The sequence below is a fragment of the Candoia aspera genome, chromosome 4, assembly GCF_035149785.1.
Source record: "Candoia aspera isolate rCanAsp1 chromosome 4, rCanAsp1.hap2, whole genome shotgun sequence".
NCBI classification, from domain to species: domain Eukaryota; kingdom Metazoa; phylum Chordata; class Lepidosauria; order Squamata; family Boidae; genus Candoia; species Candoia aspera.
The window spans coordinates 114,368,279-114,440,367 of NC_086156.1; the positions used below are offsets into that span (position 1 = coordinate 114,368,279).

The 72,089-nt window shown below is 40.2% G+C and overlaps 4 protein-coding genes across 4 annotated transcripts; 2 read left to right on the forward strand and 2 right to left on the reverse strand.

Annotated features, from left to right (window-relative positions):
• Nucleotides 1-1,428: 1,428 nt before the first annotated feature.
• Nucleotides 1,429-8,433, reverse strand: LOC134497209 (vomeronasal type-2 receptor 26-like). Its single transcript, XM_063302882.1, has 4 exons — nucleotides 7,645-8,433; nucleotides 5,225-5,452; nucleotides 4,623-4,749; nucleotides 1,429-2,327 (listed from the first exon to the last, which is right to left on the reverse strand). The coding sequence occupies exons 1-4, from the start codon at nucleotides 8,431-8,433 to the stop codon at nucleotides 1,429-1,431; spliced, it is 2,043 nt and encodes a 680-aa protein (XP_063158952.1).
• Nucleotides 8,434-16,643: 8,210 nt separating this feature from the next.
• LOC134497210 (vomeronasal type-2 receptor 26-like) lies at nucleotides 16,644-31,254 on the reverse strand. The gene is made up of 6 exons (XM_063302884.1): nucleotides 31,093-31,254; nucleotides 28,837-28,992; nucleotides 28,054-28,180; nucleotides 24,470-25,353; nucleotides 19,173-19,412; nucleotides 16,644-16,913 (listed from the first exon to the last, which is right to left on the reverse strand). Exons 1-6 carry the CDS (start codon nucleotides 31,252-31,254, stop codon nucleotides 16,644-16,646), a joined length of 1,839 nt encoding a protein of 612 aa, XP_063158954.1.
• Nucleotides 31,255-42,491: 11,237 nt separating this feature from the next.
• On the forward strand, nucleotides 42,492-48,275 carry LOC134497211 (vomeronasal type-2 receptor 26-like). Its single transcript, XM_063302885.1, is given in 4 exon segments — nucleotides 42,492-43,292; nucleotides 43,718-43,945; nucleotides 44,148-44,274; nucleotides 47,374-48,275. Coding segments are annotated over 4 exon segments (2,058 nt in total).
• Nucleotides 48,276-64,348: 16,073 nt separating this feature from the next.
• Nucleotides 64,349-68,277, forward strand: LOC134497462 (vomeronasal type-2 receptor 26-like). Its single transcript, XM_063303120.1, has 4 exons — nucleotides 64,349-65,164; nucleotides 65,463-65,690; nucleotides 66,627-66,753; nucleotides 67,376-68,277. The coding sequence occupies exons 1-4, from the start codon at nucleotides 64,349-64,351 to the stop codon at nucleotides 68,275-68,277; spliced, it is 2,073 nt and encodes a 690-aa protein (XP_063159190.1).
• The last annotated feature ends 3,812 nt before the right edge of the window (nucleotides 68,278-72,089 follow it).

Here is a 72,089-nt window from a genome sequence, read left to right on the forward strand (position 1 = left end):
GAAGGAGGGCAAAATCAGCTTAAAATAAGAAAAAGAAAAAACGAAGATGTACCAATGGCAATATCTACCATTTTGTTCATGTCATTCTGATTCTTGAAGCCTAAGTGTTGTACAAATGATTTCAGTCATGGAGCTGGCCTTTCCTTGGTTGGATGTAAGGGTCTCTTGACCAGCAATATCCACAAAAAGGCTCTGTATTTTCCTCTGTTCAAGGAAGTAAAACATTGCATCTGTGTGAGTTTCTCCCCTCCCCTCATCTTGTATCTCTGGGTGCAATTGCTCTCTGGCTAGCAAAGGGATGGCAGCCAATTTTCCAATTCAGTCTTTCCTCATTTCCCCATAACAGCAACCTTCAACTCATTCTGTTTGTTTGACCTTTCAGGGTCATTCTTCTGAAGAGCAAGAGACAGAACACAATTTTGCTGAGATCAGATTTTTCATTATTCCATGGAAAATTTCTGTGCCCCTCCCACTAAGAGAAATCTAAAATTAACTCTGGGTTTGTGTACATGTATGTGTGTATGTGTACACACATTGACACATACACACAGCAGGTGGAACAGTCACAAGTTTTTTTTTCCTCAAGTATTTTCATCTTGGTCGTCCTTCCCTGTATAAGAGAGGAATGCATATCTTTTCTAGGATTTGGGCCAAATTTCATCTCTGCTTTCCATGCCAAATGTCACCCTTCTAATATCAAATAACAAATAAAAGCAATCTTTATTATGCTTATTGCCAAGCATACACTTCTGATAAAGGAATGAGGCAGAAGGAAGTATACATTTCATTTCTCCCAACCTAAAATCTGATTACAGTGGAAATAGAATGATGGACAGAGGGTGAGTGGTTTATGTCTTAGCATGAAACATTTTTTTTTTAAGTACAGTGATATCTACAAGTTTCAGAAACTCTACAAATTTTATATTTCAAAGAACTGTAACCAATCCAAAACTGATACTCTATGATACTGTGTCAAATGTATCTTCATAAAATGCTAATTAGTTTTTTTACTATGTTTATTTATGCGGGGGTCGATGAATTGAAAGTAAAAAAAAAAAAGTGATAAAAGTAGCAACTCCAAACAGTGGACATCATTTGAGTCAATATAACCAAGAGAGCTAGATTCTCCATGACTTGTTAGCTTGGTGTGTTGAAACGAAGAAAAGGATAGGTTAAAGAATCTTGGGAAATGGTATAAAATGCATCAGCATCAGCACTTCTTTTGGAATGGACAACCACAGCAAATCATCACCATCATCATCATCATCATCATCATCATCATCATCATCATCATCATCAAATACTACTTTAACCAAAATAACAACTTTGATATGTTTCCTGTAGACACCAAACTGGCTTTCCATTTTTATTTATTCATTTATTTATTTGGTCAGCAATTTCTCATAGAGAGAAATATCACATGATGTATTAATTCCTCTTTATTAGTTGTTCCCTGTGATTTAGTTCAGGCCTGAAAAGAATGATATAGCATTTCGGGAAAAATATGCATCCCAGTAAGGCAGCGCTGGAGGACAAGATGGAGAAGACCTCCACAGCTACTATGGCTTTTCCTCTTGTGCTCAGATAGGCTGGAAAAAAGGACACCCACACACTACAGAAGGCCAGCATGCTGAAGGTGATGAACTTGGCTTCATTGAAGCTGTCAGGTAATTTACGGGCAAGAAAAGCCACAATAAAGCTGGCCATGGCCAAGATACCCATGTAGCCCAAGAAACAGTAGAAGAAGGAGGCTGAGCCCTCATTGCATTGCAGAATAATTTCTTTGGATTCTGAGTGCATGTCTAATTCAGGGAATGGGGGAGATGTTGACAACCAAAGAGTACAAATGCATACTTGGAAGAGAGAGCAGGACAGGACTGTAAAAAAAGCCAATCTTTTCCCCACCCATTTCCTCATCTGAGATCCTGGTTTGGTGGCCATGAAAGCAACAACCACTGTGATGGTTTTGGCCAGGACACTAGAAATGGCCACTGAGAAGGTGATGCCAAAAGTGGATTGTCGGAGAAGGCAGGTCACTTTACCAAGTGGGGTGAGGAAGAAGAGAGAGGAGAGAAAACAGAGCAGAAGAGAGACAAGGAGGGTGTAGGTGAGGGCCCGGTTGTTGGCTTTAACAATGGGAGTGTCCCTGTGCTTAATAAAAATTCCAAGGACCCAAGATGTCAAGAGGGAGAAACAGAGAGCAGTTGAGGCTAAACCAATTCCTAATGTTTCTTCCAAAGTGAGAAAGACCACTGGTTTCAAGATACATCCTTTCTTTTCTTTATTTGGATAATGATCTTCTGAACATTCAAAACAGTCATCCATATCTGGAAGAAAAGTGAAGGAATATGTCAACAATGCATTCTGTATTTTTGAAAATTACTTTCTGAAGGGGTCCCAGCAGTTATTCATTTTCAGTTCCTTCTACTGGAGACCAGTGTGATCCTGTTGATATGAAAATACAGTTTTTCCTCAATTGAATCATTTAGGATTGGCGTAAAAGAAACTACAATGTGAATGGCAATTATTCTTGCAAATGCAGTTCTTTCTAAAATTACAATGTTTACAATTATTACAGTGTAGACAATTTGGACATTTCCCATTTTTCCATAATATGGAGAAGAAAATTGTAATGATGGAGATGAACCTATTTAGTAAGAGAAGCAGAAGTACTGGCTCTGAAGTGGAAACCAATATAAGTCATTTAAACTCTTTTAACGTACAATGTACATTAAATGTACAATGTGAAGGGCAATTATTCTTTCTTTCTTTTTTCTTACTTTCTTTCTTCTTTATCAAATTTATATATCTGCCCATCTCATGGGAAGTGACTCTGGGCAGTGTATAATAATCCAATAAAAAAAATACATTTATAAAAGCAACCATTTAAACATAGAAATTCACATTTAAAAATAATTAAAACAGAAATATAAACAAACCAAAGGCATTTAAACTCTTTTAGGTACTCTTCTACTTAAATAATGAGTAAAGTAAGGACAGGTCAGTCTTTTTATTGGGAAAAAATGTTGGGGAAAAAAATTATTTGGAAAAAATGGTGGGGTCAAAGAAGCAGAAATATTCACCTAATTGTATTGTCAAGTTAAGAAAGCTATATTTGCCTGGTTCCTGCATTTTATCACGATCTTTATGATGCTTCTGTGTTGTATGTTGAGAACATTAGTCAGTTCTACAAACACCCTCCCTATGTCCCTGTGATGGTACAATATCTGATCCATTCACAAATCTTCCTTTGTCAGCTAAAGCCTTTTTCCTTTCACTTACTTTCAGGGTTTCATGGAAGATGAGGCCAGAACCCAGCAGATAAAGTAGAAACAATGTGTGCATTCCTTCACAGCTGAACTGATCTGAGCCAATCAAATAGGTCTTTGTTCAACTTTGCCCTATCATTTGTAAAGAAATGTAATTGTTTAGGTAACCTTGAACTAGAAGTTTAACTTCAACTGGATTCTCCTGATTTCTATGCTATTTTTAAAAAAGGAGATTAGTGCTCCTCAAACCATACTTTAGTCTGGGCCAAAGGGAAAAAGGAGAGATAAAGAAGTTTTTGAGTTAAGTCAATTCCCACAGACTCAAATGATATGTTGATGTGTGTGGGTTTTTTTTTTTTTTTTTTGGTAAGAAGAATATACTTTGCCCTTGTCTTTTTCAAGCACATTTTTTCTTTAATTCTACAAATTGTAATCAGCTGGTAATCCCATTCAAATATTTACTAGGAAGACACTGCTTAGCTGGACTGATAATGAGTATGCTGTCATCACAAGTTATGAAGTTGACATCATAAGGTAGGAGAGACCAATATGCATCCTTTTAAAAATGCTTAATGTATCCAGAGTTTACAAAAAATCATATTGTTTTGTTTACTGAGTGAACAATCTTAGGGGGGGAAAAACATTAAATGCAAATGAATTTGAAAATGTGAAAAAAAGGCTATAGATCATGTGATCATATAAGATCTGTGGCTCAATGAATATTCTATATATATGTAGTGCCTGTATAGGAAATACTACCTGCAGGAAACTTATGTACAAAATTTGACTCCTGAACAACCGAGTGTGATCCACAGGTATAGAAATGAAGATCCACCCTGAAGAACTAATAACATTATTAATTATATGCATCCTAAAAGGATGATAGAAGAAGAATTGATGCATTTGAATTGTGTTGTTGGCGAAGATTATTAAACATACTGTGGAGTGCCAGAAGAACAAACAAATCAGTTTCAGAAAATATACAACCAGAATGTTCCCTAGAGGTGAAGATAACTAGGCTTAGACTCTCATACTTTGGGCACATCATCAGGAAAGACCGATCGCTTGAAAAGGACATCATGTTTGGTAAAGTCGAGGGCCAGTGGAAAAGAGGAAGACCTTCAATGCAGTGGATTGATACAAGTACCGCAACAATGGATGTAAACATTGGAACAGTCAGGCTTATGGTGCAAGTCCCAACAGCATTTCGTTCTGTTATACGTAGGGTCGCCATGAGTCATAAATGACTTGGTGGCAACTAACAACAACAACAACAACAACAACAACAAAAAGTAGTGCACTACAGTTTGCTTAAGTGTCTCTCATGAAAAATTGGTGAAATGTCTAACCTACCATCTTGATTTGAAATCTTCCCTTCTGGGCATGGAACACAGTCATAGCAGCAGAACAGTTTTCCTTCAGCCCTTTTCTTCCAGGATCCAGGGGAACAATGGTCATTACACCGAGAAAGTGGAAGAACCTGGTCATAAACACAAAAGGTTTTGCAAAGGGAGATTTGTAAAACAGTATCTTTTTTTTTTTTTTTTCCCTTTCTGGGGGAAAAAAATTCTTGACTTCCCAAAGGTCTCATGAATTTTATTTAGTTGGATCTATACTATACTATAAAAAAGATGTTGAAATTACAAGGATGTGCAAAAGAACCTGCTTGAAGAAAGGCATGGTGAGTAAATAAATGTGCATGATGACAATCTTGTGGAAATGATGTGACACCTGGGATTTCAAATGGAATTGTAACCCAAATATGAAAAACTGGCATTTACATTGCAATGTTATTTTGTCAATCTGGCAAATGCTTCCATTTGCATGGAATATGACTTTTTTTTCCTTTCAAAAACAGAAATTATATTTCTAAACATTTAATATGGCTTAACAGACAAAAACATCTTCATGGGATCCTAATGGATAAAGAGGTAGTCCACTCAATGAATCTCTACCTGGTTAAAGGCTGGGTGCCAGACAATCAAATCTTCATCAAGGAATAACTCTTTCCCTTTTGGAGCACTGGGATCTAACTTTCCAACTCTAACTCTCTGAAAGGATCTGTTTGGAAAAGTGATCAAGTTGATGATGTCAAATCCACCTGTTGTTTCCTGTTTCTCATTCAGGAAGACTCTCTCTCCAGCTGAATTGTTAAAAGAAATGCCTTGAAGAAATGGATGGAGCTACTTGAAAGAGAATGAAAGGGAGAGGGAGTTGAAAGGATAATAATGGGGAAGGGACCAGTATATTTAAATTTCATTCATTCATTCATTCATTCATCCCATTCCTAACAAAAATATCAAATAAGTACACCTAGAAAATTGATCATCTATACTGCATGGAAATGTACAGGTCTATTCTATTATTCATTTGATATTATTTCCATGAAAGATAAGAAACAACATCAGTGTGGTGAAATTTTGCATGTCTTTGTTTCAATTACTCTGAGATAAACCTGACTTTGTCCTATGTGTGAAAGGTGAAAGGTCCCCTGTGCAAGCACCAAGTCACGTCTAACCCTTTGGAGGAACACCACTTTTGTGATGTTTTCTTGGCAGACTACAGCGGGGTGGTTTGCCATTACCTTCCCCAGTCATCACCTTCCCCAGCAAGCTGGGTGCTCATTTCACCGACCTCGGAAGGATGGAAGTCTGAGCTGGCTACCCGAGAATCCAACTTCTGCTGGGATCAAACTTGGGTTGTGGGGAGAGTTTGGTTTGCAATACTGCTACCTACCACTCAGCACCATATGAGGCTCTATTATTCTATTATTAATTTCATATTATTTCTAGGAAAGATAAGAAACAGCAACAATCAACAAAAGCAAAATGAAAAGAAGCCATTGAAATTACTTAACTTCTTTCAAATATGATTTTGTTTCACTATTTAAACAACTAATTAAACCTAGACCATACATAATCTTATTCTCCATTTATTTTTCCCCTTCATTGGTACAAAGGTATTTGACAGGCTGAGACCTGACAAATTTCGTTTGGCCAGATTTTAGAATCTGAGACTCAAGCATTCTTCATAAAATAGGTATTCTTTCAAACATAGGTTTGTTCCAAAGGGTGGAGCCCAAAGCTGAAAAGGACCAACTCTTGGTTAATTCCTCTTCAACTCTGATGCCAACAAAATGCTCAGATTCTCAACCCTGAAATATTCATGAGCCACCACTGCGCTGCCGAGCTTGCCGATCGGAAGGTCGGCGGTTCGAATCCGCGCGGCGGGGCGAGCTCCCATTGCTAGTCCCAGCTCCTGCTCACCTAGCAGTTCGAAAACATGCAAATGTGAGTAGATCAATAGGTACCGCTTCGGCGGGAAGGTAACGGTGTTCCGTGTTGTCATGCTGGCCACATGACCACGGACGGGTCTATGGACAACGCCGGCTCTAACGGCTTAGAAACGGAGATGAGCACCGCTCCCTAGAGTTGGACACGACTGGACTTTATGTCAAGGGAAACCTTTACCTTTACCTAAGCAGAAGAAGCTTGGAGAATTGGCTGTTTATGGAGAGGACAATGGAAAGTATTGTCAGTGATCATGTAAAGTGATATTTTATTTTAACCATCTCTTATTGTGCAAGCTATGATGATTCCCTACATAAATCATACTGACACCTAAACCATGATTTATATGGTAGCTTCCTGATGTTCATCCTTAACTCGATTCCACAAGAAGACTATATTGTGATTTTTCCATTGTTTGTTGTTTATTCGTTTAGTCGCTTCTGACTCTTCGTGACTTCATGGACCAGCCCACGCCAGAGCTTCCTGTCGGTCGTCAACACCCCCAGCTCCCCCAGGGACAAGTCCGTCACCTCTAGAATATCATCCATCCATCTTGCCCTTGGTCGGCCCCTCTTCCTTTTGCCTTCCACTCTCCCTAGCATCAGCATCTTCTCCAGGGTGTCCTGTCTTCTCATTATGTGGCCAAAGTATTTCAGTTTTGCCTTTAATATCATTCCCTCAAGTGAGCAGTCTGGCTTTATTTCCTGGAGGATGGACTGGTTGGATCTTCTTGCAGTCCAAGGCACTCTCAGAATTTTCCTCCAACACCACAGTTCAAAAGCATCGATCTTCCTTCGCTCAGCCTTCCTTATGGTCCAGCTCTCGCAGCCATATGTTACTACAGGGAACACCATTGCTTTAACTATGCGGGCCTTTGTTGTCAGTGTGATGTCTCTGCTCTTAACTATTTTATCGAGATTTGTCATTGCTCTTCTCCCAAGGATTAAGTGTCTTCTGATTTCCTGACTGCAGTCAGCATCTGCAGTAATCTGCAGTAATTTTTCCATAATCGGGGCAAATGTTAATTCTTCATCAAACTGCTCACTGAAATAAAAGAAGTATCCAATGCAGAGAGAATACCATACCTGCCAAGCCTTCAGGTCTGGGAAGTCAGTTTTTTTACCCATGTTTTTTTTCTTATTGAACCCCAACATGAGTAGAGCATGCAAAGCATGAGCAACAGCATAAATGGCATTGTAGACACTGTAGCTTTGGCCAGTAATTTCTATTTCAAATAAAGGCCCAGGAAGATCCTCCAGCTTCTTCTCCCCAATGCACTGCCTACTGGGCATTGGTTGTAACTCTGGTTTTGGAAATGAACAATCAAATGATTGTTCCCAAACATCCTTCAGAAACCCATCTCTGTAGCCTGCATCAGGTCTTATGGTCTGAAGAAATTCCTGAAACCCTACAACCGGTCTTGAATGAATGGTGAAGGAAATAGCCCCATGGAACATCTGGAGATCCCAAGCAGTTTGAAAGCCTGATAGTGTGAAATCAATCTGCGTAGTCATGATCCACACCTTTCTAAATAATGCATTTCGCTTGTTTTCAGGATCTGCAAAAAATGTGACAGCTCTGAGTCCCATGATTGTCAATGATTCTCCATAGACAAGAAATGTATTTGCTTTGCTATTTGTCAAATTAATATAAATTCCTAAGACTGTGTCATAAAGTTCTTTGTAGTCTTCCACTTGTGAAAGACGTTGTATGAACGATACGCAGATTCCATTCTGTGAAAGTAAGGGCTGCATTTTCTGTAAGAAATATTCTCCATTGTTGTTATCGACAGCAAAAATCCCAATCCATGTCCACCTGAAATGATGAAGCAGTTGGATAATACCAATGTACTGATGGTCTTCTTTTGGGACCATGAAATAAAGTGAATATTGCTTACTGGTCTGAAATTCCTCTTGGGCTAAGGAGCCATACGTCAGCTAAAAGAAAGTGGAGTAGTACTCTGTTGAGTTGGTAGATCAAACCTGATCTTTTCTGATCTGGTTTTATGTAAAAGTATCAAAGGAAGATTTTTTTTTCTTCAAATTCTTTCAAAAATTAATACAGAATGTAATTTCTAGGAATTATTTCAAAACACATGTAATAGTTAAATTGTTTTAAAAGGAGCAGGGAGTTCTACATTCAAATATTCTGTCAGGTATGGAATGCCCCTGGATGTTCTGGGACATTGATTTCCATGATTGGCATTGTGGTTTCAGAAAAAGTGTGCTAAGACCTCTACCCTAAACTCTGCAGAAAGACTTAATATAAATGTCAGCCTAATATTTGATAATCATTATTTATGCCATAACAACAACAACAAGGTACTTTTTTTTTCCTCCTCCACTTCTGAATACTTACTTGTGGAATCTTGTAGAAACCTACAATTTCAGCTATATAAGATGATGTTTCAGAACCTAATCCTCCAATGATGGCCATGAGATTTTTCTGGGTATCACATTTGTAGTTAGGGACAAATTTCTTGTACTTGCAGAGCAGATCCATAGTGGTACAATAGGTCATCCTTGGGTTGTAGTAGCTGTCATAGATGTGGAACCCAAGAGTGATGTTAGGTAAGATCTGGGGATTCATGTTGATCTCCTTCACAGCAAAGGCCAAGGCAAGGATGTGCTGGTAGAATTTTGGGATTACACTGAAAATAGATTAAATACACCATTTCAAAAAATAATGTTGCAAATTCTTCCAGTGTTGTCATTGTTTGTAACTGACTAACATAATTTTTTGTCTCTGAGTGAAGTATGAAATAATTTTGAAATCAGTCCAAATATACTTTGCACACAGTATTTTTCTTTACATTTTTCTAGAAAATTACTCATCCCAGGGCATATTACGGTAATTTCTAAAATTTTAACTGCAGTGCTCAGTTTAAACTAGACTGGGATGGCAGTCATTATTCTGTTTGTTCTTCACTCTGTTGATTGAGATTTCTAGGAACTTTACTGAATGACAAGGGATTATAGATTTAGGGTGAGATTCTCTCTAGCCCCATACATTTTGCTCTTCTGTATCTTTGAAGTTCAGAGGGAACATCCCACAACACTCATAATTCTAAGTTCCCTCCGAGTCAACATCTGTGATTTGTGTCCAGTATAAGCTGCAACAGAGAGAAACAGGAAAGTATCTTCACTCTATCACAATCAAACCCTATCCATTTAGTAAAAATAGAATGCCCATAGATTTAACTAGATTCTCATGTTTGCTGGTGTTCTGTCAGAAGTGCAGTGAAGAATTTCAGCATTCCTGTTTCTGATAATCTTAATCTTACATGCGCTTTCTGATGAGAAAGCCCTTAATAAAATGTAAAGAAATTCTCTCTTCTCTCACCATGAGAAAAAATTCCAAATGCAAAAAAAAACCCTCTACATTTTGTATGCAAACAGCTATTAGTCCTATAAGCAATTCTTTGGGATGTCTGTAAGTTCAGACGATTCTGTAGCAAATCTTACATTGGTGAATCATAAAAGTTTAGAAAAGGATGCTGTTTGAATAGAATTTCATAAAAATGGTAAAGCAGGTGGGACACCATTTCACCAATGACCAGGTCACCAGGCTGGTACCACTCATGTGGAACAGGGAAAGCATCAGTTGCAGGGCATCTGAGAGTAACTATCTTCTTCACCAGGAACACCAGGAGGAGCAACATCATGACTCTCTGCTTATGGAAACAATGTCTGGGTCTCTCATTCAAAGGAAAGTTCTGGCAGATAAGACAGGAGGGAGAGGACTTGTGCAAATGAACCTCACAGAGTCAGCACTACCCCTTCCCGCCACTTTCTGACTCTGGAAATATGTATATTGATTGTTGTTGTTTTTTTTACTTGCTATCCCCTTTTGCACAGAACCTTTGATGTTTTGGCTTACTAGAATAATAGAGTGATTTCAGTCATTCATAAGGGCCATGTTTGTTGTTGTTTATTCGTTTAGTCACTTCCGACTCTTCGTGACTTCATGGACCAGCCCACGCCAGAGCTTCCTGTCGGTCGTCAACACCCCCAGCTCCCCCAGGGACGAGTCCGTCACCTCTAGAATATCATCCATCCACCTTGCCCTTGGTCGGCCCCTCTTCCTTTTGCCTTCCACTCTCCCTAGCATCAGCATCTTCTCCAGGGTGTCCTGTCTTCTCATGATGTGGCCAAAGTATTTCAGTTTTGCCTTTAATATCATTCCCTCAAGTGAGCAGTCTGGCTTTATTTCCTGGAGTATGGACTGGTTTGATCTTCTGGCAGTCCAAGGCACTCTCAGAATTTTCCTCCAACACCACAGTTCAAAAGCATCGATCTTCCTTCGCTCAGCCTTCCTTATGGTCCAGCTCTCGCAGCCATATGTTACTACAGGGAACACCATTGCTTTAACTATGCGGACCTTTGTTGTCAGTGTGATGTCTCTGCTCTTCACTATTTTATCGAGATTGGTCATTGCTCTTCTCCCAAGGATTAAGCGTCTTCTGATTTCCTGACTGCAGTCAGCATCTGCAGTAATCTTTGCACCTAGGAATACAAAGTCTTTCACTGCTTCTACATTTTCTCCCTCTATTTGCCAGTTATCAATCAAGCTGGTTGCCATAATCTTGGTTTTTTTGAGGTTTAGCTGCAAACCAGCTTTTGCACTTTCTTCTTTCACCTTCATCATAAGGCTCCTCAGTTCCTCTTCACTTTCAGCCATCAAAGTGGTATCATCTGCATATCTGAGATTGTTAATGTTTCTTCCAGAGATTTTAACTCCAGCCTTGGATTCCTCAAGCCCAGCTTGTCGCATGATGTGTTCTGCATACAAGTTGAATAGGTAGGGTGAGAGTATACAGCCCTGCCGTACTCCTTTCCCAATCTTAAACCAGTCCGTTGTTCCGTGGTCTGTTCTTACTGTTGCTACTTGGTCGTTATACAGATTCTTCAGGAGGCAGACAAGATGACTTGGTATCCCCATACCACTAAGAACTTGCCACAATTTGTTATGGTCCACACAGTCAAAGGCTTTAGAGTAGTCAATAAAACAGAAATAGATGTTTTTCTGAAACTCCCTGGCTTTTTCCATTATCCAGCGGATATTGGCAATTTGGTCTCTAGTTCCTCTGCCTTTTCTAAACCCAGCTTGTACATCTGGCAATTCTCGCTCCATGAACTGCTGAAGTCTACCTTGCAGGATCTTGAGCATTACCTTACTGGCATGCGAAATGAGTGCCACTGTTCGATAGTTTGAACATTCTTTAGTGTTTCCCTTTTTTGGTATGGGGATATAAGTAAACATTGGCAACCTGGCAATTTTTCTTGATATCACTGATTAACATCATGTTCTCTTTTGGGTGTCATAATGAGTGACTGACGTTTATCCTGCTTTGAAAAAAAACCTGGAAAAATTGAAATGGCAAGGTTGTGATTACAAAATTGCCCTAATTCAGGAAATCAGCACCAAAGTTTAATTTTATCAATGGATCTCTTTCCCTGTAAAATGTCTGGGGAAATGGTGAAACATCCACTGTCTGGTACCGAAGAGCAGATCTTGGTCTGAGAATCCTTTAGAAACTAGTTAAAGAGAAAGTTGTAGTAGAAAATCATTGACTCCCAAAGTAAAAGAAGAAAGCTTAAGGGCACAAGAGAAGACAGGGGTATTTGAAAAAGGAAAGGAAAACCTTTTTTATGTTTATCTTGTATGTGGTTTTTATTATAAGAAAAATTGGAGGTCCCCCTCCCCCCGAACTCATATCTGTGTTTCCCCATTACATATAAGTTGTTGTTTTTTAAAATCTATCTATCATCAATCTATCTATGTACCTTTAATTTTAGGGTTCCATGGAGAAACAATCAGGTTTTCTTGACTGGTTCATTTAAACTAATGTAAATGTCTTTCTTCCTTTTAGAGTCAACCCTCAAAACACAAGGAACAAGCAGTCAAGAACTTGATTATGGTTCCATCTCCACTTGGATTTTGTATTTATTTTCCTATTTATATTTTTAACTATAACTTAGGTGGATATATTTTCATCATTATTTTATTTTATTGAAAACTGCCAAAAGTCCCCCATTGGGGGGAGATGGGCGCTGACTAAATTTAATTAAATGAAAAATAAATAAATAATAAGAAAAAGGGAATAAACTTTTTTCCCTCAGGAACCTATACCTATGCTGCTCTAGGACCTATAAGTTTTAAAAAAAATCCTGTATGTATGTATGTACGTATGTATGTATGTATCTCTACCTCTACCTCTGCCTCTACCTTTATTTCTGTTTGTCTGCCTATCTATCTATCTTCAATTTTAGGAGTTCCATTGACATCATTTAGGGACGTTCCATATATCCTCCAGTGACTGGGAAAACAAGCAGGTTTCTGACTGTTTCATTAAAATTAATTTCAATGAATTTTTCGAATCTACCATCAACACTAAAGGAATAAGAGGTCAAGAACTGGGCCAGAGACTAGCACTTGGTACAGCAGCCATGAAGGCATTAGAAAAGTTATTCGCATGCTCTGATGTGTTGATATGTACAAAGGTCAGAATCATGCAAGCCATGGTATTCCCTATGACACTCTATGGAAGCAATAGTTGGACTTTAAAGAAAGAAAGGACTGATGATTTTGAACATTGGTGTTGGGAAAGACTCCTGAGAATGCCATGGACAGCCAAGAAAACAAACCAAAAAGTCCACCCAGAGTTTCTACTCGAAGCAGAAATAATTAGGCTCAAATGATCCTACTTTGGACACATTATGAGAAAACCCAGCTCTCTGGAAAAGACTCTAATGCTGGGAAAGTTGGAAGGAAAGAGAAAAAGAGGATGACCAGCAGCAAGATGGATCGACTCAGTTACAGTGGCAATGTCTGCACTGTTAGGAGAGAAGAGGTTAGGGATACATCACCATGGAGAAAAATCTATCTATGTGGTTCCTGAATTGATAATGATTTGATGGTGCACAATCATTCTATCAAAACATCAGTTCTGAGCATCTTTAACTCTAAACTAAGCCTAAATCAAAGTCTAAAGAAACCAGTGTAGTCCGCACTGGAGCAATGCTTCAGAACAAATTCAAATTAAAATGCCGACATGTGTCTATATGTACAAAGATCGGAATCATTTTATTTTATTATATTTCCTGTGACACTCACTCTATGGAAGTGAAAGTCAGACTTTAAAGAAGCTGGATAGGAAGACTACTGATGCCTTTGAACTTTGGTGTGGGGGAAGTTTCCTGAGAATATCATGGGCAGCCAAACAAACAAACCGATTAATCATCAAGCAAATCAACCCAGAGTTCTTCCAAAATGACAAAGCAAATGATCCTATTTTGGACATATAATGCAAAAACCCAACTCTATGGAAAAGGCTCTAATGCTGGGAAAGGTGGAAGGAAAGAGAAAAAGAGGATGACTGGCAGCAAGATGGATGGACTCAGATACAGTGACAATGAATGCACCATTCAGAGACTTGAAAGAACAGGTTAGGGATACTTCAGCATGGAGAAAATGTCTCTCTCTGTTTGAATTGAAAACGACTTGATGGGACATAATCAATCAATCAATCAATTCATTTATTTGTTAAGAATTGACAAAAGAAAGTTCTGGTGATAGGGCCTACATTCAGCTGTTGGAACTATAGTCTAGAAATAATCTCTTCTTCCTTTCACACTTTATCACAAAATCACAGAAAAGTCCAATAGTATCAAAACAGAGACATAAAGAACTTCCTCAATTTCAGTTCTCAGTGTTTCTAAGTCCAAACTAAGCCTAAATCCAATTCTAAATAGACCAAAAAGTCCACACTGGAGCAGTCCTTCAGAATACTTCTTGTGATTAGAAGGTAGAGGAGGCAGTCACAGAACCACCTTTGCCTTTTCTAACACATGACAGCCCACTCTGAGGTTTTCTTTCTATGGAGATCTTGAAAAATCTTTGCAGACACCGTCCAGTCCTCTTCTGCATTCACAGATTCACACACCTGCATAAAAGATCAATTGACCCTCCCCCCTCCATGTGCCAAATCCTCTGTATCAAACCAATTCACTTCTGGATTCACAGTGCACCCAGATGTGACAAACAATAATTTCTATAATATTTCAATTTTGTAAATGTTCATCTATGGATGGAAAATTCTTTTCTTTAATATTTTTTTTCTTATGATTTGCTTCATGTTGTTTAGCTGAGACCTGACCACAATAACGTAGCACTTTGGCGGAAAGGTGCATCCAAGTAAGGTAACAACAGAGCAGAGCATGGAGAAGATCTCCACAGCAACCATGTGTTGTTGTTTTTTTCTTCTTTTCCCCCCTCTTGAATTGGGATAGGTTAGGACACAGGACTCTCATACTTTGTCAAAGGCTAACCTGCTGAAAGTGATGAACCTGGCTTCCTTAAAGCTATCAGGTAACTTATGAGCAAGGAAAGCCACAACTAAGTTGGTGATGGCCAAGAGGCCCATGTAGCACAGGAAACAGAATAAGGAGAAAGCCAACCCATCATTGTACTGTAAACTAATTTCTTCATTTACTGCCTGCACATATCCTTCAGGGAATGGGGTATAGGTTGATAGTCACACTGTAGAATTTCTTGTTTGAAGAAGGAAAGGACAATGGAAAAGACCAGTCTTTTTTCCCACCCATTCCCTCATTGTAGTTCCTAGCTTGTTGGCCATGACAGCAACAACAGCAGTGATGGTTTTGGCCACCACTCAAGAATTCCTACAGCCAGCCATATCCTGATTTCCTGGACAGGACATCAGCACACTGCTATGGCTGTTGGGAATGTAAGAAATTTTAAAATTAAAGCGGGAGAAGAACAGCAACCACCAGATTTGTCTTTGGTCAAGCATCCTGGTTGTCTGGAGATGCTCAAGATGCTGACGGTCAGTGCGGACTTCTACTGGGTAACTGGCCCCTTCTAGCAGATGTCACCAGGTTTCAAATGCAACTTTTAATTGCTAACATTTATTTATCCCAGACAGTGTAATTTTAATCAGTGGTGTTAGAATTCCAGGGGAAAAGGATGGAGAAGTGTCCATCTGCCTGAAGCAACAACACTTCCAGAGCTTTATCAGAGGCATCAGTCTCTGTTACAAAGGGCCATGCTAGATCTGGATGATGAAGGATGGGCTGAGAGGCAAACACAGTCTTCAAGGCATCTGAAGAATTCTGAGCCTTCTCATCTCATAGGAATGGTACATTCTTCTGGTGGAGTTGGTTACTGGTGCTGTGACTTTGGCAAAACGAGGAATAAAGGACCAATAGTAATTTGTAAAGCCAAGCAAGCATTGTACGTCCTTGACTTTGCATGGAGGCTGCCAAGTCAGGATAGGGTACCAGACACCCAGGGTTATTATAAACCCAACTCTGTGATGTTCTGTTGGAAAATCCTCCCCATGCAAGTTCATATCCAGAGTGCATTCTGCCCAAAAGGGAGGAAATTGAGACAGCATCACATCAAATTTATCTGGGCAGGCAATGGGACATTTTCTGCATGGGGGTGTGCTGCTGCAGCTGCTTGCAATGGCTGACCTTAGAATGCTTGCAGCTTGGCTGTCAATAACACCACCTGCTGATTCAGCTGAGTGTTCTCAGCAGCAAGTTGCTCCATGGTGTTTTTAGCTTCACTCCCAAGGCAGCCAAGAGCTAACTGGGTTGGAAAAAAACTGTCCTGCTTCTGGTTTCAAATACATGCTCACATGCAGTTGCTATGCCGATTAACAGTTTACTCAAGGTCAAGAAGATAAAAGCAAACAAAGGAATACAAACTAAAACAAAATCTCTGTCAGAGGCTTCCCTGAACAGTTTTCCTTTAACAGGAGTGTGGAGAAGAATAGTCCAACTCCAGTCCAAGGTTCCAAGAGCCAGGCCAGGGTCATCAGCCAGTCCAAAGGACAGAAGTTCAAGATTTCTTACATGGACAGGATTCACAGGAAAGTCACACAAGAGTGAGAGGACAGACAGTTGCTTCCGATCAAGGGGCATGACTGCCTCTTAAAATCAGGCTGCAGCCAGCTCTTTTTAATCAAGGGATTTACTCCCTTATTTGGCAAGGAGCATCATTAAACATCTTTGCTTTGCTCTTCACTCTACTCACCAGGTAAAGGGACTTGGAAGCCTTATGTCTTCATCATCTGGCTGCTCCAGCTGTTCAGGTGGTGCTGGGTTTGATCAGCCTCAGGTGACTCCCGGCTTGGAGTCTCCTGAGGCTGATATTCCACAGATTCAGCTGGAGCAGCTTCTTCAGATCCAGAGTCTGAGTCAAACTGGCCTGTGACAGTTTTTGCTGTTGTACCAGCCTCCCTGCTGCAGAGCAACCTGAGCCCCTTGACTCCATTTCTGGGTTGGCAGTGGAGTTCCACAGACTCATAGTCTTGGAGGACTTCAATCTGAGTTCCCCGGGAGTGGCGTCTGAGATGGCTCAGGAGTTCATGGCCACCATGATGGCCATGGGCCTATCCCAGTTCATCCAGAGCCCAACATGGATCAGTGGTCACAAACCAGATCTGGTGTTCCTGTTGGAGCAGTGGCAATCTGATATGCAATTGGGGATGCTTTTGGTGTCTCCCTTGTCACAGTCAGATCATGCCCTGATTACCATGGGATTCTCTGGTGCCACTATCCACTGCAGGGAGGCAGGACTTATTAGATTGGTGTGCCCCTGTGACTAATGGACCTGGTTGACTTTCAGAGAGAGCTGGGGCTAACCTGAACTCTTCCAGCTGATTTGCTGCATGGTCCATCTGAAGCCTTGGTCACCGCTTGGAATAGTGGGGCAACCAAGGGTTTGGATGGGATCATGCCTATGCAACCTCTCCTTTCTTGTGGATCCCATCACTCTCTGTAGCTCACAGAAGAGTTGAGGTAGATGAAACAAGATAAGAGACATCTAGAGGATTTCTGGCAGTCAAAAGGGAACAAACTCAACCAAACATTAGTTAGAGCCACTATGAAGTCTTACCTTACCTTGTGTCAGTAAGGGTGGTGAAGCATCAATGTTTCTCAACCCTTATTGCATCTGCAGATAGCTATCCTGCAGCCCTGTTTTGGGTGCCTTAATGGGACCTGAAGAACTCCTTACATAGGCGTGCAGACAAATTTGTTCAGGATCTGTCAGACAAAGTAGCTCAAGTTCATTCCAGTTGGATGCTGGCCTTGTTGCAGGTCTGGGGAAGGTGCGTGGGGAGGAGTCTTTCCTAGTTATCTGGGAACAGTTTGAACCTGTTGATCCTGAGGAAGTGGACAGGGTCCTTAGGACTGTGAGCTCAGACACCTCTCTCTAGATCCATGCTCCTCCTGGCTCATGAAAGTGGCCTGGGGGATGCCATGTGAGTGGGTTCTATTGGTGGTGAACTATTCTTTGAGTGATGGGGTTGTTCCTTCACCTCTTAAAGAGGCCTTGGTTTGCCCCTGCTCAAGAAGCCATCACTGGACCCCTCTATACTGGACAGTTTTTGTCCAGTATCTAACCTGTTCTTCAATTCAACTAGAAAGCAAGTTTGGTCTAGTGGTTAAGTTGCTGGGCTAGACACCAGGAGTCTGTGAGTTCTAGTCCTGCCTTAGGCATGAAGCTGGCTGGGTGAACTTGGGCTGGTCCCTCTCTCTCAGCCTAACTCACCTCACAGGGTTGTTGTTATGGGGAAAATAGGAGGAGGAAGGAGTATTAGGTATGTTCGTGCCTTGAGTTGTTTATAAAAATAATAAAGGCAGGATAAAAATTAAATAAATAAATACATAATAAACCTCCCCTTTTTGTGGAAGGTAGTTAAGAAGCTTCATTGGACCTTGGATGACATGAATTATCTGGTTTCCTTTCAGTCAGGATTCAGACCCAGGAATGGGATAGAAACTTTTGGATGATCTCTGGTGAGGGCAGGATACCTGCCTCAATATCATACCCATTTTTGCTGGGAATTTACCTCCAATGCTTCTAATTTTCCAGAAGAGGTCTCTTGTCCTTCCTATTCTATTGTCTTCTTCCACTTCCGCGCATTGCTTGTTTAAAAATAATTTGTTATCTTTTTGGCTAACCTCTGGAATTTTGCATTTAATTGGGCATATCTCCCCCTATCACTGTTGCCTTTTGCTTTCCTTCTTTCTTGGGCTACTTCTAGTGTCTCAGCAGACAGCCATTTTGCCTTCTTGGTTTTCTCTTTCTTTGGGATGTATTTTGTTGCCACCTCCTGAACAATGTTGCGAACTTCTGTCCAGAGTTCTGGGACCCTATCTACTAAGTCCAGTCCCTTAAATCTATTCTGCTAGCCGCTAGCCGTCCTTTCGGCTTTGAGCTAGCTGTGTCATCATGTCTGGGGCTAGTTGAACTCATCCTCTGTTCCTCCCCAGTAGCATTTTGACCATCTTCTGACCTGGGGGTCTCATCTTCCAATGGTATACCAACATATCTCTGGTTGTACTGATCCATTTAGTTTTCATGGCAAGAATACTGGGGTGGGTTGCCATTACCTTCCCCAGGGATCGCATTTAGTCTGACCTCTCTGTCATGACCTTCCCATCTTGGGTGGCCCTTCACAGTTTAGCTCATGGCATCTTTGAGGTGCTCAAGCTCCAGCACCACAACAAGGTAATGATCCTTTGCTGAAGAAATATAAACACTAGTCTTGGTTTATTTCCCCCATCCACAGAACAACCTGAGGAATGTTGTAGACATCTATAATGCCTGCAATATGGGAAGAGGTATCAGATCCAAGTCCTCCAAGGATGGCCATGAGGTTCTTAGAGGTGCCACATTCATAGTTCGGGAGAAATGCAACTGATTTGAAAAGCAGGTCCAGGGTGGTTTGATGCATCATTCTTCGGTCTTTGTAGCTGTCTGATACATGGAGACCAAGTGTGACATTGGCCAAGATTTTGGGGATCCCATTGATCTCCTTTAGAGCAAATTCTAAGGAGAGTTCATGCTGGTAGAATTTTGTGATCATGCTGCAGATAAAGAAAGCCTTTGAGAAAGCAAGTCTACAGTGAATGAAGTGGTGTCATATAAAACATGATACTTTTTGCCTGTGAACGGAACTGGAAGTGGATGTTCAAATTCTTGTGTAGTCCTGATATTTCAGAATTACATAGCATAACATAACACTAAATTGTAAGTCTGTTTTGGGAAGTAGCTATTCTATTATTCCTTCCATGATATCTGAGAATTTACTCATAAAAAGATACAATTTCATAGATTGTTAGGTTTTAAGGCAAAGGTGAATGGACAAGAGTACCTCTGGAGTGAGGAGATGGGCGATGACAAATTTGATTGATAAATGAATGAATGAATGAATGCATGAATGATTGAATAAATAAATAAATAAATAAATAAATAAAGATATTGCCCTGTTTCTACTGAGTGGAACCACATTTTTCCTTGAAGATTATTTTTCTTTCAGCTTTCTGCAGTGCCGACCTATTCAGTTCTGAATGAACAGTCTTGTTTTGGGGGGGTCTCTCAGTGGAAGTTGATTTAAAATTGCACTTTTGTGCTGTTTCCTACAGATATTTCTCAATCTTCTCTAAAAAAGTGGATTGGTTAAATGGATTTTCATTGTATCATTCTTATTCTATATAGTAGAGGAGCATCATTGTTGAACATTTTCATTTCATATCTGTCCATCCCTATCTGTGGTTTCTTCATGATCCAACTAATCTTTAGGAATTCTAAAGCAATTTAATATTTAATTTTATCTAGTGGAGACAGAGAAGCAATTCTTGCTTATTTTTTCCAGTTATTTCTTGTGTTCATGATGAGTGGGCTAAAATTCTGCAAAGAAAATTGAAGCAGGGTTGTAACTTTAGCAGAAAAGAAGCAGTATTGAGAGAAATCTATGAGGTAGGAAGAAAATCCTAGCACCTAGCAAGATGCATCCTACTAGGAGGTGAACCAAGAAGAGAGTATATGCTTGTGGGACAAAGACAGAAAGGATGAGCCTAAGACTGCTCATGAAAATGTATTAAAAATCAAAGGATAGAAGAGATCAGTTAAGAACCCACAGGAATTCCAGATGCCCTTTCTGTAGCCTACAGCCTTTGTGATCTGTTCATCTGACATCTTCAACAATGTCTTCACAATCTAGCTATTTATTAGCAATGCTAAAACAATTTTTAAAATTGTTCCTCACAGTTTCGTGCCATCTTTTCAAAGTAGAATGATCATTTATAGTGGGAGAAGAGCATTCTCCCTTGGGATAGCATTAGAACTAATGCAGAAACTGAGGAAAAAGAGTGGCTAAGAAGCTTCTCATCTGCTTTGATCATTTGGTTACTCACAGAAACAAGAGGTGTGATCTGTAAGAGCCAAGGAGGGGCAAGGTCCCTTTAGATGAATCTGGATATTTGCTTAGTTTGTAATCTCAAATATACTATGTGATGGGTATTCATCAAAGCAGTGTTCATTGAAAACATGTAGAATCTGAGAAACCATCCCTCCAATTAAGAGATCCCCTGGCTGGTGCCATTCATGCAGAACTGGAAAAGGATTAGCCACCAAGCAATTCAGCGTATTCACTTTGATCACGGGAAACATCAGAAGGAAGAACATATCTGCAGCACAAAGAGTAGAAGTTGGGACAGCCTACTGGATTTCAAAAATGGATGATTCCAGATGCACCTTTTGAGATAAAACATCTATCTAAACTGAACTTCAACAGGGAAACAATGGCATGTTTCAATACTGACTAAGAAAATCTGAAATCTGAAGTGTTTTCTGATTAAGAGCAGCACAAGACAGCAGAAGAAACAAACCTGTATAGCCGTGTTGGTCTCTCCTTACTATCCCAGATCTCCACAGAACTGGGTTTAGATTTTGACTCATTCCAGACTTGCTTTCTGTTTTTCACATCTTTCTGTAAAGCCTTCAGAGGCTTGAGTAGGTGAACAAATTATAGTGATTTGCCCAATTACAGGAAGTCTAAATTGTCCATTCTATTTTTTTATCCAGAATTCAAAACAAGAGCCATTTTCCCCAGGAAGGATCCTTTTAATTAATTTCAAAATCTTATTCCAAATTCATCTGGAACCTGAGTCTATTTATAACTTTCCCAATGAAACATTTCTAATCACCCTTTTACCATTTATTCCACAAATTTTCTAGGTCTTTGAACATGTACTTAACAGTCCTTCCATTAAGGATTGAAGGAAAGTCACCCAGTGAATGCCATCAAACTTGCTGTTGTGAAGGTTCTTAATATTTGAAAAGCAGTAAAAAAGTGATTCCAAACATGATTAAGAGATGAGCCTTGGCTGAACTTTGGGTCCAAAATGGCTACATTATGATGGTGAGCGTAGTTGGTGTCCCTTGACTCCCAGACTCTTGGCTCACCAGCCAACCACAAAAACCTCAGCTCCTGCAGTCTACTGGTGAGGAGCAGCTGTCTGGAGTACATGTGGGTGATCTCATGATTTTTCCTTCCTCTGGAGAGATTTATCCAGCCAGGATCCACAGTCTGGCTGCCTATATCCACTGTAATGTTGTCCTCACTTCTTCAGAGAGGTCTCTTTTTTGACCATTGCCTTTATAGTGCCTCTTTCTCCTGTCCTTCAAAGCCATTCCTTACACCCTCTACAGATATTGTTATGAAGGACCTTTTTCACTGCACATGGAGATGCTTTTATTGAATTACATGAAATTTTACAGATTGATTGATCCCCATAATTTATATCCCATCTAATTCTACAAATTAGGGGGTGCTATATTTTTTTATATTTGCTTTTGCTTGAATATAATTTAGGACCATTTCAAGTTATTCAAAAGAATGCAATAAATAATTTACAAAAAATATTGACCCAGAATAGTGGTTTTGACAGCAGTGTCACAACTGGATAAAGATTAGGACTGTGCTATGCTTGGAATCCAATTTCCAGAAGCTTCTTTGGAGCATATGGGAACACATATGGAGCTTGGTCTGCAACTCTTTAAAGCAGCTGCATCTTTTCTTGGGATCGCATGCTAGCTGCAAAGGGGTGCAGAATTCCTGCATGGTTCTTTTTAAATATCTCCACCTTGACAGCACACACTATGTTTTGGTAACCTCAGACAATACTCATCTCAATTCACAATTTCAATCATTCATTTTAATCCATCTTGATGCCCTACATGAATTAATTACTGCAGCAAAGTAGGAACACCCTATAATTAGATATTATAAATTTCAAAGAATTTATGCCAATATCTTTTAGACTGTTAATGCCTCTCTCAATTCTCATAGGAAACTGGAACAAGAACAGAATGAGCAGAGATGGCCAAATTGACTGGTTTGATTAGAGAAATACAATATCTACATTTATTAGTAACTGTAAACCCCTTATGGATATTCTGCTGAAAAAAAGAAGAAAATGAACTTGTGATGTATGGGTTTGATGATTACAGAGGGTAGACAGTGGAAAGAAGGAAATCATGATGTAATTTTAGAGAGAGGGGGTAAAGTATAAATGCATTTATAGCCACTGTTCAGAAGATGTGGAGCTCCTTCCTTACAATATTTACAATATTTTCTTTTCTTTATTTCCTTTCTTTTTCCTATTTTCGTTCTTACCTATTCACTATTTTTCTCTTTTTATTTCCTCTCTAAAACTTGTATTGTTTTATCTTGTCCAAAATATCTTTGATAAAAAGTATATATATTAAAAAAATGAAACTGGGATCAGAACATTCAGCATGAAAATATGACTTTGTGGTTTCTCTTCCTCAGTCTCTCTCTTCCTCTCTCTCTTTGTTTATATATAGCAGTGAATAAAAAAGAGGAGAAAGCTTTTTAACAGAGAAAATAGCAGGATATTTATTACTTTTCATAAACCATTTGGCTAAAAGCTCATATTTTTGATCAGTAAAAATGATAAGAATTTGAAGGTTGTTCCTCTCCCACTCATCATCAGATGTTCTAAGTTACAATCTACATAAGAAATTACTGGGATTTTGACAAGAGATTCAGGAGATTCACAGCTCCCTTTTGAAATATATAAATAAATATATAAAAAGATGAGCAAAAACAACTCTACCCTGTTCATGTAGCTGTCTTTCTTATCCAGATATTGTAGTTCATCATCAATAGTTTGCGAATGATTTGAGAAGTGATATATCATGTATTTTAGAAAAATAAGAACAAATAAGAGAGTATCCTTGCAATAAAGAATGGGAATGGAGTTACTAACTTTGATGTTGTTGTCCAGAATGTATTGCTATATGCTGATCATATTTTATTTGAAGTGAAATAATTGATTTATGGTCCATAGTCAGAAAAGCAGGTACAACCCTAAAACGACACATGAAAGCAGGCTCAGGTACAATAAGAACCATAAAATGGACCTGCCAATTAAAATATACATGTGCTATGTAAGAAGGAAGCAAAACAAATAAAATAAAAGTACAATTTAGGTAAAAGGATATTTTTGTTTTATTTCTTACTGATGATTACAGAATTCTGTTTCAAAAAAATATGGATTTGGTATCAAACTTTTAAAAGTTTTCAGGTTATTTGATCAAATGGAATAATTCTTTTGTATTTCCCAAAGAATTTAAGGCACCCACCAAATGCTTCTGGACTAAAAGGTAGCTTGAAATTCTTTCAGGAACTTGGAATAGCTATTCCTGGGGAAATCTCTGTGATTGTTGTTAAAGTGAACATTACTGCTAGAAGCAAATTCATGTCAATGCCTGTCACTCTGGGATCAATACAAACACACACACACACACACTCACTCACACACATAAACACAGAAATCTCTCTCTCTCTCCCCCACCTTCCCACCACAATCCTACCCTAAAAATATTCATGTCATTCCTCATTTCCTTCCCTTGTGAAACACACTACTGTATTTCTACTTTATTCTCAGGAATGAGTTCAAACAGTCCACTAATTTCTCTTGTAACATCTGGGTTATGTAATGTTTACAGCTCAACAATACAATGAGATAAAGAATAGGAGATTACTTAAACATTCCTTCTAACCAGTTGTTCTCTGTTGTTTAAGTCAGGCCTCAGCACAATGATGTAACACTTGGGGAAAAAGATACATCCTAGGAGCCCAGCACTAGAGCACAAGATGGAGAAGATCTCCACAGCCACCATGGCTTTTCCCCTGGTGCTGAGGTACGTTGGAACAAAGGAGACCCACACACTGCAGAAGGCCAACATGCTGAAGGTGATGAACTTGGCTTCGTTAAAGCTGTCAGGCAGTTTGCGAGCCTGGAAAGCCACAATGAAGCTGGCAAAGGCAAGGAGACCCAGATAGCTCAGGACACAATAAAACCAAAAAACGGACCCTTCATTGCATTGTAGAATCATTTCTTCAGTGATTGAGTGCACGTCTAACTCTGGGAATGGGGGAGAGGTTGACAACCACACAGTACAGATACTTGCTTGGAGGAGAGAACAGAAAAGGACAATAGAAACGGCTAGTTTTTTCCCCACCCATGACTTCATCCAAGATCCTGGTTTGGTGGCCTTGAAGGCAAGAGAAACAAGGATGGTTTTGGCCAACACACAAGAAATGGACACTGAGAAGGTGAGACCAAATGCAGACTGTCTGAGGAGACAGGTCACTCTGCCAGGTTGTCCAAGAAAGAGCAAAGTGCAGAGGAAGCAGAAGAGAAGGGAGATGAGGAGAGTGTAGGTGAGGTCCCGATTGTTGGCTTTGACGATGGGACTGTCTTTGTGCTTCATAAAAGTTCCCAGCACCCATGTTGTAGTGAGGGTGAAAGCAACAGCAAGACCCCCTAAACTATATCCTAAAGGTTCTTCATAAGACAGGAAGTTTACACTTTTCAGGAGACATCCATTTTTTTCTTGGTTTGCATATTGATCTTCTGGACATTGGAAGCAAGCTACTGTATCTGAAATTAAAAAAAAAATGTCAGTGTGGATTTATGACTAAATAAACAGGCCATTTGCAAACCATCATTAATATTCATTTCAATGTCCATCTTAGATCTGTATAAATGTCCACATGACAATGCATCAGATTCTCTCCCCATGGAACATCTTTGGTTCCATGTGGAATGGAAAATTATTTGGAGTCCATGAATCTAAATATAGTTCAACGTAGACCTTTATCCACTGTGTTTGTGTTCTTTCCACAAAGTCTGTCTGTTTTTCAAACAAGTAAGGCATACTTTATTTTACATTTTACATTTATTTACTGCATTTTATGATAATTGTAATGGGTTCGGTTTTATGAGATTTTAACATTTTTGATTGGAGTTTGATTTTATTGTAAACTGCCCAGAGTCCCTCTTTGGGGGAGATGGGCAGTGATTAAATTTGAATAATAAAATAAATAATAAATAAAACACTTTAATACGTTGAGTCCATTTAATCCTCTGTTCTGCATATTAATACTTGATTGCACTTTTACCGTTACAGAGAATAAGTTTATTTTTTCATAGCTTTATTCTGATGAAACATGGATTATGTTCTAAAGTTACCTTGCACATATCTAGAATTAAGTTCATCAAAACTAAAAGCCTTGTTTTGCCAGCAGGCCTGTAATGGGAAGGGGAACAGCCACTCCTGGGGATGGCTAGTGCCCTAGAACCATCTTAGAAGGGCCCATGATATTTATGGACTAATAGAGAACTCTCAGCCATCTAGATTCTATTACATTATACTCTTATTATATTTATTGTATTTATAATTGTTTTGAATGTTAGCTTGTTTTTATTGTAAACCACCCAGAGTCACTCTGTTGGGAAGGAGATGGGCAGTGATAAAATTTGATGAATAAAATTTTAAAAATAACATGAATTACAAGCCATACAACCATAGGTTCTTACTTTCATGTTATCAGTTCTTGTTGTTCAGTATGGGTCCAAAAAAAAGTTTTATTTTTATTTAAAGGAATTACTTTGAAAACTTTCTAAAAATTAAAATGCAGGGTATCCTATTACTGATGAGAACGGGGCAATTGCCAAAAATAATATGATTCGACTTTCTACAGAAAACTAACACTGCAACCAGCAAAGTCTGTGCTGTTTTCTTTTAAGAAAGCAATGCTCTTCAAATTTTCCTTTAACTTTCTGTGTAATTCCATGTGTTGTCAAATGATTTTGTATTTGAAGCAGGGAGTAGCCATTCTGACCTATGAATCACCCCTTCATATTGGAAGAAATTAAAAAAAAATATATGCAAGGTTCTATTTCAGGAATTTGCTGACATTCCCGTATATTCTATGTTATTGTCCTTTTAGTATCCCACTGATCCTATAACTCTGTTGAGTTTTCGGAGAGTTATTAATACCTTTAAAAAGCCTAGTTGGGTCTAGGAAAAGTTTGAACTCTCACCTTGGCCGGTGGTTGGGTTCTCACTGGCTTTGTTTTTCCTTTAATTATTTTTATTGTTATTATATTATACTATCATTACTAAATTTTAACCCTCTTATCTCAGAATAGAATATAAGCCCTCGGATTCCTCCTGGATTGGAATCTCACATATCTATATATTTTTTTCCTTCTAGAGAAGAAAAAGCAAGAAAGAAGCACGGAATACTATCATGATCATTAGCTGGATATTCAAAACCGATTTTGCTTGCTTAATTGGATTCAGAAGATTTTCTCCAACAACAATGTTACTATTTCTTTTTTTAAAAAAGAAAATAAAATCCTTGCAAGATGAGAGCTAAGCACTTTTATGGAAATAGAAGGAAATGTGGATATTTCTGAGCTGGAAAATGATGCAGAAATGGGAAATGAAATTGAATGAAGACAGTATGAAACTGAGGAAAATGGAGATGTATGGTAGAAATTTATTAGAAGTTGATTTTTAGTTTCTTTTGTTACACTCCTATTACTGTTAAACTCAACATTTGACCCTCATCTGTATTTCCCTTGACTCTCTGAAGTTCTCATTTATTAATGAAATTTTAGAAGTGTTCATATTCTGGGATTCTCCATCACCTTTCCTTTTTAATTTATACCTTTCTTGGATTCTATTTATTTACTGTATTTTATAATAACTATTTTATGAGATTTTAATGTTTATATTTTGCGCTTGATTTTATTGTAAACCACCCAGAGTCCCTCTTTTGGGGGAGATGGGCGGTGGCTAAATTTGATCAATGAAATAAATAAATGACACGTCATGAACACACAATCTTTCCAAATCCATAATGGATCCACTCATTCTTCTGTTATCTGTAAGACCTCTTCATAGAAAACATTCTCATGTATTTCAAGTTCCTTAGGTCTCTTGCCTGGCTTGTAGCTTGTCAAATTTCAGAACATTAAAAAAAGTCTGAATGTAAAAACATAGTTTATCGAAAATAGTTTTCCATTTATTTGCTTATGCTAACATGTAATTCCCTTTCTTTCTGCCCTATTAAATAATGAATCAGTCTGATTGTTTTATATCTCCATTGAGTTTACAAATGACACCTCATGAACACACAACCTCAGCAACTGGTTAGCCATCATTTCTTATACAAGATCGCAGCATAAATATATAAAAACATATTTACAACAAATGAGTTTCAAAGGGAAATCTGGTTTAAATTCCAATGGTATTGTATAACAAGAAAATCAGAGGCTTCTGCAGTTTACCTGTCTTGTTAGATATCTTTCCTTCTGGGCATGGGACACAGTCGTAGCAACAATTTTTTTTCCCTTCATGCTTTCTCTTCTGATAACCAGGATGACAATATTCATTGCACAGAGAAATGGGAAGGACCTATAGATTGTAGTGAAGTGTTTGCGGTTGAGGATTTAGTTATTTGCATATCTAAATCAAATAATTCAATTAAATCAAGGAACTTGTAAATCAAGTGTTCCACTGAAAATAAAATGTGGACTACTCTTAACAGAAGAAGATTGACCTATCAAAGGCCAAGTGAAGCAGTCAGAGCTGAGTCATATCTGCATTTTAATTTGGAGATAAAATTCAATGCTATTCAGATATGCAATCTATCTGGATATTTTCAGTAGAACTGATTTGGATATCCAGTTTCAGAATTGCATTTAGTGGGGCTTTACCACATGTATGGATTGAGTTCAAATGTTTTATTACAAGAGATGATTCAATCATGTTTGCTTTAAATCACAGCTTTGATGAAGCTTCATGCAGCCCAGGTGAAGAACTTCCTTAAATTAATGTGTGGGATTTGTTTTGTTTTATCTGTTTTCCGCTTTCCCTTCACTACTTGAGGGCAGTAGAATACATATTAAACACAGGTTTAGATTAGACTGCATCTAGCTTTCAACATTCTTAGTGGGATAAATTCTGTTTTTGGTTTTGCTAAATCTTATGTGTTTGTATTATGGAGAAAATTAAAGTCCATCCCTAATGAATCCATCTGAAATGGTCAAACCATATCCTTCTAGGCATACCTCATTGAACCATCTATGCCAAACAATCATGTCATCATTGATGGCCAACTCCTTTCCTTCTGGGGCATCAGAATCCACTCTTCCAACTTTCACTCTCTGGAATGAGGAATTTGGAAAGATGAGAAGGTTGATGATGTCAAATCCACCTTCTGTTTCCTTTGGATCATGAAAGGACAATTTGTCTCCTTGAGAATTATTGAATGACATACTCTGAAGAAATTGGTGGAGCTACATGATTGGAAATAAAGCCAAGGAAATTGAAAGACAAAGAATGGAGGATAAGAAGATAATATATGTATTTTTTTCTTATAGTAAATATGCATTTTCCCTCGACAATTATCAAAACGTGGAGCCTGATGATGTTACCTAGTTGTGTAATGAAACATCTGCAAGCAAACCACCAAGTTCAGAGAGCACCAAGGACTCCAGAGTTCAACCCTAAGCTACATACATTCTCTTCTATTGGAATTGTCGACATGCCAGATAATCAGGATTCTGCTACCCTAGATTTTCTAGCTCCCATTTCCTTCACATTGCCCTATGAAGCTTGGACAGGTGGGCCAGCTGGGAATCCTGGACCATCTCTGTTCTGCCCTTAGATTTATCACCAAGGCTCAGATATGTAGCTAACCTGTTTCTTGTGGACTTCTCCGCATTCTCTACTATAAGAAACATATTTTCATTTTGTGTTTTTTGGGACAAGAGCTGAAAGTTGGATTTTTCCTAATGAAAAAGAAACAACCATTACAGCTTTAAAACTGCAACTGAAACTCTCCCCATGACCCTAGTTCGATCCCAGCGGAAGCCAGATTCTCGGGTAGCTGGCTCAGGTCGACTCAGACTTCCATCCTTCTGAGGTCAGTCAAATGAGTACCCAGCTTGCTGAGGAAGGTGATGACTGGGGAAGGCAATGGCAAACCACCCCGCTATAGTCTCCCAAGGAAACATCTTGAAAGCGGCATCACCCCAAAGGGTCTGACCTGACTCGGTGCTTGCACAGGGGACCTTTCACCTTTCACACAACCTATAATGGTGATTGAAAGAACGGTATACCTAAAGATATTATCAAAGGGTAAGATGTATAATGGTGTACACATGAAATGTATCAATTAAACAGCAATGGCTTGACAGTCTGAACAATATATTCCCATTTTGAATAACACTATTACCCAAAATTATCAGTATATGTAGTAGACATATCACCTGCCATGGTTGCACATCTTCATATTTTGACTTTTTGTGTCTCCCTGAGGCTCTGTGGTTGGATTTGAGTAAGGAGAAAGCATGCAAAGTTTGAGCCATGAGATAGACAGCTTTATGGATGGCGTAGCTGTGCCCAGTCATCTGCATCTCAAAAAGAGGCCCAGGAAGGCTCTCCAGGCTTTCTTCTAGAGTACATGTGCCACTGTCCAGCACTGACTCTGGATGAACTGGAAATAAACAATCAAATGCTTGTGCCCAGAAATCCTGAAAAAATCCATCTGCTTGAATACCAGGAGGTTGTACCTTCTGAAGAAATTCCTGAAACCCTAAAACTGCTTTGGAATGAATGGTAAAGGAAATGGCACCATTGTACACCTGTCGCTCCCATGCTCTTTGCACCGAAGTTAATAAATAATCAATCTGGGCAGTCATGATCCACACTTTTCCCAACAACGTACTTTTCTTATACCCCAAATCATGCAGAAATATGATAGATGTCACCCATGAAATGGTCAATGATTCTCCATAAATGATGTACGCATTGATTTTTGTGTCAGTCAAGGTGCCATAAATAGTTCTTGCCTTTGTCTGCATTTGATCCATCTTATCCCAATGGGTGAAATTTGGAATTCTTTCAGTTGCAGCTGAGCAAATTTGGCACTGGGAAAAAAGCAGCTCCATGGTCTGCAGGAAACGTTCTCCATTCCTATTATCAGTAGTAAAGATCCCAATCCATGTCCACCCAAAATGTTGAAGAAGTTGGATAATCCCAATGTACTGAGAGGATTCATCAGGTACAATGGAGTAATAGGAAGACATCTCAGCATTATAACTATCCCAAGGGGCAAATGAACCATAAGTTAGCTAAAAGAAATGACACGTTTTGTAGACACATATTACTAGCAGTATATTTACCTCCTTTTTCCTGTTCATGAGAGCAATATTGTGTAAGGTCATTCAGCTGAGTGGTCATTTATGTGATTATCACCAATCACTATTTTCTAAAAAGGAGGGAAAGGACACCTGTTTTATCCCCATTCTCCAAATGCCTACCTGTGGAATCTTGTATAAACCAACAATGTTGGCTATATAGGATGACGTTTCAGAGCTGAGGCCCCCAATAATGGCTGTGAGGCTTTTCCTGGTGTCACATTTGTAGTTGGGGACAAATCTCTGTGATCTGAAGAGCAGGTCCAGGGTGGTCCGATAGGTCATCATTGCATGATAGTAGCTGTCATGGATATGGAACCCAAGAGTGACATTGGACAAGATTTGTGGATTCTCATTGATCTCCTTCACAGCAAAGACCAAGGAAAGGACATGTTGGTAGAATTTTGTTAGCACCCTGCGAATAAAATGATTTCACTCTTTCAGAAGCTAACTTTAGAGAAGATTTTGTGTCTGAGAGATAGTAATTGCTATGGCTGATTTAAATATATCAGTAATCCCCCATGCCCGCCCCCATGTTTATTCCATCTCAATTGAGAACTCTGCCAGATTGAAATATTTTCTGTGATTGGCATGGTTGCACAATAAGGCAACATATTGCCAGTTCCCACAAAGAAAAATGTCCTGCTATTGCAAAAAATTAAATTATTCTTCATTCTTTCCTACCAACTTACCATCAGGTCCTATAAGGAGATAATACCTTGCACTTTTCTTGAAGGCTTAATCTTATATAAAAGCCCATGATATTCCTTTCTAGCACCCCGCCACTGCCATAAACTGGGTTACCTGGTCTAATTTTGCACCCTTGGCCTACAGAATTTTCATTCATAAAAACTGTATGGAATTCCAGACACTGAGTAATACCCTCAAAGAGAAAGAGTTCTCATGATGCAAGAAAAGAATCCACCTTGCCCTATTTCCCACCACTCATTGACACTTTCCTAACTGCTACAGAGGGGAAAGAGAGAAAATCCATACTCTGGAAATGCAAAAAACTCTTGAGAAGGATGCTCCCGAAAGGAAACTTCATTAAAATGGTAATGTATCAGAGAAACCATCCCACCGAGAAGGAAGTCTCCTTCCTGGTACCACTCATACCGAGCAGGTATGGGATCGCCCACGTGACATGCCAGACAGATCACTCTGACTAGTGGGATCATAAGATGGAGGAGAAACATTTGGGCAGGGAAAAGTCTTCTGAAATGTGGATGGCTCTGATTTCACTGATATCGGAATCCTGCATGAGCAAATATTGGCCAGGCTGAATACACCTCTTCAGAGCTTTGCTGCTCCTCACGTATAACAGGAATATAGATAGATATCTGTCCTTTATTCAATTGCCTTTATTCAAATCAAACTATTTGTGCTCCCAAAATTGCATCCTGGTACTCTGGCAAACCACAGTTTGAAGCAAAAGCAAATGAAGATTCCCATCTACCTTTTCCAGTTCTTACACTTACTTTCAACTCTCCACGGGACAACATCTTTATATGCTTTTTCCTTCTCACTTACAGATTGCATGTCTCTATTGCCTTCTTCAAGTGTTTACACCTTTGACCAAGTGAACCGATTACAGTCACTAGAATAATTCTAGTGGAGAGACAATCAATTTGCTCTGAATTTTGTCTATCATTAAAAGAAATGATATAATAAGTAGTGAGGTAGTAAAGATGAGATGTGATTTTGTAATTATTCAGGCACGGCAGTTGCTCCAGGAATCCCTCTTCGCTTGTTAGAAGTTCAGCCATTGCCCACTTTTCAAACAGATTAATTGTCCCCATTAATTCAACTTTTAAATTAATAAACAAGAAGCACCAAACATATTTACAGATGTTATTTCTCTAGTAACATTCATGCTTCAGTAGGATTATTTCCCAGCATTTTCTATGGAGACCAGACTGGTTCAAGAAGGATCGTAGGATTTCTTACATGAGCAACAGGGTATAGCTCTGTTGACAAGGATTTCTCCCCTCTAAAGAACAGAGTTGTTTGTTGAGAGGTCCATGTATAAAATTATCTCTTAACTTCTGTCCCAAAAAGAAAAACAAACCTTTTTTAAAGTGTCTCAGATCAGGTATGGCATGGGTGGGTCAGCAGAAAACAGATGTAGGAGATTTCTCCATATCATTCATCAGGATTGTTGGGTTGTAAAACAATAAACATATAAACAAACAAATCCACTTCATAAGGAAGGGGGGAGGGAGAACCAACAACAAGAACCAGAACAAAAATATAAAGAGAGGGGGGGGGGGATAATGGTATTGTAATACCTCAGCTAGCATTATTAAAATGAATATTTATTAATTCTACTTTTCATCTCTTTAATGTCTTCGGATCTTTTTATTGGTTTCTTCTGACAATCGAAGGATTCTTGAGGAATAAGGTGACTGCAGTTGAACACAGATGTTTGCTGCTGTACATGCTGATGACATTTGATTTTGTGACGATGATTTTCAGATTTCTCCAACAAAAAGTTATGAATTTAATAAAGCATTACTAACCGTGGTTAGCAGACATTTGGGCCAATCAAACACTTGGCCAACAGCTTTTATAATTTGTTCAGTATTGAACTTGCCATTCTGAAGGTTGCTAAGATTTACAAGCAATAAAAAGAGTAATTTCAAACGGGGTTCAGAAATGAGGCTTGGCCAAAGTCTGTGTCCATATAGGCTACCTTGGGGCTGGGAGCATAGCAGGAACCCTTTGGCCTCGGTTCCTGCTGTCTACTCGTGTGGCGCAGCTGTCCGGGGTGCACGGAGGCAATCCTGCAATCTCTCCTGTCTCCAGAGAGATTTCACCAGCCAGGACAATGCTGAGGACCTCTAGCGCACCATGTCCTCACCATAACTGGTGTGTAAGTGATTTCCGACCTTTTCAACAGATAATGGCAATCTTACTGTCCTTCCTCTCTCTTAGATGTTCTGCAAGTCCCTTCAGTCCCTCATTTAATATACACCTTTCCTAATCTTCAGAGCCATAAATCACAAGTCGTTTCCTTCTTTCAGCAGAAAGTCCATATAAGGTTTCCAGTCTTTTTGAAAAAGGTTTTTTTCCTTTTCTTTTCTCTGGCCAAACAGGTCAGTTTTGCCAATTCTGTGAATTCCGACATTTTCACAACCCATTCCTCTATTGTGGGGATTTCATCATTCTCCCATCGTTGTGCATAAAATAATCTTGCTGCAGTTGCCAGGTACAAAATCAGTCTACCAGGTGTCTTTTCTAATTCATTGTCCATTAAGTCCCCCAAAAGGGTTCTGGTTTCATTGCAATATTAATCTTTAAAATTCTTTGCATCATTGTGTGAATTTGTATCCAAAATTTCTTAGTTTTCCCACAAGTCCACCATGCATGATAAAATGACCCCTCTTATTTTCACATTTCCAATACTGGTTTGAAATACCTTTATTTCATTTTTGATAATTTCTCTGGTGTCATATACCAATGATCCATCATTTTACAAAAAAAAATCTCTTAAATTAAGACACAATGTAAATTTAATACTAATTACCTAAGTTGTCTCCCAAGTGTCCATCCCTATATCATACGGATGGACACATTTTTTTTCTGAGAGCCAGAAAAAAAACCAAGATGGCAACTGCAAGCAGATCCCATTGCCGCACTGGGGGGGCGGGTGAGTTTGAGATTGCCTGATCTGCAGCCTCAGCCTCTGTTTGCAGGTTGAGGATTTTGCGGGGGCTGAAGACAACAATCCAAGCTCAGATTGGGAGTTGGCGAAATCCCCACCCCCCAGACAGAGTGGTAGGAAGCAGTGGGCCCTGCTGCAGCGGCCTCTTATCCGAGCCAGAGCGGGAGTCGTTCCTCCCTCCCCTCCTGTCCTTGCCTCCACCAGAGCCCCTGGTTGAAGCAGGGGAGGTAGTGTTCCCACAGCAAGGACTTGTGGCTTTCAGTCTCTGGGGCACCTGGTGGCAGGCGAAGTAGCAAGCGGCCTGGTGGCTGGCAGTAAGGCATTTGGGTGACTGGCAACCAAGCGGCTGGCCATGAGCAGCGGGCAACCAGGCGGCCGGCAGCAAGCAGTGGGAAACCAGGCAGCCAGCAGTGAGCAGCAGGCAGCTTGGCAGCTGGCAAGCAGCATATCTGGGATGTTAGCCCAGCCTTGGTGGGGCGGCAGAACCGGGCGGTGCAGTGGACTCTGGTGGTTGGAAGAATCTGGCAGCGGTGGATCGACCAGCTGGCCGGGGGCATTGGGGCACAAGACAATGGACAGCGAACAAGAGGCTGGAAGTGAGAATTCAGCGGACTGGGGGTTTCAGGCACCAATGAACTGCAGCACAATAAAGCAAGCAGGACAGTCTTGAGAACATCGAGATAGAGACTATAGCAAATTAACTGACCATCCCTTCCTAACCATCCCAGGATATAATTAGGCTATTAGGGATCCCTAAATGGTGTATGGTGGGCCCCCTCAGGGCGCCCAGCTCTGGATGGGTAGTGCGAGAACATTCACCTTCTTGAGTGAGAGGTAAGAGGTGAGGAGTAGTGGTTGGGTAGCCCCCCTGCTGACTAGTGAGCGAAGCCGAGGGGGGGCACAGTGTGTGAATGTGGGTGGTGGTTGGGCTCTACCAGTGCCGAGAGCATGAGCTGGTGCACTGGGGGGGGCACCATCGCCCTGTGATTGAGTTGTAGTGTGGCGGTGTGAATGAATGGAAGGAATGGAATGGAATGGACCTGACTAGAGACAGTGGCCTCACTCCAGACCTAGCTTTCTTGTCGGAGCAGTGGCAAGATGATCTGAGGGGAAAATTACAGCTTTCCCCTTTGTCATGGTCGGATCATGCCCTGGTGGCCTTGAGATTCTCTCGTGCTGCCCCCCTCCGCAGGGAGGCAGGACCCATTTGATTGGTCTGCCCCCGGTGACTGATGGACCCAGCTGGGTTTCAGAGGGAGCTGGGGGTTATACCCGAGTCTCTCCTGCATGGTCCAGCAGAGGCCCTGGCTGCTGCCTGGAATGGTGAGGGAGCTGGAGCCTTGGACAGGATCGCACCTGTGCGGCCTCTTTTGCCCACCCAAACCCGGCACTCCCCATGGTTTATGGAGGAGATGAGGGTTTTGAAGAGGGTTAAGAGACACCTAGAGTGCTGCTGGAGGAAGACAAAAGCCGAACCGGACCAAACACAAGCTAGAGCCATGATTAAGGCCTACCTTGTGGCAGTAAGAGCGGTGAAGCAACAGTACTTCTCCGTTCTTATTGCATCTGCAGAATGCTGCTCAGTGGCCCTGTTTAAGTTTACCTGATCCCTTTTAGGGAAAGGGGGATCAGACTTCCATCTACAGGCCCGTGCAGAGGAATTTTTGGGGCACTTGCAGGATAAAATCGTTTGGATCTGGACCGAGTTGGACTCCAAGCATGAGACAGAGTCGGAGGAGATACCCAGGGAATGTACTTACCAGGTTATCCGGGACCAGTTCAATCCTGTTGAACCTGAGGAAGTGGACAGGATCCTTAGGACTATAAATGCTACCACGTGCCGATTAGACCCATGCCCTCCTGGCTGGTGAAAGCAGCATGGGAGGTGACATCTGGCTGGGTCCAGGAGTTGGTCAACACATCCTTGAGAGAGGGGGTGTTCCCAGCAGCCTTTAAGGAAGCACTGGTGCACCCCCTCCTCAAGGAACCATTGCTGGACCCTACTAAACTGGACAATTTTTGCCCAGTCTCCCACCTCCCCTTTTTGGGAAGGTGGTTGAGAAAGTGGTGGCTTTGCAGCTCCAAAGGATTCTGGATGAAACAGATTATCTACACCACTTTCAGTCAGGTTTCAGGCCCGGTTATGGGATGGCAATGGCATTGGTTGCACTTATGGATGACCTCTGGTGGAAGTGAGATGGAGGCAGTGCATCCATCCTTGATCTTCTTGACCTGTCAGCGGCTTTCAATACCATTGACCATGGTATCCTTCTGGATCGACTTAGGGAGTTGGGGGTGGGCAGTGTGGTTCTGCACTGGTTCACCTCCTTCCTTCAGAGTAGGTCCCAGTCGGTGTTGATAGGGAGCGAGAGGTCCGGCCCACGGCCCCTCCTTTGTGGGGTGCCGCAGGGTTCAGTACTCTCTCTGTTCCTTTTTAACATCTACATAAAACCACTGGGCGAGATCATCCATCACTACGGGGTGAGGTATCATCAATATGCAGATGATACCCAATTATACATCTCCATCCTGGGTGAAGTAAGTGATGCTGCAGCCACCCTTTCCCAGTGCCTGAAGGCTGTGGGGCCTGGATGGGGGACAACAGGTTGCAGCTGAACCTGGGGTAGATAGAGTGGCTGTGGATTAATGGCTCCTTGTATCCCAGGAACTTGTCATCTTTAGTGCTTGATGGAGTTGCACTGCCCCAGACAGACTTGGTGTGTAACTTAGGGGTCCTCCTGGACTCACGGCTCCTGCTCAAAGAGCAGGTGGCAGCCATGGCTAGGAGGGCCTTTGTGCAACTTGGTGTTGTGCACCAGTTACTCCCCTTCCTGGAGCGAGAGGCCCTTTGAACGATCACTCATGGCCTGGTTATCTCCCATATAGACTACTGCAATGCACTCTACATGGGGCTACCCTTGAAGAGTATCTGGAAGCTATAGCTGGTGCAAAATGCAGCTGCGTGGGGGATCTTGGGTTTCCCAAGATCAGCACACATCACCCTTTTGCTCCACGAGCTGCATTGGTTGCCTGTATGCTTCCGGGTCCAATTCAAGGTGTTGGTTATTACCTTTAAAGCCCTACATGGCATGGATCAAGGTTACCTAAGGGTCCGTCTCCTCCCCATCACATCAACCCGTCCCACCCAGTCATGCATTGAGGACATGCTATGGACACCGTCTGCAAGAGAATTCCATCTGGTGGGGTCCAGGAGGTGGGCCTTCTCTGCAATAGCCCCTGCCCTCTGGAATATCCTTCCCCCGGAAGTGAGATTGGCTCCCTCTCTCCTGGACTTTAGGAAACAGCTAAAGACCTGGTTCTGTAATTATGCCTGGGGTGGGAGGGAGAGTAGCCATTCTTGGGGATGGTTAGTTCCTTAGCAGGACCCAGCTCTGCCTTCAAATCATAAAGAACTTCCAGCCATCGAGGTTTGTATTATATTCATTCTATTATGTATTATAGTGTTTTATAGTTTTATATTTTTATTAATGTTGCAGTGAAAGACTTTGTATTTCTAGGTGCGAAGATTACTGCAGATTACTGCAGTCAGGAAATCAGAAGACACTTAATCCTTGAGAGAAGAGCAATGACAAATCTCGATAAAATAGTTAAGAGCAGAGACATCACACTGACAACGAAGGTCCGCATTGTTAAAGCAATGGTGTTCCCCACAGTAACATATGGCTGTGAGAGCTGGACCATAAGGAAGGCTGAGAGAAGGAAGATTGATGCTTTTGAACTGTGGTGTTGGAGGAAAATTCTGAGAGTGCCTTCGACTGCCAGAAGATCAAACCAGTCCATCCTCCAGGAAATAAAGCCAGACTGCTCACTTGAGGGAATGATATTCAAGGCAAAACTGAAATACTTTGGCCACACAATGAGAAGACAGGACACCCTGGAGAAGATGCTGATGCTAGGGAGAGTGGAAGGCAAAAGGAAGAGGGGCCGACCAAGGGCAAGTTGGATGGATGATATTCTAGAGGTGACGGACACGTCCCTGGGGGAGCTGGGGGTGTTGACGACCGACAGGAAGCTCTGGCGTGGGCTGGTCCATGAAGTCACGAAGAGTCGGAAGCAACTGAATGAATAAACAACAAAAACTGCCCAGAATCCCTTTTGGGAGATGGGTGGTGATAAATCTGATAAATAAATAAATAGATAGATAAATAAATAAATAAAACACCCAAAATTAATAGCCCATTTTGTCATTTTTCCTATTACATGTTCACCATTTGTGCATTATTCCATTTCAAATTCCATTTTATGTTTTTTAATTCCAATTGTTTTTATCCATATTTAACCTTTCTTTTAACTGTGCAAATGAGAACCATTGAAAATTATGTCCTCCTGTAGTCAATTATTCTCTTGACTTCCTCTATTTTTTTTAGACAACTGTATTAATAACTCTTGATATGTTACAATTTTTTCTGTCTGCTCTTTCTCTTCTAAATAATGGTTCTTGTGCTGAAGTCAATACAAATATCTTCAGGCACAACCTGGGCTTATATTTGTTGCATGCTCCCGATATAGCACTTCTGACATAGTGATTTTTAAAATTTACATTACCTTTATGTCATACCATAAAAAACCCATGCTAAAGAAACCTCATATTATGATCTTCTAATTCTAGCATTCTTTTATTTCTCACCCAGCCCCATCTTTCATCCAAACTAAACAACAGGCTGCAAAATTCAATTTAAAGTCAGGTAATCCTAGTCCTCCGCTGTCTTTTGCATCTTGCAGAATTTTGCAATTGACCCTTGGTTTCTTGTCCTGCCATGGAAATCTGGAAAAAAAAAAAAAAAGTTTTGCTTTTTTTGAAAAGGTGTATCATTTTTCAAAAAATGAGTCCCTTTCAAACTGGTATTGTTTGAAAGGGACTCGCCTGATGTCTTACGTTGCTTTGTGGTTAATTGTCTATATTTTGCTGTGTTTTTTTTAAATATTATTTTATTATTGCGAGCTTTCCAGAGTTAATTGGAGTTTGGTGGCATTGATATTGAAACACACACACACACACACGTGTGTGTGTGTGTTTGTGTATTTATATGCATTAAAAGATGGAATGAGGCAGGTGGCATGACACATATAATAAATGTACACGTACACTCTTTACCGCAAGCACCAGTCCCTCCACTTTGTATTTTGGATCAAGATAAGTAAATCCAATATTTCTTATTTCTGTCTTTCTGTGTCTATGTTTGTGTATCATCAACATAGAAAAAAATCATAGGATGTTTAAAATTTCTTTTATTTCAGAAAGGGGGGGAACACTTTCTCCAGCTGACATTTAACAATTACATGGTTTTTGTTTTGTTTAAGGCCAGTTATGGGGAAAATGTTTGATAGATAATTCACTGTTCCAAATTACTTTCATGTGTTTATTTGCTCAAAGCTCCAGAGATTTTCCAGAAAGCAATGAAAACTAGACAGCATGGCTGAAAGAGGTTATAAACTCACCCCACTCCCGTGGAGAGCTTGGGGTGGTGGGAAGAATCAAACAGGGGTATTGGGATCATTTCCTCCAGCATCTGTTTTTTTTTTTTTCTTTGATCAGACCATCTTCCAATTTGAGTTGCAGAAATCTTAGTCAGTATTCAAGCACCTGTCTGAAGTTAATGGTTAGATTGATGCTTTTCTCTTAGGAGGTGTGTTGGGAAAATCCAGTATGCTAACTCAGGTGCAATGGTGTGGGTTAATATGCTGGAGACCTCTTTCAGGAGAGTTTTTGGCTGCTGATGTGTTATTCATTCTGATGTTCCCAGTGATCAAAGGTGATACTCTCAAGTGCCCAGTGGTTGATCCTTTTCTTGTTCCTCATGAGTGGTACCAACCAGGTGATCTCCTCATTGGAGGGATGGCTTCACAGAACCTCTATGCCTTCAGTGAACATTCATTTCAAAGACATCCATCTCGGGAGCTATATCGACTTTCAGAGTAAGTCAATCCTATGCCTTTCTTCACCTAATGTTCCCTTGATTCTTCTCAGCTTTTCTAGATAACCACACCTGTTTCTGTGACCAAAAGGTGCTCAAAGGAAGCAGATGAAAACTTTATCTGGTCAAGTAATTTCTTCAGTTTTCTGAGAGTCTCTGGCTGTAGGCTAAATAAGACTTCTGTTCTCTCATCAAGAAACTTTATTTCAACTTTGAAATGGTTGTTTTCCCTAATATACCAAATTCTCTTTCAATACATTTTTTTTTTCAAAAAATATGGCTTTCCAGATCATAAATACTTTCAGTGAGCAGTTTTTAATGAATCTCCATCTCAGGAACTGTTGAGATTCTACATGACTTCTTCTCACAACAGATAGCCATAAGTAATAAGAGGCTCAAAGTAGACATATAAATACCTTAGCTCATTTATTTCTTGAATTTTCTGAATGTTTCTCACTCCATACTAAGTGAGAAAGTTGTTCTCCCATGTAAAAAAAATCATAATATTTGGGGGGGGGGGAAAGTAGCGAGATTGTGAATTGCTACAGAATAGCTTGACTGTGAAGAAATAATGGATGGGAGTTCATTCAGTTAAAAAGAAAAAACTCAAAAGAGTAAATATCTAAATAGCTAATCATATTTTTTTTTTGTGAAAGAGTGAGAATGAATGAGAAATAGGACATGCATCTAATTTCAGTCTGAATTTGTTTGAAATAAAAAATTACAAACATAATTAGAGTGTTCAATGAGAACTGAGGAGCTATGAGCTGGAGAAAATTAGCGAGAAAAATGAGTTTAAAGAAAATTTTATTTCTACTTTGAAATGGGTTTCCCTACAATACACCAAATTCTCTTTAAAATAAGTTTTTTTAAAAAGGTGGAAGGGTGGCGTAAAGAAAGAAGTGGAATAAGTTTAGAATTTACCTCCAGAGAAACAGTTCAGTAGCTTGCCACTGAAAATTGTCTTAAAAACCTAAAGATGTATTATTAGTATATGTTATTCCGAGTAACGTTCTGTAAATGAAATGTGTAATAAAATGCTTTGTCATAAAGACGATATGGACTGTAGCCAAAAGTGTTTAATAGATTAGAATAATCAGCCCTATTAGAAACAGAAATCCAATTCCAACCCAGGGAGAAATGACTATTCTTCTCAATACTATTCTACGCATTGTAGAATTGTTTTCTGAAAGACTTTCTTTATTTCCAGTCTGATTACAAAATTCTACCAGCATGTCCTTTCCTTGGCCTTTGCGGTCAAGGAGATCAATGAGAATCCACTAATCTTGCCCAATGTCACCCTTGGATTCCACATCTATGACAGCTACAACAATCCAAGGATGACCTATCGGACTACCTTGAACCTGATCTTCAAATCTCATAGATTTCTCCCCGGCTACAAATGTGGACTCCAGAAAAATCTCATGGCCATCATTGGAGGACTTGGGTCAGATACTTCATCCCATATGGCAGAAATTATAGAGTTCTACAAACATCCACAGGTGGGTCCATTCCACAGGTGAGGGGATTTATCCTGTTCTTCTTGATTAATTAAAGCCCAAGAGCATCCTTAAGTACTCATTCTCATAAATCTCACCTAAGACTTAACAGTTGGCTCAAAATCAAAGTTAGATTCCATGGTGAATGCTGCTGGTATTTTAACATGTTTTCTGTTAGGTTGAATAAAATAATGGGTGGCCAGAAATTTAATGATATTCTCAGAATTTGAGAAATTATGGGTCAGGAATAACTTCTAAGCTATCTAACTGATTTTTGAAGTGATCCATAAGAAGGCATACATGAAAAAAAAAAAATATCTCCTTAAATCCCCTGTACCATGTTTTGGTGCTTTCCTTTAGCTCACATATGGATCATTTCCCCCAGAAGAAATTGATTCCAGTAAATTATCTTCACTTTACTTCATGGCCCCAAAGGAGTCTCCTCAGTATGTCGGGATTGTTCGATTGCTTCATATTTTTGGGTGGAAATGGATTGGGCTCTTTGCTGCTGATACTGAGAGTGGAGAACATTTTTTGCAGAAATTGCAGCCATTGCTTTCCCAGCAGAGAATCTGTTTAGCTTTCACACAAAGATTTCCAAAAACATTATGTTTGGATGATTTGGACTATTTGACAGATATAATGTTTAACTTTAATACTCATTTCACAGACATTAAAACAAATACGTATATCATCTATGGAGAATCTGTAACACTTGCATGGCTCACAACTTTCAAATTTCTGTATGATCCTGCAAACAAGGGAAGTACAACTTTAAGCAAGGTGTGGATCTCCACAAGCCAAATTGATTTCACACTAACAGGAACCCAAAGGGATTGGAATCTCCAGTTTTATGATGGGGCCATTTCCTTTCAAATCCATTCCAGTGAAAATCTGGAATTTAAGGGATTTCTTCAGTCCATAAAACCACATTCAAGGCACAGAGACGGGTTTCGAAACCATTTTTGGGAACAAGCATTTGACTGTTTCTTTCCTAATTCAGAATTGTCATCAATAAGCAGTCAAAAATGCACGGGGGAAGAAGAGCTGGAGCACCTTCCTGAACCTCTGTTTCAACTACAGATGACAGGTCACAGCTATAGTATCTACAATGGAGTTTATGCTGTGGCTCATGCTTTGCATACCATGCTATCAAGGGGAGACAACCGGAATAACATGTTGGCGGCTAAAATGGCTGAATCTCCAGAACTGCAGCCCTTTAAGGTAACATTTCTTCAGCAAACATACTTTCATTTCAGTGAAGAATTTAGTACAAAATAATTTAGCTCGCAAAATGAGCTAAGCTGTAGTTCCAGGTACAATCTATTCTGCAAATAGCTATTATTGAATCACTTAATGATCTTCTCCACCCTAATTAGATGACATTTAACTTTCTTCTCAAGGAAGATTGCAGCGCGCAATTCTGTACCTGTTATTCACCGGCAAAACTTTGTGGGTTGACGTCTTCTTCTATCAAGGAAAAGTGGAGGCACGAAGATCATTACAATATATACTCTGTTTTGTACTGGCATTTTGTCCAATGAAACTGTATAAGGAATTTTGGACGTCAAACCTGGAATGTCTAATATGTTGATTTCTCTCATTATTGTTCTTTCAACTTCCTCTCTTCCTTCTTCTTTTTCAAGTAGCTCCACCCATTTCTTCAAGGCATGTCTTTCAACAACTCAGCAGGAGAGAGGGTGTTCTTTAATGAGAAGAGGGAAGTCGCAGGAGGATTTGACATCATGAACATGATTGCTTTTCCAAACAAGTCCATCCAGAGTGTGAAAGTTGGAAGGCTAGATCCCAATGCTTCTTATGGAAATGAATTGATCATTAATGAACATCTAATTGAATGGCACAAAGGATTTAATCAGGTATGGGCCTCCATACGTGTAGAATGTTTATATTTTTACAACGTCCTGAACGAATGGAAAATATTTCAGTTAAAATGTCTCCAACTGATCTCTGCTGGCCACGATTCTCTATATAGGATGAGTAGTTGACCCTATTTTCAGCTGATGAAAAAGCATAATGACTTGGCAACTACCTCTGCAACCTTTTTCATGTTGTGAGCAGGTTCTTCCAGTTTCTCTGTGTAATGAATACTGTCACCCTGGATATTGGAAGAGAAAGTCTGAAGGGAAAGCCTTCTGCTGCTACGATTGTGTTCCTTGTCCACAGGGGAAGATTTCAAGAAAGATAGGTCAGTTCAATTTTTTATGACATTGGCTGCAACGAAATTGTTTCATCAAAAGTTACAATTTGTTCTGGTGCACCTATCTATTCCATACTAAAGTTGAGGTTTCCCAGCCTATAAAGGAAAGAACAAGGGTAAACCTTATAACTAGATGCTGATGCTAGGGAGAGTGGAGGGCAAAAGGAAGAGGGGCCGACCAAGGGCAAGGTGGGTGGATGATATTCTAGAGGTGACGGACTCGTCCCTGGGGGAGCTGGGGGTGGTGACAACCAACAGGAAGCTCTGGTGTGGGCTGATCCATGAAGTCACGAAGAGTCGGAAGCGACTAAATGAATAAACAACAATTAATAATCTTCCAAATTTAAAAATATTAGGATACCTTGCAGAATCCTAGCATTCGTACATGAAAACTCTTCTGTTCTGGCATTTTTGCCCCATATATAAGGACACAAACTGGAATACAAAATACAGGTATTTGGGTACCTGTAGATGTCATCTGTAGACCAGGTATACATAGTGGTCCAGTGGTTAAGGTGCTGGGCTAGAAACCAGGAGGCTGAGTGTTCTAGTCCCACCTTAGTCATGAAAGCTGGCTGGGTGACCTTGGGCCAGGCACTCTCTCTCAGCCCAGCTCACCTCACAGGGTGGTGGTTGTGGGGAAAACAGGAGGAGGAAGGAATATTAGGTATGTTCGCTGCCTTCAGTCATTTGTAAAAATAATAAAGGGTGGGAGAAAATTGAAAATTATTCCGTGTAAAATTGAATGGAAAAATGCAATAAACACCATTATACAACTACTCTATTGAAGACCCTTTCAATCAGTTCATATTGTATGAAGTCCTTTAAGAAAATCTTTAAGTGTAAGTCCGTGGTGCAGGGAACAAGACCTCAGCTTTTCCCTCTGCCCCCGCCCCCTCCACAAAATGTGAATCATAATTTATCCCTATAAGACGCAATCTCACTTTATCGGGGCATAATGATTGTCCTGCCCCCTGCTGGTGGCCTTCAGCAAAGAATCATTACCTTGCCATGGTGCTGGAGCTTGAGCACCTCAATGAGCTAAACCGTGAAGGGCCACCCAAGACGGGAAGGTCATGACAGAGAGATCAGACTAAATGCGATCCCTGGGGAAGGTAATGGCAACCCACCCCAGTATTCTTGCCATGAAAACTAAATGGATCAGTACAACCAGAGATATGTCAGTATACCGTTGGAAGATGAGACCCCCAGGTCAGAAGATGGTCAAAATGCTACTGGGGAGGAACAGAGGATGAGTTCAACTAGCCCCAGACGTGATGACGCAGCTAGCTCAAAGCCGAAAGGACGGCTAGCAGCCGACGGTGCTGGTGGTGAATGGCAAATCCGACGTTCTAAGGATCAACACACCATTGGAACCTGGAATGTAAGATCTATGAGCCAGGGCAAATTGGATGTGGTTATTGGTGAGATGTCAAGATTATAGATAGACATTTTGGGTGTCAGTGAACTGAAATGGACTGGAATGGGCCACTTCACATCAAATGACCACCAGATCTACTACTGTGGACAAGAGGACCACAAAAGAAATGGAGTAGCCTTCATAATTAATAGTGAAGGGGCTAAAGCAGTGCTTGGATACAATCCAAAAAATAATAGAATGATCTCAATTTGAATTCAGGGCAAGCCATCTAACACGACAGTGATCTAAATATACGCCCCAACCACAATGGCTGAAGAAGCTGAAGTACAGCAGTTCTATGAGGATCTGCAGTACCTACTGGATGACACACCTAAAAGAGATGTTATTTTCATCACAGGAGATTGGAATGCTAAGGTGGGCAGTCAAATGACACCTCGAATTACAGGTAAGTATGGCCTGGGAGAACAAAACGAAGCAGGACATAGGCTGATAGAATTTTGCCAAGACAACTCACTCTGCATAACAATAACTCTCTTTCAACAACCTAAGAGATGGCCTTATACATGGACTTCCCCAGATGGAGAACACCGAAATCAGATTGACTACATCCTTTGCAGCCAAAGGTGGCAGACGTCTATACAGTCGGTAAAAACAAGACCTGGAGCTGACTGTAGTTCTGATCACGAACTTCTTCTTGCACAATTTAGGATCAGACTAAAGAGATTAGGGAAGACCCACAGATCAGCTAGATATGAGCTCACTAATATTCCTAAGGAATATGCAGTGGAGTTGAAGAATCGATTTAAGGGACTGGACTTAGTAGATAGGGTCCCGGAAGAACTATGGACAGAAGCTGGGGGTGTTGACAACTGACAGAAAGCTCTGGCATGGTCTGGCCCATGAAGTCATGAAGAGTGGAAAGTGACTGAATGAATAAACAGCAAATATTGAAGACCCTTTCAATCAGTTCATATTGTATGAGGTCCTTCAATTTTTTAAGGCATTGGCTGCAAAGAAATTGTTTCATCAAAAGTTATTTATCGCTAGGTGTAAGTCTGTGGTGGAGGGAACACTTCTGACCCATGTTAATTTTATTTTGCAATGTTCCCAACAATGTGAAAATAGCTTTGAAAATCCTAAAAGCACCACATGAAATCCTTCATCTCAGAAAAATACCTGGGATAAAACCTGGGATTTAAAAAGAAAAAAGAAGGGAAATAAAATGGTTATTTTTTAATTAGTTTTAGGTTCAGGGGTTGTCATGTGTGGACTATGTCTACATAGTCCCAGAGGAACTGGGGAGATGGTATATGTTAGTCATGAAAACAGAAGGACACACATTTAGGAAAGTGTTGGAATGCTGGTATAAAATTATAAAACTGAATGGAAAGAAACACAGTGATCAATATTATGCATAGATCACAGTCTATTGGCTAATTAATTAATTAAGCAAATCTCTAGGCTACCCAACTCCAAATGGCTCTGGGTAGCTTGACAAATATGAAAATTTTAAATCAGCAAAAAAAGCAAATAGATGACTGGCAGGGAAGAACAATCAAATAATGAATATCTCAAACTTCATGCTGGTTCATATCAACCCTGATTAAATCATAGATTTTTGGTACAGTTGTTATATATTTTGGAACATTTATTAAAAAGTGGTAAAATAGAAACTAAATGAGTTTCCTTTTGATCTTTTTATCCAGACACAGAAGATTGTTTTGAATGTCCTGAAGATCAGTATCCAAGCAAGGAGCACGATCGATGACTTAACAAAACCGTGAGTTTCCTGTCCTTTGAAGAACCTTTAGGGATCAGTCTGGCCTCAGCTGCTCTTTCCTTCTCCCTCATGACAACCAGCATGCTTGGAATTTTCCTTAAGCGTAGAGATACCCCCATCGTCAAGGCCAACAACCGGGACCTCACTTACACTCTCCTCATTGCCCTTCTGCTCTGCTTTCTCTTTTCCTTGTTATTCCTTGGTCAACCAGGGAAAGTAACCTGCCTTCTCCGGCAACCAGCATTTGGCATCATCTTCTCAGCTGCTGTTTCTTGTGTGTTAGCTAAAACTATGACTGTGGTTGTAGCTTTCATGGCTACTAAGCCAGGATCTCAAATGAGAAAATGGGTGGGGAAAAGACTGGCCCTGTCCATTGTCCTTTCTTGTTCTTTTCTTCAAGCAGCTCTTTGTACCCTGTGGCTGGCAACCTCTCCTCCATTCCCTGAGATAGACATGCATTCCCTTATGGAAACCATGGTTTTGCAATGCAGTGAAGGCTCCATCCTCATGTTCTATTGTGTCCTGGGCTACCTGGGCTTCTTGGCTCTTGCCAGCTTCATTGTGGCATTCCTTGCTCGAAATTTACCTGACAGCTTTAATGAAGCCAAGTTCATCACCTTCAGCATGTTGGCCTTCTGCAGTGTGTGGGTCTCCTTTGTTCCAACCTATCTGAGCACCAGAGGAAAAGCCATGGTGGCTGTGGAGGTCTTTTCCATCTTGTCCTCCAGTGCTGCCTTACTGGGATGTATCTTTTTCCCCAAATGCTACATCATTGTGCTGAGGCCAGAACTAAATAGCAGGCACCAACTAATCAAACAAAATGATTAAATTATCTTCAAATTATTTTTCTGAATGAAATGGGAAGGATATTTTCAAACAAAAATTAAAGACTGGCCCTTTGCAATGTTCCTTCTTGTTCTCTTTTCCAAGCCAACATTTGTACTGTGTGCTTGCCAATCTCTCCTCCATTTTCTGCATTAGATATTTCCTCAGTTACTGTAGAAGAGATTCTAAAATGTAAGGAAGGACAGTTTTCCTGTTTTACTTTGTCCTGGTCTATATGGGCCTCATGGCCTTCACAAGCTTTGCCTGTCAGCTTCAATGAAGCCAAGTTCATCCCCTGCAGCATGTTGGCCTTCTGCAGTGTGTGGGTCTCCTTTGTTCCAACCTATCTGAGCACAAAAGGAAAATCCATGGTAGCTGTGGAGGTCTTCTCCATCTTGTCCTCCAGTGCTGCTTTACTTGGGTGTATCTTTTTTTCCTTAAATGCTTCATTACTGAGCTGAGACCTGAGCTAAACACCAGGGAGCAATTAATAATAAGAATGATTAAATAGTGCATTTTTTCTACCATATTGCCCAAGTTCGTACAGTATGTATATTAGCTACCAAGAGTAATTTTGCCTTCAGTTCAGGTCATTATAGCATGAAGGATGGATATATGTCATTACATTTCTGAAACATGTTTTTTTCTGAAACATAGCCCATTTTGCTATGCCATTCTGTTTCTACTCTATTAAATCAGATTTTAATAAAAAATAAAAAATGCAATATATTATTCTTATTCTTATTCTTTGTTTATTATTCTGAGTGAATTATAAACTCACAGAGACACTAAAGGATAGTTCGAGAAAAAGCTTTATCATTAGTATAATATTCTTGACAACAGAGTTGAAATATACATCTTCACATTTTTAAAAAAGGTCACCTAGATCATATTTATTTAGATTGTTGCACAGGTTTTCCTAAAACTCATCCCTGGTTCTTCCATTTATCACCATTCAATGGAGTATAACATAAATTGTCAACAACACATTTATTCCTATGTCATATTTATGCACAAAAATTAAATGACACTTTATGAAACATGTTTTTTTCTGAAACATATCCCATTTTGCTATGCCATTCTGTTTCCACTCTATCGAAGTGTGGAACTTAGTTTATTATTCCCTGATCTACTTTTTGGAGTGTCTACTGATGTCTACTAAAGGACTAGCTCTTCTGCTTCCTCTGCCAGCTCCATGGACACTAGCCGTGTGCAGCCCATCAAGCTGGCCTGAGTGACCAATGTGCTGGGTGGACTGGCTTGCAGGTGCGCATGGAGTTCATGGATGATGCCAGCCTCTCCATCATTCTCAATCTGAAGGGCCCCGTCTGTGTGGGAGATGTCCTGATGTTGCTGGAGTTGGAGTACAAGGCCTGCTGGCTGTGCTGAGCCAGGCGACAGAGGGCCACTTCCTGCCAGGCGCCAAAACTGCCACCTTGTCGAAGAGCAACGAGCCGCCAGATGTGTTACTAAAAGGACTAGGAAAGCCCTTGCCTTGTAAACAGTAGTGTCCAAATATTTGTCAGGAACACCAACACCAAAATAACTCACAAATCTCTCTCTTGGGAGGTGGGGAATACTGGACCTTATTTTCCACCTCTTGCAACACTTCTTCACTAGTTTATAAATGAAACAATAAAACAGCAATACAATTTACATTAAATTCCAATTAATCAGGTTGTAACCTGCCATATCATGGTTGAGAATGAGTTGTGTAAGTCCAGAACTATAACAATATCCTTTATACACCTGATTATTTTCCAAGCTAAACATGTTATTTAATATATTCTGATACGTCATAGCACACCTGTGTGAGTACGTTTACTGATTGTTTGATTTATATTTATTTTACTTACTTTCTATCTGGCCTTTATTATTATTACTTTTTACAAAAACTCAAGGCAGTGAACATACCAAATACTCCTCCCTCCTCCTATTTTCCCCACCACAACAACCTTGTGAGGTGAGTTGGGCTGAGAGAGAGTGACTGGCCCAAAGTCACCCAGCCGGCTTTCATGACTAAGGCACAACTAGAACTCACAGCCTCCTGGTTTCTAGCCCAGCACCTTAACCACTAGACCAAACTGGCTCTATATTATCATATCATATCATATCATATCATATCATATCATATCATATCATATCATATCATATCATATCATATCATATCATATATCGTATCGTATCGTATCGTATCGTATCGTATCATATCATACACAGTCACTGTTGTGGGGAGAAAATTAGAAGTACCTGGAAATTAGGCAGGCTAGAAAGGAAAGAGATAAATGTCTGAATGTGGTACATGATTTGGTAGTAGCAGTTAAGTACTGTAGTAGTTAAGGGAAGGGTAGTGGTGATTAAGAGAAAGAAGAAATTGTTCAGTGGATCATCTCTCAGTCTTTTTCTTTCGACCTCAGACAGTGAAAAGGGGTTTCAGCTAATGATCTAACTCATGATCTAAGAGACATTTAGAGGCAAAACCTTTTAACTTCCACTTTAAATTAGAGCTTAGAAATCCACAAGCAGTGATTACAGCTTATGTTTTACATGGGCCATGTGAATGGCTGTGTCAGATTCTATCCAGCCAGTCCCATGATTTATTATGGGTTTAAAATAAAATAATAAAATAATGTATACCCCACTCTTTCCAAATGCCTCAGGGACTGTTTACCTGAACTACTCTGAATATGTAGATTTGTAGGTTAAGTCATTCTGTTTACCCTACATGCAGAAGAGAGCCACCTTCTGCTTTTTTTCCCACCCTAAGAAAAATACTTCTGTGAAGTTGTGGTTGGCTCCCATCCTTCTTTCTGAGTGGGAACCCAAGATGCATCTCTTTCTCTATGCATTTCTTTTTAAATTATATTTAGGATTAGTTTTAATTCATAGGAAGTCTCTCTCTCTCTCTCTCTCAACAGCTCACTGCTACTAAGCATTGTATATTTTGTGTTACAGACGCAGATTTAACTTTAATCATTGGGCATGAGAAATATGATCTTCTTGAGCTGACATTTGCTTAACCATCACTTTATTTTGTTTTAAATAGCATACAAAAAAGTACACACACAGATGCCTCTGATTTATGAAATTTATAACATCTATCATGCTTCAGTTCAAATAAATCCTCCTCCTCCTCCTCCTCTTTTTCCAGTGTTCTGTCAGTTTCTCATGCTTCTATTATCTGTCTGTCTGTCTGTCTGTCTGTCTGTCTGTCTGTCTATCTATCTATCTATCTATCTATCATCATCATCATCCATCTTTCTTCTCCCCCTGCTCACTTTCTCTATCATTCTCTCTCCCCAACCTGGTGGTAATCTCTATATCTTCTGGTAGACAAACCACAATTTATCACTTATCTATAACTTCCACAAAGTCCCTGAGACTGATCCAATTCCCCAACACTTCCAGCCCCACAATAATGAACTCCATCAACCAGCAACCACCTGACCAGAGCCGTCTGTTGGATTCTTGACTTTTAAATGCATCAATCATCTGCTTTCTTCCATGCCAGGAAAAACACTGAAAATAATTTGGGCTGATCAAAGTAGGGGCTAGGGAGGGGAATGTGCTTCTTCACAAAACAGATGTCACTGTGGCCAATCACAAAGCACCCATTGATAAGTTGGCAAAGCAATGAGGTTGCTCCTGAGGACCCCCACCTTGTCTATCTCTTTTTTTTTCTGAGCAGGAAGGCACATTTTCAGACAAAGCACTTGGTTGCAGTCACCCATTATTTTTATTTTCTATACCTATGAGGACTATATTATTCCTGGGAATAAGGTAGATGCTAAACATCTTCCTTTTCTTTTCCAGAAGACCTGTTTCCTATTTGTTAGTCTTATATAATGACGAAAAGGAAAAGGGGCTGAACAGGTGATAAGAGAGGTCTCTATTATAGCACATATAGCAATGTAATAGAGCATGGCATTGAAAATAAGAATGAATATACAAATGAATGAATGAATGAAGAGAAGATCAAGGGTAGTATTGAATTAATTTTGGGAAGAAAATAACTATAGAATAGAATGAACCTGTAGCAAGGCAAGTCGCCCTCAGAGATCTAAAAAGCAGTTGTTTTTTTAACTTTAGCTCAAGGGTTGGATTCAGTGGGCTTCATGGGATTTTGTATTTCTATATTGGATTGGTTGCTGGTTGCCTCAGTTTCCATCATATGTTTCTCCTTTCTTAGGTTACTGTTTGATTTGACTGTTTTTTTTAAAGTTTTGTTAGAGACCTGTTTGAGAGATGGATGGCCATATAACTCCAGAACAGGACAGGACAGGACAGGACAGAACAGAATTTTTGGAAATTATAAGGTGTGAAGATGGGTGAGATTCTTGCAATAATATAGAACGTGGAGCTATTTCAGAGTGAGTTATAAACTCACAGAGACACCAAAGTATACTTGAGAAAAAGCCTTGTTATTAGTATAATATCATTGCCAACACAGTTGAAATATACATCTACATCATTTTTAAAAAGATCACCTAGATCTTATTTATTTAGAATATTGCACAGGCTTCCTAAAACTCATCCCTGGTTCTTCCATTTATTACCATTCAATGGACTATAATGTAAATTGCCAAAAACACATCTATTCCTATTTCATATTTTTGCACAAAAATTAAATGACACTAATTCATACCTTCTGACTTACATTTTTAATATTTTTTTTTATTATTTTCTCTGATAAAACCTTCCTTATATACACCTGATAGTACAATTTTGTTGTTGTTTATTCATTCAGTCGCTTCCGACTCTTCATGACTTCATGGACCAGCCCACGCCAGAGCTTCGTGTCGGTCGTCAACAACCCAGCTCCCCCAGGGACAAGTCCGTCACCTCTAGACTATCATCCATCCATCTTGCCCTTGGTCAGCCACTCTTTTTTTTCCCCTCCACTCTCCCCAGCATCAGCATCTTCTCCAGGGTGTCCTGTCTTCTCATTATGCGGCCAGAGTATTTCAGTTTTGCCTTGAATATCATTCCCTCAAGTGAGCAGTCTGGCTTTATATCCTGGAGGATGGGCTGGTTTGATCTTCTTGCAGTCCAAGGCACTCTCAGAATTTTCCTCCAACATCCCAGTTCAAAAGCATCGATCTTCCTTCTCTCAGCCTTCCTTATGGTCCAGCTCTCGCAGCCATATGTTACTATGGGGAACACCATTGCTTTAACAATGCAGACCTTTGTTGTCAGTGTGATGTCTCTGCTCTTAACTATTTTATCGAGATTGATCATTGCTCTTCTCCCAAGGATTAAGCGTCTTCTGATTTCCTGACTGCAGTCAGCATCTGCAGTAATCTTCGCACCTAGAAATACAAAGTCTTTCACTGCTTCTACATTTTCTCCCTCTATCTGCCAGTTACCGATCAAGCTGGTTGCCATAATCTTGGTTTTTTTGAGGTTTAGTTGCAAGCCAGCTTTTGCACTTTCTTCTTTCACCTTCATCATAAGGCTCCTCAGTTCCTCTTCGCTTTCAGCCATCAAAGTGGTATCATCTGCAGATCTCAGATTGTTAATGTTTCTTCCAGCGATTTTAACTCCAGCCTTGGATTCCTCAAGCCCAGCATGTCGCATGATGTGTTCTGCGTACAAGTTGAATAGGTAGGGTGAGAGTATACAGCCCTGCCGTACTCCTTTCCCAATCTTAAACCGGTCCGTTGTTCCGTGGTCTGTTCTTACTGTGGTTACTTGGTCGTTATACAGATTCTTCAGGAGGCAGACAAGATGACTTGGTATCCCCATACCACTAAGAACTTGCCACAATTTGTTATGGTCCACACAGTCAAAGGCTTTAGAATAGTCAATAAAACAGAAATAGATGTTTTTCTGAAACTCCCTGGCTTTTTCCATTATCCAGTGGATATTGGCAATTTGGTCTCTAGTTCCTCTGCCTTTTCTAAACCCAGCTTGTACATCTGGCAATTCTCGCTCCATGAACTGCTGAAGTCTACCTTGCAGGATCTTGAGCATTACCTTACTGGCATGTGAAATGAGTGCCACTGTTCGATAGTTTGAACATTCTTTAGTGTTTCCCTTTTTCACTATGGGGATATAAGTTGATTTTTTCCAGTCTGATGGCCATTCTTGTGTTTTCCAAATTTGCTGGCATATAGCATGCATTACCTTGACAGCATCATCTTGCAAGATTTTGAACAGTTCAGCTGGGATGTCGTCGTCTCCTGCTGCCTTGTTATTAGCAATGCTTTTTAAGGCCCACTCAACCTCACTCTTCAGGATGTCTGGCTCTAGCTCACTGACCACACCGTCAAAGCTATCCCTGATATTGTTATCCTTCCTATACAGGTCTTCTGTATATTCTTGCCACCTTTTCTTGATCTCTTCTTCTTCTGTTAGGTCCTTGCCATCTTTGTTTTTGATCATGCCCATTTTTGCATGGAATTTGCCTCCAATGTTTCTAATTTTCTGGAAGAGGTCTCTTGTCCTTCCTATTCTATTGTCTTCTTCCACTTCCGCACATTGCTTGTTTAAAAATAATTCATTATCTCTTTTGGCTAACCTCTGGAATTTTGCATTCAACTGCGCATATTTTCCCCCTATCACTGTTGCCTTTTGCTTTCCTTCTTTCTTGGGCTACTTCTAGTGTCTCAGCAGACAGCCATTTTGCCTTCTTGGTTTTCTCTTTCTTTGGGATGTATTTTGTTGCCGCCTCCTGAACAATGCTGCCAACTTCTGTCCAGAGTTCTTCCGGGACCCTATCTACTAAGTCCAATCCCTTAAATCTATTCTTCACCTCCACTGCATATTCCTTAGGAATATTAGTGAGCTCATATCTAGCTGATCTGTGGGTCTTCCCTAATCTCTTGAGTCTGATCCTAAATTGTGCAAGAAGAAGTTCGTGATCGGAACTACAATCAGCTCCAGGCCTTGTTTTTACCGACTGTACAGATGTCCACCACCTTTGGCTGCAAAGGATGTAATCAATCTGATTTCGGTGTTGTCCATCTGGTGAAGTCCATGTATAAAGCCGTCTCTTAGGTTGTTGGAAGGGAGTGTTTGTTATGCAGAGTGAATTGTCTTGGCAAAATTCTATCAGCCTATGTCCTGCTTCATTTTGTTCTCCCAGGCCATACTTACCTGTAATTACAGGTGTCATTTGACTGCCCACCTTAGCATTCCAGTCTCCTGTGATGAAAATAAAATCTCTTTTAGGCGTGTTGTCCAGTAGGTGCTGCAGATCCTCATAGAACTGCTCTACTTCAGCTTCTTCAGCATTTGTGGTTGGGGCGTATATTTGGATCACTGTGATGTTAGATGGCTTGCCCTGAATTCAAATTGAGATCATTCTGTCATTTTTTGGGTTGTATCCAAGCACTGCTTTAGCCACTTTACTATGAATTATGAAGGCTACTCCATTTCTTCTGTGGTCCTCTTGTCCGCAGTAGTAGATCTGGTGATCATCTGATGTGAAGTGGCCCATTCCAGTCCATTTCAGTTCACTGACGCCCAGAATGTCTATCTTTAATCTTGACATCTCACCAATAACCACATCCAATTTGCCCTGGCTCATAGATCTTACATTCCAGGTTCCAATGGTGTGTTGATCCTTAGAACATCGGATTCGCCGTTCACCACCAGCACCGTCGGCCGCTAGCCGTCCTTTCGGCTTTGAGCTAGCTGCGTCATCACGTCTGGAGCTAGTTGAGCTCATCCTCTGTTCCTCCCCAGTAGCATTTTGACCATCTTCCGACCTGGGGGTCTCATCTTCCGATGGTATACTGACATATCTCTGGTTGTACTGATCCACTTAGTTTTCACGGCAAGAATACTGGGGTGGGTTGCCATTACCTTCCCCAGGGATCGCATTTAGTCTGACCTCTCTGTCATGACCTTCCCGTCTTGGGTGGCCCTTCACGGTTTAGCTCATGGCATCATTGAGGTGCTCAAGCTCCAGCACCACGACAAGGTAACGATCCTTTGCTGAAGTTTCTACTGAGCGGAACCTAATTTTGTTATTGAATATAATTTTTCTTTCAGCTTTATTCAGTCCTGACCTATTCCGTTCTGAATGAACAGACTAGATATTCTTGTTTTTTAGGTCTCTCAATGGAATTTATCATTACGCTTTGTGCTGTTTTGCACCAATAATTCTCAAACTTCCATAAACATTGGAGTGGTTAAATGGATTTTCACTGCATCATCCTTATTCTATATATTGTGGATATAAAGTCTACACAGCCTTGTTAAAATGCCAGGTTTTATAGATGTTAAAAAAAATCAGACCAAGATAAGTCACTTCAGAAGTTTTTTTCCACCTTTAACGTAACATACAAGCTGTACAGTTCAATTTTAAAAAAAAACAACTGAAATCTTTTAAGGTGAAAAAAAATAGAAATAATAAGAATAAGAATAAGAATATCTAGAATAACATGGTTGCATAAGTGTGCACACCCTTAAACTAATACTTTGTTGAAGCACCTTTTTATTTTATGACAGCATTCAGTCTTTTGGGGTAACTATTGGCATGGCACATCTTGCCTTGAGAATCTCTGCCCAATCTTCCTTGAAGAAGTGCTCCAAATCTGTCAAATTGTGAGGGCATCTCCTGGGCACAGCCCTCTTCAGCTCACCCCCCAGATTTTCAATTGGATTCAGGTCCAGGCTTTGGCTGGGCCATTCCAAAACTTTGACCTTCTTCTGTTGAAGCCATTATTTTGTTGATTTGAAGGTATGCTTTGTGTCATTGTCCTTCTGAGAGGTGAAATTCCTCTTCATCTTCAACATTTTAGCAGAGGCCTGAAGGTTTTGTGCCAAAATTGACTGATCTTTGGAGCTGTTCATAATTCCCTCCACCTTGACTAAAGCCCCAGTTCCAGCTGAAGAAAAGCAGCCCCAAAGTTCAGCCTTGGTCTCATCAGACCATAACACATTTTCCCACATCCTTTTCTCAGAGTTGATTTAGGTTTTTGCAAAATGTAGCCAGGCTTGGATGTTTTTCTTTGAACTTTTTGGCCATCATTCCCAAAAGTATGTTTGGAACCAAAACAACACAGAGCATCACCAAAAGTACACCATACCCACAGTGAAGCCTGGTGGTGGCAGCTTTATGCTTTGGGGCTGCTTTTCTGTAGCTGGAATAGCAAGAAGAGACTATATGATTCTGGAACAAAGACAGAAAGGAAGAACCTAATATTGCTCATCAAAATAAATAAAAAGAAATCAGAGGATAGAAGAGAACCCACAGGAATTCCAGACGAACTTTCCATAGCCTACAGCCTTTGTGATCTGAAGATCTGAAATCTTCAACAATGTCTTCATAATCTAGCTACTGTATTTATTAGCAAAGCTAAAACAGGTTTCTAAATTGTTCCTCACAGTTTCATGACACCTTTTTAAAGTAGAATGATCATTTATAGTGAGAATGCAACACTCACACTTGGTAGAGCATTGGAACCAATGCAGAAACTGAAGTAACAGAGAGAATAAGAAGTTTCTTGTCTTCATTGAGCATTTTGTTACTCAGAGAAACAAGAGGTGTGATCTGCAAGAGCCAAGAAGGGGCAAGGTCCCATTAGATGAAGATAGATATTTGCTGACTTTGCAATCTCAAATATCCTATATGATGGATATTCATCAAACCAGTGTTCATTGGAAACATGTAGAACCTGAGAAACCATCCCTCCAATTAAGAGATCCCCTGGCTGATGCCATTCGTGCAGAACAGGAAAAGGATTAGCCACCAAGCAATTCAGTGTATTCACTTGGATCACGGGAAGCATCAGAAGGAAGAACATATCTGAAGCACAAAGAGTAAAAGTTGAGACAGTCTACTGGATTTCAGCAATGGCCTATTCCAAATGCACCTCTTGAGAGAAAAGCATCGATCTAAACTTTAACGTCGCTCTTGTTACTCACAATTCCACAGAACTGGGTTTAGATTTTGACTCATTTCAGACTTGCTTTCTGATTTTTTTAATTTATTTTTTTATTATTTTTCTCATCTTTCTGTAAAGCCTTCGAGGCTTCAGTAGGTGAAGAAATTATAGTGATTTGCCCAATGCCAGGAAGTCTAAATTGTCCATTCTACTTTTTTATCCAGAATTCAAAACAACAGCTGTTTCCATTGGGATAGATTCCTTTAATTAATTTCAAAATCTTATTTCAAATCCATCTGGACTGTTAGTCTGTTTCTAACTTTTTAAGTAGAAGGAGATTTGGTCCACCAAGCTATCAGCCTCCCATGCTATGTGGGAATAAAAAGTATCAAGTGGTTTAAACAGTCTCTAAATATGTCAATGGATAGATGATCGATAGATCGATAGATCGATGGATCGATGATAAAAGATAGATATGTAGGTAAGTAGATATAGATATAGATGATAGATATAGATAGATTGATGAGAGTGAGATAGAACTGACATGCAAATAGAGAGACAGATGGCTGTCAGCCCTTCAGGGTAGGCTAAGCCCAGAAAGAGAAATCACAAGGACTGCTAGAACTCTATGTTACTGTTGTAAGGTGTAATGATAGAATCTTGAAATCCTGCCAGAATTTCCTTTGTCCTCTCTTGTACAACAGAGCAGTGGTTCTCAAACATTTTGGTCCTTGACATTTTTATAGATGATTGAGGATGCCCAAAAGCTTCCCTTTACGTGGACTGTATCTATAGATATTTCCTGCATTAGAAATTAAAATAAGAAATTGTAAATATTTATCTTTTTGACTTCACAGACCCACTGAAAGGGTCTCAGGGACCCCCAGGCACCCCAAACCACACTTTGAGAACTGCTGCCATAGAATATCAAGCATGATTGATTTGAGTCTTTCTTACACCTTGTTCTATTTTAAGATGAGGATTTGATACTTATCTCTTATCTGTTAATGGAATACCATCCTGACATAACAATCAAGTCATCTGCAGGAAAGGGCAGGTGCATGAAATGCACCAGACTGCGTGGAGCCATCCTGCCATAAAGTGGCCACCACTAGGCCACCATTATATGGTGCCAAAGTGGATGCAACCATAAAGCCCATTGATGGAAATGAGCAACAAGAAAGGTCAAACGTGCGAAACGCAGCAACCCAGCCTCTGTGAAATCACCAACCCTCAGACATGTTAATTCAGCACCCTGGACAGATGAAAGCACGTGATCACACTGTCAGATAATTTGCATGGAGAGGTGTAGGACTGGAAGGAAGTGGGGTGCCAGAGACTTTGATGGGAGGAGGGATGAATGTACTTATACTGTCACTTGTGGACCACTAAGTTGCTCAGATATTTAATGTGTTTTGAGTCACTTGCCCAATAAAGACTCTTTCCTATGCCTAAACAGTCTGTGTCAAGATTTGTTGGGTTCAGGACCAGAGCCATGACAGGATCTTGCATTCCTTTGCTAAAAATATCTCTGATGGTCTTAGTCATCTAGCAACCAGGTTGAAGACCACACTCAGAGAGACAGTTCCAGAGAAAGAACGTTACAGGAATCCTACACTGAGATTTCCAGCATGGGATCTATCACCAGCTAGTCTGAATTCTACCCATTTACATATTCTAGGTCTTGACCCAAAACAGATTTCTTCCTCACCTGCATTAAAACCTTAGGATTTGGATTAGGCCAACATTAACCATGCTTTCAATGCTGGAAATGTGTATAAGGCTGAGGTCCTATTTTTGGTGCTCTCACAAAATAGCTACTATGAAGGGACTTTCACATTTATAGATGGTTTCTCAGGATGGTCATATCTATACAAAAACATCCATTTAAATAAATGCAAATTGTTGATCATCTTCACCCCATCAACCACTATACAAACCAAGGTCATACTTAATACCCTTAAGCACCTTACCTTTTGTTTTATAAGACTAGTTGCACTATTTCTAAACAAGCACTGAGTCATAACCACATAGTGTTTTCAGGAAAAAAAATCTGTGAAGATAAACGCTAATGCTTTAGTTTTCAGCTTGCCAGCTCCAAAATTATGAATTATTTTTTTAGATTAAAATATGAATCATAAATCCTACATGACAAAACTAATCTGGAAATTAATGAAGAGTTAAAAACCATGCATCTCAAATGCATTTCTAAAAGCAGAAATGATAAGGTGGGAACACAACTGGGATGAGATTTTAAACCACAATCAAAGAATGAGGCAGGAGAATCACACATGATTTTTTAATAATTTAACTTAAAAAAAAAATAGTAAGTCAGGATATTTTAGAGTCCGCCCATGTGGGGGAGATGGGTGGTGATAAGATTTGATAAATAGATAGATAAATGTTTTAATGAGGTACGATCTGAAGTGATGTGTGGAAGCTGAACATCTGTTTCTAAATAAAATTAAAATACTGGTATTAATCTTGAAAGACTTTGCTCTTTTATGGGGAGATGACAATGATAGAGATTTTCTATTGTTGTCTGATGCCCTTCCTACAAGAAAATAATTTGAAGATTAAAAAAAAAAAGATTGGAAGATCAATTCCACACAGCACATGGACATTGTTTTGTTTGCAGGATTCAAATACAACTGGAATAATGTGACCTAAACAGTTCTCCAGTGCTTCCCCTCCAGACTGCTCAGACATCTAACCCATGTACATTCCACACCAATGTAAAATTGTCTTTATTTAATTTTAAAGAAATTCTGAGTTTTTGTTACAGAAAGAGTTGAATAATGAGATATTTATTTGTTCTAACTCAGCCTCAGACCCCTTCTTACCTTTCAATATTTCTATTAAAGTAACAATAAGTAATCCTATTACCATTACCTCCTGAGTGCTAATATCCTTCCCATTTAAACTTGTGAGCATAATTTGGAACATATATTTGGAATGTGGAAAATGTGTTTTGTGTGTGTGTGTGTGTGTGTGTGTGTGCATGATTTAATTATTTATTTTTTTTAGTTTGTTCCTGCTGTTTAATTCTAGCCTCAGCATGATGATATAGCATTTGAGGAAAAAAATACAGCACACTAACCCAGCACCAGAAGACAAGATGGAGAAGACCTCCACAGCCACCATGGCTTTTCCTCTGGTGCTCAGAGAGGTTGGAACAAAGGAGATCCAAACACTACAGAAGGCCAACATGCTGAAGGTGATGAACTTGGCTTCATTAAAGCTGTCAGGCAATTTGTGGAGCTGACAATAGACAAGAAGCCCAGGTAGCCCAGGACATAATAGAACATGTGGATGGAGCCTTCATTGCATTGCAAAATCATGGTTTCCATAACGGGGTGCATGTCTGACTCAGGGAAGAACTGCTTGAAGAAAACATCAAGAAAGGACAATGGAAAGGCCTTCTTGGCCTTGACAAAGGGAGTATCTCTATGCTTAAAGAAAATTCCAAGCACACTGTTTGTCATGAGAGAAAAGGAAACAGCAGCTGAGGCCAAATAGATTCCTAAAGGTTCTTCAAAGGACAGGAAATTCATTTGTTTTGTTAAGGCATCAGTCCTTGCTTGGATGCTGACCTTCAGGATGTTCTAAACAATCTTCTGTGTCTGAATAAAAAGATCTAAAGGAAGCTCATCTAGTTCCTATTTACCATTTATTTCTGAAATGTATTATGCTACTGTTTGAAGACTTATATTCCTTCTAATCTCTCTTTAAATACAATGTTTGATTTCCTGCCACAAGGAGCAGAAGCATAAACAAAGGAACTAGAAGGAGAAGGAGAAATTACAGCATTAGCAACAAGTGATCTGTAATCTCTAGCAGAAAATGAGGATTCAAGCTTTCAGGAGACCTAATCCCATCTCTTCAGCACCCCCCACCTCCTTCTCTCTCATTTATTTAAAGTAAAACTCTTAACCTCTCTTCAAAGAATTGGAACCTGTGAATTTGGTGAAGGATCTGTTGATCCAGAACTCAATTGGCCCTATTATTCTCCCATAGTATTTGTACCCTGAGCAATTAAAAGTGACTAGACTAACTGAGATGTTTCTATTTGCTCACACACAAAGAAGCAGACGGGACTTTGTTCCCAAACCTGGAAATATTTGCCAGCAAAGAATGTTAACCCTAAGAATTAACCAACTCCCCCTGGAATTGGTCAAATTCCTATAATTTCTTCAAGTAGCCCAAGTCCCAATGGATTTACAAAAGATGGAAACAAGTGGTATGCATTCAAGGCACCAATCTGAAAGCATTTATAATACCACCTCCACAGTGGAGATTGGGGAAAGAAAGAGAGAAGTCTACAGTATGTCTCTCTTCTTTCAATCACAGATTTAAGGACAGGCTGCTGGCAATTTCTGCTATATATCAAGTCCTAGATTAATAACCCTGATGATACAAGCATTCATCTTTCCCATTCTCTTGAGAACGATTGGATTAAGCCAATGACTCCATGAGTCAGACAACTATTAATCTACAAATAAAGGGAAAAATTACCTGTTATTATTTTGCATCAAATGTCATTTCTTCTGGTTTCATTGCACCTGTTGCTTCCTATTGTGAGTAAAGGAGCTAATCTGCAGTGCCAAGGGGGTGATGCCTTCCCTGTTCCACATGACTGGTTTCAGCCTGGTGATCACATCATTGGTGGGATGGTTTCACATGTCTTCTATATTTTTGATGAACCTACATTCCATGAGGATCCTTCCCAGAATCTCTTTGATGTTCCACAGTAAGACATTACTTCTACTCGTTCCATACATTTCTCATCTTTGAAAGATAGCAAGTATGAGTGATGCATGTCAGATTAAGAAAGTCAAAATATTAACTAGCTTTTGTCTCTAACATAGTTATGGAGTTTGTTCTTGTATAATGAAAAGGGAAATGGGCTAACACTATTTAAGCAAAAGATGAACAGCATTTGTGTGTAAGCATGTATATGGAATATATCTGCCTTAAATGGATTGACAGGGTGGGGAAGTGGGGATGTTCAGATTATTTAAGAAGAATTTGCAATGATATCCCACATAAAAGAGAACAATAGGAGGAATATCCGTTGATTCTTATTCCTTTGTTCGAAAATTGACAAATCCCTTTTTCACGTCAGCCCAAATATTAATGAATTCTAAGACGATCTGAAAATGGAGGGGAGAAACAGAATCACTCTTATTTTCCAATAAAGGCACAAACATAAGAGACACTTTCCAATAAAGGCAAAATGTCCGTAGAGGAGACCCTTTCCTTCCTCTTCCCAACAGAAAGCTGCACGGTTATCCAGATAAGTTTAGAGCCCAAACCGTGTCATACTTCCTCATCAAATTTCAGTTAGAATCTTGAAACAAAGAGTGGAGTGAAGAAAGGGAATCAACCTTCTGTTCCAATAGAGGCACAATGTCCTTATAGGAGACCTTTCCTTCTTCCTCCCAAGAGAAAGCTGCATGGTTATCCAAATAATGTAGAGCCCAAATGGTGTCATTCACCGGCACCCTAAATTTTATTTATTCTGGAAAGGAAAGTGTCTTCCCAGACCATCCTCATCAAATTTAAGTTAGAACAGAATCTTGAAACAAAGATGTATTGTGCAGTTTGGAATTGACTTCTGAAAGAGATAATTAATTCTATTTCTAGTGTGTTGACAAAGTTCTACCAGCACCTCCTTGTCTTGGCATTTGCTGTAAAGGAGATCAACAAGGATCCCCAGCTCTTGTCCAATACAACCCTTGGCTTCCACATCTATGACAGCTACTATGATGCAAGGATGACCCATCGGACACTTTTGGACCTGCTCTTCAAATCACAGAGATTTGTGCCCAACTATAAATGTGATACTAAAAAACATCTCATAGCTATCATTGGAGGACTTGGCTCTGAGACGTCCTCTTCTATTGCAGAAGTTACAGGTGTCTATAAGATTCCACAGGTAAGACACTTCAGAGGATTGAGAGTGGGGATCTCCTACATTCTTCCCACTCTCAGAATAGTTTTGCAGTCAAACAGGTGGGGAAACCCCAGAGGTGATTGATTAAAGTAAACATGCATGAAATTATATCTTATTCACATATTTCTTAAAAGTTACATTGAAATATTCCTTCATTTAAATTGCTACTTACCTTCATCCTCACTTATCTTGCATCTGCACTGTCTGTACATTACTTTTAGCTCACTTATGGTTCATTTGTCTCAGAGAAGAACCATGACCCACAGCTATTTTCCTTTTATTCCATGGTCCCCAATGAAGACAATCAATATGTGGGGATTATCCAATTGCTTCAGTATTTTAGATGGTCGTGGATTGGGTTTTTTGCTGTGGATAATAATAGTGGAGAACATTTCCTGCAGACAATGGAGCCATTACTTTCTGAGAAAGGAATGTGTTCAGCATTTACGCAACGGATCCCACAAATAGCTCATGGGGAAAACCTGGATAAATTTGCTAAATTAGTCACAGACATTTATATGCATTTCCTCAATGAGAAAGTAAGAGTGTTTCTCATCTATGGTGAATCTTTGATGTTCTCCTGGCTCAGATCGATTTTATGGGTCAAAAGTGTTTTATTTCTACAAGACCCTGGAAATATTGAGAAGATAACATTTCGGAAGGTATGGATCATGACATCTGAGATTGATTTCATATTAGTGGGTTTTCAAAAGAATTTGGATCTTGACTTATTTTACGGATCTCTTTCCTTTACTACTCACTCGAAAGATATTCCGGGCTTTAAAGGTTTTGTTCACACCATAAAACCTAATAGTAACAAAGAAGATGGTTTTTTTAAGGATTTCTGGGAGCAAGCCTTTGACTGTTTTTTCCCAGATCCAGACAAGGTCATGGGGGATGGTGACGCATGTACTGGAGAGGAGAACCTGGAGACCCTTCCTGGATCTCAGTTTGAAATGAGTGTGACGGGCCACAGCTACAGTATCTACAATGGGGTTCATGCCTTGGCTCATTCTTGGCATGAATTCTTATTCAGATCCAGGCACAGAACTGTGGTGGGTGATCATATGTCTAGACTTCCAGATCTCCAATCCTGGCAGGTAATTTATTCACAACAAACTGATGAGTACACAAACAGAAATGCTTTCAGTCTCCTTTTTGTGAGCATGTATATACAGTATATGCAACTCATTTTGTAGTAAGATTGCGGGAGCTCACAACACAGCACTTATTTGCAGCTTGAAAACCTTTTTATATTGAAAACCCCTCCTATTTCTAGGCCTAAAAAGTTCTTTGTTCCGTCATGATCAGCAGGAACAAATCGTTGTAATAGGAGGTATTTTCCAGTCTGCCAATCCTTTTTTCCAATTAACTACTTTTGTATTTTCCTTTAATCAGCTCCACCCATTTCTTCAAGGCATTTCATTTAACAACTCAGCTGGTGAACTTGTGTCCTTTAATGATAAAGGAGAGATGAAAGGTGGATTTGACATCATGAACATAGTCACTTTTCCCAATGGCTCCTTCCAGAGAGTGAAAGTGGGAATGCTGGATCGAAATGCTCCAGGGGGAAAATTTATAATCTTTAATGAAGATCAGATTGTCTGGCATAGGAATTTGGATCAGGTAAGAGTTGGGGGTTATCTTATTGAATTCTCCTTTCTCCATCTGTTTTGTTTTATCTGGAAGCTTGAAATGATGAGGAAGGGTCTAGCATGGAGTAACTGGCAGTGCTCCCATTTTAAGCAGGTTGCCATCTCTAAAATTCGTTCTGGCAACAGACCATCAGAAACAAAGCAAAAGGCGCAGCCCCCAGTGGGAGGAAATTATTCTGACCCATGCTTGGAATTTGGAAACGTTAAACTGGCCTAGGAAGTCTCTGATTCCTATGATTTAGGAATTTTGATCATGTAAGAGTTTGGGGTTATCTTACTGGATGTTCCTTTGTCCATCCTTTTTATTTTGCCTGGAAACTTGAAATGACGAGCTAAGTTCTAGCATGGTCTAACAGGCAAAGCTACAGTTTCATCAATGTTGTGATCTCCAAAAGTTGTCCTGGCAAGAGAGAATCAGAAACAAAAGAAAAGGAGCAGCCCCCAAATTATTTTGACCTATGCTTGGACTATATGGGACTGGGTTAGCAGGTCTTTGATTCCTATAAAATATCTACCCTTATTCAGAAAGAGCCAGCAGGAAAGATGATGATTTCTAGGTATTCCCTATCATCATTCAGAAGGAGCCCACGAGGAATAGAATCAGGAGAAATGATATCAGATTGTATCATCCCCCTGTAATGATATGACCTTGGGAGGTGGCAGAAGTGGTCCTGCCTTTTGAACACGCTGATAATGGGACGAGGGGGCGGGGAGAGAATCTGCAGTTGAACGACAGGCAGAGAAAGAAACTTAGATAGGAACCTCCTTAACTGAACATGTGCTAAAAAGTGATGGCGGGAGATTTATACTTTCAGACTTGCAAGATTCTGTTAATGTAGCCTCACAATAAAGTTTAATTAGCTCATCTGATTGGGAAGGCTGACACTCCTTACATATTTTTGATTAGATCCTTCCACTTTCTCTTTGTAATGCACACTGCCATCCTGGAAATCAGAAGAAGAAAAAGGAAGGAGAGAAATTCTGCTGCTATGATTGTGTTCCATGCCCAAATGGGAAGATTTCTAACAAAATGGGTAGGCTATGATGCATTCAAATATTTGCATCACATAGAGTTTAATATTTTTTCCCTTATTATAATTAAGAAGAAAAAAAATGCCATAAAGCCACTGTAATAATTCAACCAGTCACTTCTTATAAAAATATGTCCTTTCACTTTTAAATTGAATTGAATTGAATTGAGCAAAAGACACAACATATTTGTTCTTAACACAGTATAAAGTACATTTGTCTATTCTGAAATTGATGCTTATGATAAATATTTCTTTTGATTATATGTTTTTCTTGGATGACTGTTAAGTTTCATATGCATAAAAATGCTTATTGCATTTTGCATTTAACCAATAGAATTTGTTTGAATATACTTTCCTTATTGGGCCATTCAGCACAGGAAACCTGAATTTGGATAAAGAATTAACTGCAATATCACTGCAATATTCCAGACAATCTCAGATTACTTTTAGGAAGACTTCTATTTTAAATAGCCCAGGTCACAGTGGGGTGGCAATATGCTTTCCCCCATCAATGTTTCATCAATATCAGTGTATAAATCCCTGATCACCTTTTAACTCTTTGCATCTTCATTTCAAGGGGACTATGAAAAATGAGGGAAGGAACTAAAATGTTTCTATTTTTCAGATGTGGATGACTGTTTCCAATGCCCTGAAGATCAATATGCAAACAGGGAGCAAGATGGATGTATCCCTAAAAAGATAACTTTCCTATCATGTGCTGAACCTCTGGGCATCACCTTAACTTCCATTTCCCTTTCCTTCTCATTGATCACAGCCTTTGTCTTTTGGTCCTTTATTAAACACAGAGACAGTCCCATCGTCAAAGCCAACAACCGGGATCTCACCTACATGCTTCTTCTCTCCATCCTGCTCTGCTTCCTCACCTCTTTACTGTTCCTGGTGCAACCTGGAAAAGTGACCTGCTACCTCAGACAGTCTGCTTTTGGGATCATCTTCTCATTTGCTGTCTCTTGTGTCTTAGCCAAAACTATGCTGGTTTCTCTTGCATTCATGGCCACAAAGCCTGGATCCAGGATGCGGAGATGGGTGGGACAAAGATTGGCCTTTTCCATTGTCTTTTCCTGCTCTCTCCTCCAGGCCAGCATTTGTACTGTGTGGTTGTCAACCTCTCCCCCCTTTCCTGAGTTAGATATGCACTCAATCACAGAAGAAATCCTCCTCCAATGCAATGAAGGGTCGTCCTCCATGTTCTATTGTGTCCTGGGCTACATGGGCCTCCTGGCCCTCACCAGCTTCATTGTGGCCTTCCTTGCCCGCAAATTACCAGATACTTTCAATGAAGCCAAGTTCATCACCTTCAGCATGTTGGCCTTCTGCAGTGTCTGGGTCTCCTTTGTTCCAACCTATCTGAGCACCAGAGGAAAAGCCATGATGGCTGTGGAGGTCTTCTCCATCTTGTCTTCTGGTGCTGGGTTACTGTGCTGTATTTTTTTCCCCAAATGCTACATCATCATGCTGAGGCCTGAGTTAAGCAAGAGGAAGTTATTAATAAGAAGCAAAGAGTAATGAAATTTTGATATTTTCTTTTTTCTTCATTTTGTTGTATTTTATTCATTCAGTCACTTCCGACTCTTTGTGACTTCATGGACCAGCCCATGCCAGAGCTTCCTGTGGGTCGTCAACACCTCCATCTCCCACAAGGTCAATTCCATCACCTCTAGAATATCATCCATACATCTTGTCCTTGGTTGGCCCCTCTTCCTTTTGCCTTCCACTCTCCCTAGCATCATGATATTCTCCAGGGTATCCTGTCTTCTCATTATGTTGCCAAAGTATTTCAGTTTTGCCTTGAATATCATTCCCTCAAGTGAGCAGTCTGACTTTATTTCCTGGAGTATGGACTGGTTTGATCTTCTTGCAGTCCAAAGCACTCTCAGAATTTTCCTCCAACACCACAGTTCCAAGGCATCGATCTTCCTTCTCTCAGCCTTCCTTATGGTCCAGCTCTCGCAGCCATATGTTACTACGGGGAACACCATTGCTTTAACTATGCGGACCTTTGTTGTCAGTGTGATGTCTCTGCTCTTAACTATTTTATCGAAATTTGTCGTTGCTCTTCTCCCAAGGATTAAGCGTCTTCTGATTTCCTGACTGCAGTCAGCATCTGCAGTGATCTTTGCACATAGAAATACAAAGTCTTTCACTGCCTCTACATTTTCTCCCTCTATTTGCTAGTTATCAATCATTGTTTTTGTTATTGTTATATCCTGCCTTTATTATTTTTATAAATAATTCAAGGCAGTGAACATACCAAATACTCCTTTCTCCTCCTATTTTCCCCACAACAGCAACCCAGTGAGGTGAGTTGGGCTGAGAGACAAAAAAAACCTTTGACTGTTGTCTTTCACTGCATGAGCCACAATTTGCTTGGAAATGTCTCAGCTGAGATGATTTTCCTCACAGCTAATTTAATGGCTGTTTCTAGAATCTCCTCCCAAGGCAATAGAGCTCATGGACAGTGCTGCAAAGAAAGTTCCTTTGTGGGGGATGTACTGTATATCACCGTTCTTCCATAGAATCTACTACTAAGTGCAGTGCTTTGTATGACCATCCCTTCCACTTCAGATTCTGATTCTTAGGAGTCAGGGATAAGAAATAGGGTGGACGGTTCATTGGAATTGGGGAGGAGCTATTTCTGTGAGCTTCACCATGGATTTAGCTTGCTGGAGATTTTATTTATTTATTTTATTTGTGTTATTGTTTATTTCATTTATGTTATAATAATAAAGTCGGGAGCCTTTATTATTTTCATAAATAACTCAAGGTGGCAAACTTGCCAAATACTCCTTCCTCCTCCTATTTCCCCCACAACAACAACCCTGTGAGGTTAGTTGGGCTGAGAGAGACTGGCCAGCCCAAGGTCACCCAGCTGGCTTTCATGCCTCAGGCAGAATTAGAACTCTCCTACCACACCTGATTGGCTCTGGGCTGAGAGAGAGGGACTGGCCCAAGGTCCCCCAGCCCGCTTTCATGCCCAGGGCAGGACTAGAATTCTCCTACCATGCCTGATTGGCACTTGGGCTGAGAGCGAGGGACTGGCCCAAGTCCCCCAGCCTGCATTCATGCCCAGGGCAGGACTAGAATTCTCCTACCATGCCTGATTGGCACTTGGGCTGAGAGCGAGGGACTGGCCCAAGGTCCCCCAGCCCGTTTTCATGCCCAGGGCAGGACTAGAATTCTCCTACCATGCCTGATTGGCACTTGGGCTGAGAGCGAGGGACTGGCCCAAGTCCCCCAGCCTGCATTCATGCCCAGGGCAGGACTAGAATTCTCCTACCATGCCTGATTGGCACTTGGGCTGAGAGCGAGGGACTGGCCCAAGGTCCCCCAGTCCGCTTTCATGCCTAAGGCAGGACTAGAACTCACAGACTCCTGGTTTCTAGCCCATTGCCTTAACCACTAGACCAAACTGGTCCTCTCATTGGTTATGCCACTATTTTATGAATTGTGATAGATATTTCAAACATAGTAAGATCGGGGGAAATTCCATCTTCTGTCCTCCTGTCAATCAAATTATCCTTAGGAGTTATAAATGGTTAACTTCTGGTGATATATTTGCTTTTTTGCGGGGGGATATAAACTTAAAACAAGGGAGGATTTGATAGCTGAAGGTTATACATGTCAATAGTTTTCATATATTCAATTACTATAAAGATTTAAAGCAGTTGAAAGGAATGTTGATTTTGAATATGGTAAAACAGAATGAAGTTGAACTCTGCACAAATGGTGAACACATTATTGCTAAGATGTATAAACTTTTATTGAACTTAGGAACAGAAGGTGAACAAGTTAAAGACTGTATGATAGAAAGGGCTAAATTTTTGGGGTATAATATAAAAATGGAACAATGGGAGAATATGTGGATGAAAGGATTGAAATTTACACTGTGTTGTGATCTCAAAGAGAACATTTTAAATGATGTATTATTGGTACTTGTTGCCAGATGAATTATTTAAAATATACAGAGGGTCTTCAAATGTATGTTGGAAGTGTGAACAAGAGGGGACTATTTATCATCTTTGTTGGACATGCAAAACAGCTAAGACATTTTGGGATCAAATACATATTTTAATCCAGAATATTTTAAAGATTAATATACAATCAAAACCAGAGACCTGTCAGGGTCACCCTCGTTCCGAATAAGACACGGACTCACTCAATAGGGATCAAGGAGTTCCAGTTTATTGGAACGGTGCTTGACAGAAAGAAAAACAGGAATGGAGGTGTGGTAGCATGGTGTCGTGTTTATACCCTCTTGCCAGACCCTGTGCTCCTCCACCCTCCATTGTCCCCATTCCCCTGACCAGACGGGAGATTTAGGTGTTGATGGGTTTGGTGATGGCTGGTTGGGTGTTTTCCCGGCTGCCGTCTTTGTCCCGTTGGTGCAGGTGCGTCCTCCGGGGCATAAGGCGTGAGTTCTTCTGTGTCACCGATGCTTATCTGAATTGCCTTGTGATGTCCTCCTATTAAGCTGTAGATTGGTTCATGGGTGTGGGTGCTTGGATGATTAGTTGAGCATTGATTTGATTATGTCCTTCCTCTTTTCCCTGATGATCATGATCCACGTTGTGAGGCTCTTGTGTGCCTTGCAACGGGGTCATGACATGCTGCCTCCCAAATATGTCTTTAGGGTGCTGGCTTTCCTGGGTATGCCTCGTGGAAGCATCTAGTCAGTTGTTTTGCTAAGGCGTATTGTGCCTGGACCCACTCTGGGTGTGGGAAATGCTTCCATTTGATGAGGTATTATAGTGTGCCCCTTTGCTTTCTTGAGTCTAGTATCTCCTGTACTTCAAAATGCTGTTGTTTGTATATCATGATGGGTGGAGGCAGGGGGTCTTCCGTGTGCCATTTGGAGGGGCTTGTTGATTTCAGCAGGGCACAGTGGAATACCGGATGGATTTATCGTAAATTGTGGGGCAGTTCCAGTTTGAATGTGACTGGATTGATTACTTCTGAGATTTTAAAGGGTCCGATGAATTTCAGTGCCAGTTTCTTCTAGGGTTGTGAGATCTTTATGAACTTAGTGGAGAGGTAGACTCTATCTCCCACTTTGTAGTTCGGTGCCTCCACCTTGTGATTGTCCGCAAATTTCTTGTACGTGTTTTGTGCGTCTGCTAGGGCCATTTGGATGACTGGCCAGGTTGTCGCCAGCTGTGCTGCCCAGTCGTCTGGTGAGCAGGGTGGGGCATCCAGTTGAGGTAGTTCTGGTATCGGTACAAAGTCCCTTCTGTAGACCACCTTAAATGGGGTGTGGCCTGTGCTCTGATGTACTGCATTGTTATAGGCTACCTCTGCAAAAGGTAGTAGGTCCATCCAGT

Coding starts and splice junctions, on each gene's coding strand:
- LOC134497209 (XM_063302882.1), bottom strand. CDS start 8,433: ATGGTCCCAAAAGAAGACCATCAGTACATTGGTATTATCCAACTGCTT. Junction 5,453..7,644: donor CAGACCTGAAGGCTTGGCAG/GTATGGTATTCT, acceptor TCTTTCAAGTAG/CTCCATCCATTTCTTCAAGG. Junction 4,750..5,224: donor GGCACCCAGCCTTTAACCAG/GTAGAGATTCAT, acceptor GTTTATGACCAG/GTTCTTCCACTTTCTCGGTG.
- LOC134497210 (XM_063302884.1), bottom strand. CDS start 31,254: ATGACCTATCGGACCACCCTGGACCTGCTCTTCAGATCACAGAGATTT. Junction 28,993..31,092: donor GTTTATACAAGATTCCACAG/GTAGGCATTTGG, acceptor CATGATCCAAAG/GAAACAGAAGGTGGATTTGA. Junction 28,181..28,836: donor GGCATAGATGGTTCAATGAG/GTATGCCTAGAA, acceptor TACAATCTATAG/GTCCTTCCCATTTCTCTGTG.
- LOC134497462 (XM_063303120.1), top strand. CDS start 64,349: ATGGTCCCCAATGAAGACAATCAATATGTGGGGATTATCCAATTGCTT. Junction 65,165..65,462: donor CAGATCTCCAATCCTGGCAG/GTAATTTATTCA, acceptor TCCTTTAATCAG/CTCCACCCATTTCTTCAAGG. Junction 66,754..67,375: donor GAAGATTTCTAACAAAATGG/GTAGGCTATGAT, acceptor TCTATTTTTCAG/ATGTGGATGACTGTTTCCAA.